The sequence below is a fragment of the Pollicipes pollicipes genome, unplaced genomic scaffold, assembly GCF_011947565.3.
Source record: "Pollicipes pollicipes isolate AB1234 unplaced genomic scaffold, Ppol_2.1 Scaffold_6686;HRSCAF=7923_pilon_pilon_pilon, whole genome shotgun sequence".
NCBI classification, from domain to species: domain Eukaryota; kingdom Metazoa; phylum Arthropoda; class Thecostraca; order Pollicipedomorpha; family Pollicipedidae; genus Pollicipes; species Pollicipes pollicipes.
The window spans coordinates 19,892,425-19,962,991 of record NW_023596921.1 but is presented as its reverse complement, the minus strand read 5'-3'; the positions used below and the strand labels follow the sequence as shown (position 1 = coordinate 19,962,991).

General features: G+C 54.3%; 4 protein-coding genes and 1 long non-coding RNA gene across 5 annotated transcripts; 4 read left to right on the top strand and 1 right to left on the bottom strand.

Annotated features, from left to right (window-relative positions):
- The first annotated feature begins 21,056 nt into the window (after positions 1-21,056).
- On the top strand, positions 21,057-26,169 carry LOC119108029 (transcription intermediary factor 1-beta-like). The gene is made up of 5 exons (XM_037231613.1): positions 21,057-21,300; positions 24,181-24,383; positions 25,164-25,253; positions 25,500-25,645; positions 26,061-26,169. The coding sequence occupies exons 1-5, from the start codon at positions 21,057-21,059 to the stop codon at positions 26,167-26,169; spliced, it is 792 nt and encodes a 263-aa protein (XP_037087508.1).
- Positions 26,170-26,534: 365 nt separating this feature from the next.
- On the top strand, positions 26,535-27,918 carry LOC119107146 (uncharacterized). Its single transcript, XR_005095208.1, has 3 exons — positions 26,535-26,622; positions 27,048-27,148; positions 27,745-27,918. It is a non-coding gene; the product is annotated as an uncharacterized LOC119107146 (long non-coding RNA).
- Positions 27,919-31,179: 3,261 nt separating this feature from the next.
- Positions 31,180-33,382, top strand: LOC119108028 (chromodomain-helicase-DNA-binding protein Mi-2 homolog). The gene is made up of 4 exons (XM_037231612.1): positions 31,180-31,656; positions 32,804-32,978; positions 33,274-33,331; positions 33,375-33,382. Exons 1-4 carry the CDS (start codon positions 31,217-31,219, stop codon positions 33,380-33,382), a joined length of 681 nt encoding a protein of 226 aa, XP_037087507.1. The 5' UTR covers positions 31,180-31,216.
- Positions 33,383-37,643: 4,261 nt separating this feature from the next.
- Positions 37,644-54,889, top strand: LOC119108027 (sodium-dependent nutrient amino acid transporter 1-like). Its single transcript, XM_037231611.1, is given in 13 exon segments — positions 37,644-37,928; positions 46,293-46,397; positions 49,588-49,759; positions 50,142-50,231; positions 51,020-51,254; positions 51,487-51,638; positions 52,227-52,345; positions 52,750-52,853; positions 53,244-53,433; positions 53,936-54,038; positions 54,041-54,111; positions 54,275-54,551; positions 54,777-54,889. Coding segments are annotated over 13 exon segments (1,743 nt in total). The 5' UTR covers positions 37,644-37,916.
- Positions 54,890-58,687: 3,798 nt separating this feature from the next.
- On the bottom strand, positions 58,688-63,434 carry LOC119108026 (4-hydroxybenzoate polyprenyltransferase, mitochondrial-like; the record flags this gene model as incomplete). The annotated part of the gene is made up of 6 exons (XM_037231610.1): positions 58,688-58,733; positions 59,782-59,882; positions 60,918-61,106; positions 61,594-61,935; positions 62,621-62,787; positions 63,371-63,434. Coding segments are annotated over 6 exons (909 nt in total), but the record flags the coding sequence as incomplete, so codon positions are not given.
- Between the last annotated feature and the right edge of the window lie 7,133 nt (positions 63,435-70,567).

The window sequence follows — 70,567 nt, the reverse complement described above, 5'->3', positions numbered from 1 at the left end:
CCTTCTCCTTAGCCATGTCACAGGTTCAAATACATACGCGAATCACATGTCTAATACATTTGGCGTGGTTTTGTGTAAAAATTGCTTATCTGCCGAATTCTGCGTGCGACTGGTTTCATTATGAGCGTCTGGTAATGCAAACATTACTTATGATCTTAAGAAGTAGGCAATCAAAGGTTATCAAGCTCTGAAATGGAAAAATGCAGAATTTTTATTGGACAGCATCATCCACGTTGCAAAATAAATAGAATGTGGGCATTTAGTCCTAAAAGCCTGCCCTGATGTCAACAGATATGTCTTGCGATGTCGCACTTATATGGATACACGTTACTCTTTCGTGCGCAAGAAAACGTAAACTTGCAAAGATGCTTTTATACGCTCGCCATAAAGAGAGGAAACTTTTGGAAACAAGTGCATGAAAAGAGGAATTTGCAGCTAGCAAACCATGTCTCTGGCTGGCGTTAGCTTTATTATGCTCACTTTTCAGTGTTGGTCGTTATTTGTGGTCTGGCCATGCTGGATATCCGACGGCGCGGGTACTGCTCCGAGCTCAGCTGGCCACTGCTTATGAAGCTCTACGTCGTACGCCAGCTGGGGTCTATCAAAACGTACTTGATGCATTGCAAGTTCGAGAAAGATGTTCGCCACTTCCAGGAGGTAAGGCTGCAGGAGAGGGTGTATTGAGCGTTGGGCGTTGGTTTGTGGATGTTTCCCGCTTGCCTCCTGCGGAACAACATTCCGATCGTTCATCTCCAGTCGAATTTCACAACCGGCTGATAGAACAAGGCCCCTCACAACAGGCCCTGCCTTTATGGGTTTTCGTCCTAGGAAACGGTTCGCTCACTAAAGACCAGTTGGTTCTCGCCTACCATTGGAACTTCCTCAAGTCCAACAATTTGCTGACCTATTGGAGAAGAAGGAGAAACCACCGTGGTAAAAGTGGAACGACCGTGGCAAAAATGAATAAAATATGGTGTGGGTGGGGAGCAGGTACTGCACCTTTCACCTCATTTGAGTACAAGCCGTGTTTGTGGGGCGCACCCAATCATCTTGAACCAGTTCAACCTCATAGCAAAGCTCGAGATAGTGGCCGCTGGAGCAAAGCGTGGATGGTGCACACAAACTTGTTGAGTGCGTTGCTTACCATGGTATGATCTTTAAAGGCGTGCCGAACTGCGGCAGACCTGGCAGGTGTCCAGGCCTGCCCCTGCCGCGCTGCTTTGAGAGACGGCATGGTTGCATGCAGACATGTTGAAATCAAATACCGTATTTGTTCACGATTCCATACCACATGGTACGTGTGTCCTCCCAGTCAGCAAAACTTCACATTATCAAAAGTGTGTTGGGACGATTCAACGGGAATGGGAGGAAAATGGGACGATTCAACGTCCGTTTAGATCGGAGTTTTAACAGGGGCCTCCGGCGCCGAAGGTCGGACCGCCTATTCAATGCACGTGGTAGGCCGCCGACGGAGTGATTCCCAGCGGCGGCAAGCAGCGGCTCGCGCGGAGTGCAGTCGAACCGCTCGGTGGCGCCACCTCGTGTATAAAGAGATGGAAGCGCAGTACGAGGCGATCTATATCAGACAGGCCTTTGCATTGATAAGGCGGGGGTCGTAATGGCCAAGTGTTTAGTGCGTCTCCCACGTAGGAATGTCCGGGTTCGAGTCCCGGTTGTGCTATGATGACCACTGAGCGCTAATATGGTGAAGGTAGTCGCTGGCGCTCCATAAGAGGCATGACGACTTGCGTTTTGCCCTCTTAAAAAAGAAAGAAGAGCACTGACGAGGTGCAACGATCGGGAAGACATCCTCCAGGAAAAGCACGAGTTTAAGGGAATATTTGCACAGTTTTTAATGCTATAAAATGACCCCGAAGAGCTCTTAAATCTTTTCCGAGCTGCTTTCTGGTGGGCAGGCTTCTATATTGATCAGGTTATATAATTTGCAACACGACTTTACTGGTGCAAACTTTTCTACCTCAACGTTTAACCTTTCCCCAAACCTACAAACCTACAGCATTATTTCCAAGTCTCGAAACTCTAATTCAAAGTGATCTGCAACCGATATCTTTTGGATATTCAGGGGTAAGGGAGAGCTCACATGCGCTCGGCTGGGATCCATTTGAGCCCCAGATGGTTTTCCAAAACAACTTCCGGGCGGCCTTATGTGCCGTCAGTTTGAAAAGACTGCAGCAAGTGGAATAGCCGGTGTGTTGGTGTTAAAATTTTAGTCCTTGTGAGATCGCTGGTGTATGGTAGGCCAATGTCAGGCCATGCCTGTCAGTGAAGGCAATTCCTAGGGCATCGCTCAACCTGATGCACCAAAGGAGTGTTAGGTGAAGCTGAACATCTCCGAAAAGACGCTTTGACAAGACAGTTACATTAAAAATTAGGATTACCTCTTTTAAACCTTGTAAGGTTACGGAACTATGGCGGGTCAAAGACAGATCGTGGCTGTCTTCAAAGACAACTCCTAGACAATCGTTCAATCTCATGCAGCAGAGATTTGCAATTTGCAGGTTTTTGGTCACCGTGACCTTCTGAGGTCAACAAAGGTGACTGAACTGAAATGAACGCCACTGGGCCATGGCTTGGCAGAGGTATCTTGCTTAAATATGGTTGCATAAGGAGGTCCGAGGGAATGACACTGATCCGGAATGTGTCCTTGTTTGACCTTATTTGACTCGGAGATCATGATCAAGGCATCTCAAGCTTTGACACAAGTGGATGATAATACTGACCTATCTGTCTTGTAAAGTTGGTGTCGGTCTTGAGGGGTTAATTACCCCCCACCGTGTACCGTCGCATTCAACCGACCACCCAGTTACGTATAAAAAAGGAGCGTTGCGAGCGGAAAATCTGTTCTATAATAAAGTTTTCCTCTTGCTACATGTCAAAATTCGTCACTGGCTTTCGCGCTGTATCTTGCACCTTGCCCCCCCCCCCCCCCTCCCGAAGAGCTCTGAGGCTGTGGATTCGTGACCGACCGCTGATTCTCAGCTCAATGCACCGAACTGTTCTCATGATAACCCAAGACGCCCAGAACGTCCACCAAAACAACACCCTGGACGACCTAGCCTTCAGAAGAGAAAGATGGACATGCGGGTTGTGTGAGACATGGATAAACAGCACCGCAGCGATGTAGGCGAAGATGTAGCGGAAGGCGTCGTGACCTGACGCGGAGCGACAGCACGAAATGGACGTTGCGTTCTCCGCTATTTCTGACAGAGCAGTAGTGACCCTCGTTAAGGTTAATATTATAATGCAAAAGAAGGTTCTATCTCATGAGATAGTCATTTGGACAGTTGTAACTTGCCGTGGCAACCGGCAAAGATCAGTTTGATGTGCGTACTTTGACTGCGCTATGAAACATATTTACTGAGCGAAATTAGAACATCGTTTTCCTTTCCATGTAGCTAGCAGGCCAGGTTCGACCTGCGGCTCGCTCCGACGACCGTTTTCTTCAGTGTTTGTCTCGACAGCACTAGCCGGAAAGGATGACCGTGTACGGTCACATCAAGGAGGTTGGTGTCAATCCTGATCTATTTCGTCCATTTGCAGGTGCAATCCCAGTTCCTGATGAATCGGATTCGTCGGTGTGAGAACACGGCCTACGGTCGAGACAATGGCTTTAAATCCATGCATACCCCTGCCGACTTCCTTCGCAACCACCCGATCACAGAATATTCAACAATGGAAAGCTATGTCAACCGAATGACAGACGGAGAAAAGTCAGCACTTCTCGGGGACGAAGATCGCATATTCATGTTCATTATATCATCAGGAACAACGGGCAAAAGTAAAAAAATTCCTCTGTCGGATCAGGGAGCAAAGGACATGCAGTCTCAGCTATACTATGGTCCTTACCGGTGGTGTTACAACGAGACCCTCGTTCCATGGAGTCTGAAGAAAACGATGAGTGTCAACAATGGCCACACTGTCCAGTACACCAAGTCAGGTCACGTATTTGGCGTTGCATCCAATGTATTTTTCTCAAAGGCGATGACTTTGTTTGCACCTCTCTACACAAGCCCTGTCATCAGTATGCAGGTGAAGAATGAATTTGAATCGCAATACATCCACACTCTCTTTGGGCTTCGAGACAAACACATAACTGTGATTGCTACCGTCTTTGTTCATAATTTCCTTGGCATGATGCGCCGAATGGAGGTCTTTCAGAATGATCTCGTAAACGACATTCGTCGTGGTCGTATCAAAGACGACCTGAACATCTCTGAACACGTTCGTGCCGAACTGAATGCACAGCTCACGGCCACGCCAGAAAGAGCCGAGGAAATCAAAAATGAATTCGCGAAAGGTTTCAAGGGCATCATTCCACGGCTGTGGCCAGATGTGAAAAGCATCAGTGGTCTTTGGTCAGGAAGCACAAACGAGATGTACTACAAGGAAGCCAAAGCTCTTACCGGTCCAGATGTCCCTATAGTCAGCTTCATATACAGCGCGTCAGAGGGCTTTATGGGCTCCAACCTCGAGTGTACCCGCCCCGGACCGCCCAGGTACACTCTCATTCCGGACGTTATGTTTTTTGAGTTCCTGCCGATTGTCAACGACCGCATTCCCGATCTGGACGAGATCAACCCCAGGGAGCTCCTCCTCAGTGAGCAATTGGAATTGAACAAAACGTACGAGGTCATCATCACCAACTCCTCCGGCTTCTATCGACTCCGGCTCGGGGATGTGGTCCGAGTGGTGGGCTTCTACCAGCAAGCTCCGCAGATCGAATTCCTCTTCAGGTGGGTAACTCAAACTGACCAAGCAGTCAGCGTCCGCACTGCCGTGGCGCTCACCAGTCTTGTTTTGATGCCAATGGAACTGTCCTGCCGTGAAATGCTGTTGGAACATGTGAAATGAAATGCGTAAAGTTGCGAGCTGGATTGCCGTCGGACGCCTGTCTAACGTGACCTTTCGTCATGTGACCAGGTCAGGCCAGAACCTGAACGTGAACGCAGTGAAAATCTCCGAGGAGGTGCTTTTCCGCGCCCTGCGCGAGGCGGCAGACCGCTGGTCGTCCACTCTCAAGGACTACACGGCGGCCGGCAGCCAGTTCGCGCCCAGTCATCAGGGCCTGCTGGACCCGCACTTCCTCCTCTTCCTGGAGCTGGACGGCCCGGTCCTGACTGAGGAGCAGACGGGGTTGGTAAGTGGACCGGGCGCCGACTCTCCTGCAGTGGCGGTGCGCGTTTCGGCAGCATGTGACGTCAGTAACCGGCCACCCTGGACCAGCTTCCCAATTCCCTTCTGAAGCAACCTTTGCCCTTAGATTAGTCACCGGCACATGTAAAGCATGGCTATAAACACGCGCCCGGGTGCCCGGCTGGATATTCTTCGCTCGGGTGGGGGTCAATTTAACCCCTCCCCCCTGAGATCTTAGGAACTAAGAGAGCTAGAAGCACTAACTTCACAGGATGTGTTGACCTGTACGTGCACTCACTTAGATCAAAGCTTGAAGTTCCTAGAACATGACTTTCGGGTCAAATAAGGTCAAACAATGTCAAATTCCAGGTTGGTCTCCAAAGGGTCCCCAGAACCTAGATAACGCGGCGTGGCTACACCACGCCGTTTGAAAACCATTTCTGAAGTCCTTCGGGGGATCATTTTGACCCCCACCCCCACCCGAGCACGTGTTACATCACGACTCACTTCCTCGGACGACATTTTGTGATAGCGCCGATACAATGTTACTCGATGCGCAGTTTTTGAGCTCTGGTCTCAAGAGCCGAAGTCAGCTGCGCCTCAGACCACACCACCCACGTTGAGTGTTAGCATAGTCCATGTTTGCAGGTGGATGATATCCTTCTGCAGCAGGATGAAGAATACGCCACATTCCGGAAACTGGGGAGTATCGCCAAGATCCGGGTGTACCAAGTGCAGCCGGGTGCCTTCTCGCGCTTCCGTGCGCACCTGCTGGCGACCACGGACGTCACGGCCGACCAGTTCAAGATGCCCAGAGTGCTGAAGAGCAGTGACAGGGTGGACTGGTTCCTCGAGAATGTCCGCAACTGAGCCCTGAGGTGCCGATCACTGCCTAAAATTATGAACTTCTAGTTAACCCAATCCATAGCTTGTGCTGACGGCCGATTCGCCGTTTTTAACAGCCGACTCTCAGTGTCTCAAACTAGACAGTACAAAATACCAAAAAAGATGGGGATTCATCTGGACGTGCGGACGTGTTTCAACTGTTGTGATGCGACTGACATGAGATGGGCAATGGCTTTCAATGCAGTCCAACTTTGCAAGTGGCACTTGCATTGCAGTGTCATGAATACCTGCCTAGGGTTTAATTCCTGGCCTTGTTTACTTCGTTGGCTGTGCCATGATTAAGCATCCTGTCCACAGCGACGAGAGGCATTGACAGCGCAGTAGACTTATAATTTTCCATTTTGGATTTTGCAGTGAATTAGTGGATCGCTACGGTGAGTTGCAGCACTTTTAGGCAGCTTTTGCCGACAATTCCATCGGTTGCCATGGGAGATGACGAGACGCTTTAAGGCAGACACGAGGCCCTGGAAAAGACGCAGGGTAGACGGCAGGCGCAGGCAGGGCTATACATATATATATATATATATATATATATATATATATACATATATATATATATATATATATATGTATATATATATATATGTATATATATACATATATACATATATATACATACATATATACATATATATATATATATATATATATATGTATATATATATATATACATATATACATATATATATACATACATATATACATATATATATATATATATATATATATATATATATATATATATATATATGTATGCATATATTAAACCCCAGCCCCTTGCGTTACATATATTTGTATATAACGCAAGGGGCTGTCGACGGACCCAGGGGCGGTTGAGAACTGAAAAGTGGGCAAAACTGTTTTCACTATTAAAAACATCGTAGAAAAACTGCTATTTCGAATCTTCAATCATTTCATCGTGGGCGAAGGCGGGTATGTATTATGCAGTGTGTTGCAGGTATAGTGAGATCTTTGCCTCGGAAAGAAGCAGTAGCGGTGGAGTATTTATGGAGAGGGTGAGGTGGAGGTGACATGGGGGCCCGAAAGGCCGACTGTAGGCCACACAGGATTACGGCCCGTAGGACTGACCTGAAATATTGGACAGAGGGCCTCTTATACCGTTTGAGGACCCTTGAGACATCGCAACACAAAACAGTTGGCTACACGTCGGTCTGAACCTGGGACCCCATTATCCAAGCAAGGACAAGGCTGGGGCCCATGGTTTGCGTTGATCTGGGCGCTTGAAACGATTATTGGGCCCCATTGTCGGTCACGGGTCCACGGTGCCTAACAGTGGGCCATGGGTCGGCCAAGTGTTCCCGAGTCGGTCACGGGCTTTGTTTGGTGAGACCGAAAAAGGGCCCAGCGCCCCCTTGGGACCGAAGATCAACCGCCCGATTGGAAGGCTGAAGAGGCCATAGGGCCAGAGGGACTCCTCGTAGGTTGCAATAAGAATTTCCCCCCCCCCCCCCTCCCGTTGGGCCGTGATCTTCAAGGCCAGTCATAGGGCCTCTGCATCGGTTGGGAAGCCGTGGGGCAGTGCGGGCCTCCCATACTATCGTTTGGGCACTCAGCCTCAATCAGTGCCAGTTCAGTTCTGAAGCGCATAGTGTGGCCGGATGAGTCCAAATTGAACGGGCTTGGGTACGCCTCTGGGGCATGCGCTGGGTATTTAACAAATAGCAAATACGGCGGTGGAAAAAGCTGCGCGCTGTTCGGTTATCTGAAAACCAGGCATCCCGCGCTGTACGCTTTTCACTGTTGGAGCGTTTGTCATTCTCAGGCCTGGACTTACCACCGGGACGCCCATCTGACTTTCGGCGGATGAAGTCGCATGCCCAGCACCGAACTAACCTTCTGAACTGGCCTCGGTGACCGCTCGCTCATTGCGCCAGCTCCTGTGGAATACTCTGGACCTGCAGCACGCCCAGATCGAGGGCGTCTTCAGCCGGCAGCAACTCATTCATTTAACTTGCAACTTAGCCAGTATCGACTGGTCAAGGGTCGATGGAGGGATTTGATGTCGCCAGTACTGTCGCACTATGCTCCATCTGCCGGAAGACCTATGCATTCGCCCAGCATGTCATAAACGTCCTCTGCCCTCAAACAGCACGCTCCCAAGGTGGATACTTGGCTTCCAAGTTCCAGCTCAATGCTCTGGCAACATCCGTGCGGAACTCCGGATGCTCAAGCCGGCGGTGGATATCATCGACCCGTTGGAGCGTATCTGATCCTGCTTCTGCGTTAGCGAAATGACATTGCACGCTCGACAGTCATCTCACTTAAGCCTGGTGTCAAACAAGGTATATCGTTGTTAACTGATCCACTACATTCATTATGAAAAGCCAAAGGTTTATAGAAGTGGACTGTGATGCGCTCTTAGGCTGAATTTGGTTAATGATCGAACAAGTCTTATCCATTATTTGCTAGGCATAGGCGGAGCAAACCAGCGACGTCCCTTGCGCCATGAAACTAGCAGCCGTCAGGGCCTAGCTCAAGTGAATAGCAAGGCCCCAGTGTGCATTGATTGGACTATTCCCGTTAGATGGAGTCGCACGAATGCGCCTGGCCAGGTCCGGGTCGCGAGCCCCGGCCGAGGAGCTTGGAGCACCTTATAAGCTTCTTGCACAGCTATACCCGACTGCCCCTCTAAAAATATTTCAGTCAGAAAGGTGGGAGATACGCCCGCATTCGTTTCGGTACACCATCATAGGATGCATCGATGCGACCATTTTGTTCCGTCGGGTGATCTGCCAGACCGAGGCCCAATCCAAATGCCAACTGGGGCTCAGAAGTTCCCTGAATTCGCTTGGAGCAGGTACCCCGCAGGGCGGCAGCTGTGATACACGAAATAAACTGGCAACCCAAGGGAACAGTTTTGAGTCCATTTGGTGCTTTCGAAGTCATAGGTAGCCTTTACGCCAAGCACTTCTCTGGCGTAAAACGCGGCGGATCGTCCTCGAATAGCTTCATTCCTGGGTCCCATATTACCGCCTCGGTTCTTGAAATGCGTTCAAAATCAGGCATAAATGTCAAGTTTTTCATTCATTTATAATTACTCTGACCCTTACGAATCATTACAACCCACCAAACTTGTAATACGTGCGATCTCTCATGTCCGTTATCACGCGTGCGGCCGTCTTAGCGTTACACGTGTACCCCCCGTGACGTTAAATAGGGATCCGCTAAAAGTGCGTTGTCTGTACGGTTTCGCCTGATATTTATCGCCTTGATCCGCTCAGTCTCACCGAGCTATTGGTGACAGTAAGGTTTTTTTTTTGTTTTTAAGGATGAAATTCACGAAATGGCATGACGTGATACTGACGGGAAATAATTTGATCTGACATACCGACAAAAAATAGACACTACATCGGGGGTTTTAAGCGCCAAGACGCATTTCGTCACCCACGGTACCCTCCACTAAGATAACCTGGTCTCTCAGTCATCCTTAACATCAGGGTCAGGGTTAAACAAACAGAAGCTTCATGCTAACTTATATCATAACGATCAATCGTGTGTTTTACTCGGCAAAATGTAGTTCATCATGCAGAATACTCTACATCACGGCAGCGTGATAGATAACAAGCGTACCCCTCTTTGCCGACGGAATAACCATGAGCGGCAGCAAGAAACGCTTAGGTGATGGGGTACGAGGACGAGGTTAGGGCATCGGTGGGCTAGGTTACCCCACGCACTGGAGCTTCTCGCTTTACTTCATAAGATTTTTAGTGCACCATGGTTATAACTGCATGAAGTTTGTTGCTCTGTTCTCGCTCAAGTTGTGATTTTAGTTGGTGGTGCGAAGAAGCACGATTTGTATCTCGATGGGGTGTTTACAGTGTTGGTAGGTGCACGGCTGCGCGTGACGGACATACGTTCTCATGGATCACTGAATAACCGGCCTCGATGGAAACTAAGGGAGAAATAACATTACTATGCATTGTAACTAAAGCGTTGCTAGACAACATGCACTTAAGTCAAGTCGAGCATACTCAATTTTGTTGGGAAAGCTGGACCTGGATCGGCGGTTGGTGACTGCTATTTGGATCGGAGCTCTTGGCTCAGATCCAGGCTCGCAGGTCCGGCTTAACCAACTTCAGGAGGGCGCGATGTTAAATGACCAGCCCTTTGGGTCCCTCGGGTCTTCCAATCGAGCCCTCGATCGTCGATCTGGGGAGGTGGCTTAGTGATAGAGTGGTTTGCGCCTTGGACCACCACGTGGGGGTCCAGGGCGCGGCAAAGGGCGTCGCTTTTTTCATTAAAAAATCGGTATGGAGGGCCCTTTGCCCCCCCCCCCCCCTCCCCCCGATGCAAACGTGGTGACGGAACATATCCCTCGTGCTACTACTCTTACCTGTACGTTGATGGAACGACGGAACTTCCTCAGACCAAGTAACATCAAAAACTGGGTAGTTTTTTTGGTGCACCACAGAAGTTAAAATCAAATTGTTGTACATCAAAGCTCGCAAGACTTACCAGTAGGTGACAAAGAAAGAAGTTGGGTGTGTAGCACCAAGCGCTTGTCTTGCCAGATAGTCATCAGTAAAGGGCAGTGTTGTGCAGTGGGTTGGTCATGGCTGGCCAACGAAAGACACAACCTTACCGTGACGATGCTGTTGTGCGGGTACTATAGGACGGCAGTGCGACGCTCACATAGACAGACATGACCTTTTTTGTTAAAATCACCCCTTGACAGCAAAGAGCAAAGAGCTAACAGCGGCTTGCCCGCACGTAGAGTGATGGCCATCATACGGGGATTGGATAAATGCTTATAATCAAACTGAAAGATTGCGCTTCGGTGCATTCGGTAGGATTACTATCAACGGGCTATTAGCTGACGGTACACCACACCGTTCTTATTTTGTGTTCGATTGCTGTCTCGGTCCGCTGGTGGCGTACATTAATTTGCGTTTTGAATGTTGTAACTGTAATATTATGATTTTTTTGCATTCCATAGGACTATTATCCGACCATCTGCTGCCAATACAACGTACTCGTCCTCTGTTGGTTCCTAATTTTGTTCCTGATCCCCCCCCCCCACCCCCCCCCCCCCCCGACAATGTGTCCACTCAATGCTGGTGGGTCGGCCGAAGGGGGATTTCCAAACATTCTTCTTCCAGTATTACGTACTTTTACTTGTCTGCGAAACGTGCAACCTTGGCGCAGCGGTGTTATTGTGGGAGCGCTACCGGATAGCAATGTAAATATTACTTCGGGAGACATGACAATACGTGTTCAATTCACCCCTCGACAGCGCAGAGCTAACGGCGGTCTGGAGCACGTAGGAGGATGCACATAATACGGCGCTCCTGGAAAAATGCTTACGATAGAACTGGGAGATCGTGGTTTACTGCATTTCATAGAACTGTTACCGGACTATCAGCTGCCAGTACAACACACACGTCTTAGTTTATTTCGATGTTTTCGGTTGGTTCCCGACAGCCTATCAGTCAGTGCTGGTGGGCCGACTGGAGTGGTGGTTTGAGGAAATGTTGCGCCTGATTTGCAAAGAAAATGCTCGTGCGGGAAGGTGCAGCCTTGCCGTACCGATGTTGTTGGGGGCAGTATGGTTGGGCGTGGTCGTAGGAATAGGGGGGGGGGGGGCAGGAGGGCCATGCCCCCCCTTTTCAAGGTGACCGGAGGCCAGCAATGTTAACTGAACCCCCCCCCCCCTCCCCACCACTTTCCAGGTTAATGTTGTGTTTAGCTTACTTTTGCATCACATTTAAATATACACGCCAATTTACCTACTTCACCAGCCATCTTCCCAAGATGCGTCATCTTTTTCGTTTGCTTATTGAGCATCGCTTAGTGTCACAGCTGCGGGCCGACGCCACGCGGCCTATGGAGCTGCAGCGCCAGGCTGAACGCCTGGCGTTGTTGCTATGACTTGCGAGTGCGTACGTTCAAAACCATATTACATCGCTTTTATCAATATATATTCTGAAAGAATCTTGGACGTTTTAAGACGAGCATGGATTAGCCATCTTGGTACAAGCTTGGGCCCCATTTCATCTACAACCAACATTTAGGGATTCCTCAATATATCTGAAGAAAGCAGAAAAACGCGGAACTGGAGCCTGCGTGACAATTATTGGACCACTTTTGGCGATCAGGGATGTTGTTGAGTCAATGAGGGTTCCTGTGCTGAACCAGGACCAACTGCGCGGGTCAGAAGGCCTCCCGTGTCAGGGAGGGGAACAGTGTGATATGATATATCCTTCCAATGGCCTCCGGATCGACTAAAAGATCCCGCCCCGTGTCGCTAGAATGACAGCCATGAGACGCTTCGCGATGGGACGGCGTGGCCCTTCAGCTCTTAACCGGAAGCGATAATGCGCCCTTGGTGCTTTACTCAATGGGTACCTTGCCCGAAATGAAATAAGGGGCCTCATTATTGCTGAATAGAGAGGTCTCATTATTCTTGAATAGAGAAAATGAATTAAAGAGAAAACGGACAAGGCCATCCCATGTTTGCCTAACAACGTTCATTTTTTTCAGAATGGATTAGCGAAAAATCATCAAAATGTTTGAACATGCCCGCCCGCAACCTCGAAAGCAAGGACAGCGATGATCGGGATACAGCTTCCGTAAAACCGAACGGCGTCGGCCACTGCTAGTGCCACCAGACGGCGGGCGCCGTATTAGTCTGTCTTCTGGACCAGATTAATAGTTATAGAAACACGAAAAAGAGAGAATCAACCTTTACTATTCCAGTTCCGCCACCATATTCCAGCACCGCCTTGCGGTGCTTTAAAGGTCAATCCGTTCCCATCATCCGTCTAAAAATCGCACTCGTGAAATATGTGCCCAGACTGCCTTCTAAATGTAGGATTTCATGTCCTGAAGCGTTGAAAGGTACTGCTTCAGAAGCGTCCTCATTTTCGTCCCCCCGTTGGCCACGGCTCAGTATTGGCTGTTGACCCAACGCTGCGCGGACTATGGAGACTGCAACGCCTGGCGTGGAGGTTTTTTGCTGATTTGCGAGCACGCATGTTAAAAAACGCGTTATATAAATTGTATCACCAATCAATTTTGACTAAACGTTAAACATATCCAGACAAGTATGGCTTGGCGATGTTAATACACAATGTTGACCACACGATCTACAATCAAAATTTCACCCCTTAATTTCGATCAACCATATAGATCTATAATCTACCCTCGCGATGTCCTCAATGTCTGTAAAACGCGGATAGAACGTTATGGAAAAGCTTCTGAATTCTATCGGCTTAGAAAAAGTCCACTAAGCCATTGCAAATTAAGAACATCGGTGGTTTATTCCATGCGGTCGTCAACCCCTGATTTCTGCGGTTCATTGATTCTAACACGCGCTCGGGTGGGGGTCAAATTGACTCGCCCCCCGAGGGTTTTCCAGAATGGTTTCCGAAAGGCGCGGCGCAGCCGCCCCAGGTTTTGCATAGTTGTAGACAATTGTATAGCGGATCGTTTGGCATAAAACCGTTTAGATATACTTTGTAATCTCGCTGACCTATGGCGGGCCAAACTCAGGCCATGGTTTCAGCAAAGTCAACTTCTAGGGAGTCGTTTAATCCGATGCAACATTAGAGTGTTAGACGAAGCCATACATCTCTAAGATGCTTTTTCAGGCAACACAAATATTGAATGAGCAAATAACGTCGACCCAAGGTCAGGTACAAGGGTCAGACCAAAGTCAAAATCAACCTGTTTTATTACTTTAGGGCTTGCTGTATGGGACAGTTTCTGTTGCTCATTTCGAGATTATTGATACCAGGAACTACGTTATAGTCTCCCATGGACGTCATAGAGGTCAGAACAGGGCGTTGACCTAAAAAGACCTAGGTCAACATTTTATTTTAGAAACATACTGCCTAGCGTAATCTTTCTCGCTTATTCAAGTGCAAAGCTCAGAGCAGTCTTGGATGATTTGGTCACCGTGAACTTCAATAGGTCGAACAAGGTCACTGACCTTAACCGAACATGTAACCCTTTGCTTAGAAACAGTTATCTAGGTTCTGGGGCCGTTAGAGACCAGCCTGGAATCTGACCTTGTTTGACCTTAATTCACCCAAAAGTCATGACCTGAGAACTTCAAAATTTAGCATAAGTGAGTTAACGTACAGGTCAATACACCCTATGGATTTGGTGTACACTTCCCGAGATACTCTCTTACTTCCCGAGATCTCAGGGGGGTTAAATTGACCCCTCACCAATGTAATCACCCCCAGTCAATGTAAACAGAATTGATTTCACGGTAGCTTCTGGTTTCTGATCTAGTTACAATGTAAAAATTACTATGAAACGAAGAAAACCGTATACCTTGTAACGAGTAAGCGGGATCCGGGGATCTTTTTGTGGGGGTCACCATAACGGGGGTTTTGTCAACCTCGTGTTCCTCTTAGCAAGGCTCTGGCTTCCCCCTGCCTACACATGCAATCAGATCGAGTCATCTGCGTTGAATGACGGACGATTAAATGTCCGTTGGGTCAATTCATACCTAAAGAAGGCAGCCTCCCGGCAGCATTTTTCGGGGGTGGTGTGGTGTGGTGTAAGGGAAGATGATTCGGAAAAAGATACTGTTGCAGGTGTCCAACACGTGTTTTACATCCCAATTAGTAGCAATGTTGATTCAGTGCTGTGCAACAAAGCAGTCATACCATCAGTTCGCGGTCAGTCATTCGGAGACAGCCGGGCCAGGACAGTGGCCACTGACGCGCGGACGGGAGCAGGGCTCAGGCACGGAATATATGACAGAAGAACTTCATTCTGTGGCCTGGTTTTCAAAGGAGAATCTTCAAGTTCTATGGCTTTTGTCATAAGGATTTTGTCAGTTTCAAGCTTCCGAATCTGTTTCCGCCTAAAATGCCGCAACAAGGTCTTATCTCTTAAAAGGCAGTCAGCGAAATGAAGGCGCATGCAAAATCTGCTATGTTGTGAACCATCGATTCACTTTTCAAAATTATCACCAGCCTATGCGTAGGCCATATTTTGGCATCTAACCTGTGGAGGACAGATGCCTCCTCAATAGCCCAAAATGCCTACCTACCCGCTCGTGGAATTTCGACTCCCCAGGAAAGACAACGTTGAAATGGACGAATGATCTTAGAAAGCTGGATAGTCTTATCTCCCGAATAGCATAAATGAGTTGGATAGGCAAGAGTGTGCACCAGAGAGAATCGGCTCTAGATGCATATCCTAGAATAGCAGTCATTACATTTGAATAAAGAGCGATAACCTCCATCTTTACCCCTCCCTCTCCCCGGTCATCAGGCTTGTTTTCCAGAAAAGTTTCTGAAGTGCTCCCTGAGCTTAGCCCCCCCTCCCCCCACTTTTTGAAACATTCCTATGCCTATGCTTGCGGGCGCGCATGTTCAAAACCGTATTACATAGCTTCTTATCAGTAACTGTTTCTGTATTATGGGCAGATAAACAGTTACAGAAACACGAAAAATATAGATTCTACCTATGCTCTTACATTTCCACCACCAGATTCCTTGCGACACTTCTCCGTGCTTTAAGGGCCAATCCGTTCTTATCATCAGTTTAAAAATCTGTGCACGTGGATTATGCGGCCAGACTGACTCCTAAATATAACGAATGATGTCCTGAAGCGCTCAAAGTACTTCTTTCAGAAGCGTCCTCATTTCCGTCCACCAGTGGGCCACGGTGAAAAGCTAGCCACTGGGATATCTAAATATAATATATATATATATATATATATATATATATATATATATATATATATATGTGTGTGTGTGTGTGTGTGGTGTGTGTGTGTGTGTGTGTGTGTGTGTGTGTGTGTGTGTGTGTGTGTGTGTGGTGTGTTACACTTTGTACATTCCATAACTGGAACATAGACCAGACGCTACCGCGAGAACAATTCTGCTTTCAGTTTATAGCAAATAAGATGGGAACAATATGTGTTAAATGACTGCATGAAATAAATAATCGGCTTTCTTCATGTTATAATTTCATTGGAGTCTTTTTAAACCGACAAACTCAGAAACGTGGTCAGAATTTTTATCTGGGTTGCACAGAGATAGCAAGGATTGTACGAATGGAGATTGAAGATCAAAATGGGTCAATAACTTGTATTAACATGGATTCGCCATCTTTATCTGACTGTGTTCAACATCCAGCCAGAATCGATTAGTGATACATGTTATGTAACGTAGTTTTGAGCGTGCGCGCTCGCATCTCCTTCACAACGAAAATTCGACGTCAGGCGTTGCAGTCTCCATTGGGCCGCGAAGCGTCAGTCCTGCGGCTGACTTTAGGATGTAACCAATAGGTGGACAAAAATGGTGACGCACCTGAGAGAAGTATCTTAGAACGCTTTAGGACACCAAATCTTACATTCAGAGATAGTCCGGGTGTCTATTTCACCCGTGCAGTTTTTAGATTGACGGCAATAACGTACTGGTCTTTACAGCACCGCTAAGTGGTGCTGGAATCCAGTGGTGGAACTGGAAGAGTAAAGGTAAGTCTCTATTTTCCGTGTTCCCGTAACTGTTAATCTGCCCAGAGAACATCCTCAAAACATAGCAAAAGATTTACCCGGTGTATTTTTGATACTGCACAACTTCATTTTAAAAGACATTCCGAAGCATTATTTGACGATGATCATTGTTGCGCGCTCAACGCCCGCCCCCTGGCGTTATTTGCAGCAGCCAACGCCGTTCAGTTTTACGATAACTGCAACTCAAACCATCGTTGCAACTCAAGCCAAGCCATCATCTGATAACTGCAACTCAAGCCAAGCCATCTGTTTAAGGGGCCTCCTTAAGAACAACACTCTTCTGCCCATAGGGATGAGTCTTGAGTACAACAATACGGGGCGCATGGTTCTTCCCGGTTAGGGGCAGAACTGTCCCACCGCGGTGTTTTTTTTTTTCCAGACGTCGATCTGGCGACACAGGGCGGCATCCCCTTGCTGATCCGGAGGCGCTTAGAGGAATATGCCATATCACATTAGTCCGCTTCCTGACGCGAGAGGCCTTCTGACTGTTAACAATGGATCGACGCATAAACCGTCATTAACGTGACATTATCCATGCTCGCCGCAGGTGGTCAGATAATTGGCGCACGGACTTCAGTTGGGCTTAACATCTGCCATTGGGGCTCCCTTTCTCGCCTCTGCTGAGCAAATCTTCCCTGGCCGATTCGAGGTCCCGTCTTGACACGGAGTGCCCTGTTGGGCATTGTAGGTCCCTGAACGATACAGGAGTCCGATCAATGTAAATCGCGGGCCGGGCCTTGTCTCTGCTTAGGAAATGGGCCCCCAGAGCTCACACCAACACGGAGCCAACTGTTCGTTGGGCGTGGCCTCTGACTGAAATGGAGAACGTTGTTTCAGGTGTCCTCATCGGCGCAAGAGATCACCTCACTGACCTTTGAGAGCACGGCCCTATGAGCGGGGGTCCTTAATGTAACCTACTGTCAGCCCTTCGTACCCTTCAGCCATGCCGTCGGGCCCTTCGTCTTTGGTCACAAGAGACCCTTTCACCTAAACATCCTGCCGGCTCGGGGCCACTTGTCACCACAGGTCCCCTGTTCGGCACTGTTGCCCCCGACCGACAAAGGAGCCCCTCAGTTGTGTCAGGATCCCTAAACATTGCAAATCGCGAACCCCGGCCTCGTTTCTGCTTAGGGAAATAGGTCTCAAGGGCCTAGAAAAACATGGAGCCGGCTGTTCAGTGTTTGTAGGCTCTGACCGATTTAGACAACCGCATTGTCTCAGGGGTTCCTCAAATAGTGCAAGAGGACCTCTGACTGATATTTCAGGCCAAGACCCTGTTGGCAACGATTCCTCATGCGACCTACAGGCAGTCTTTCGGGTCCCTATGCCTTCCAACCGGGCTTTTGATCGTCGGTTCTCGTGGGCCGCTCGTGCATCTCTTCGATCCTTATAGAGCAAGACCCCAGTACTTTCCTTGGTCGGCTCGGGGCCCTTGCGAGCACAGGGCCCTCTGTTAGGCGCTGTGGGCCCCTGACAGACATAAGGTCAGCGGCCAGTATAAATCACCGGTCCCGGCTTTAGAGCTGATTGGGAAGTGGGTATTCAGGCCCATACCGACACGGAGCCGACTGTGCGTTACAGTGGTACATGATCGATATATAGGCCTATACCGACTCAGGGGCTTCCAATCGACGCAAAGGGCATTGTGACCGTTATCTGCGTGTCCGCTGTTCGCAGATGGGGCCCCTGAATAATGCTGACCAGCCCCTTATGCCCTTAAACCTCTCGGATCGCACCCCTGATCGTCGGACCCAGTGGACCCTCTCGGCTCTTCGGGCCTCCTCGAACAATGACTGGCCAACTCGGGGCCCCTTGACAACATAGACCCCCTGCTAGGCGCTGTTGGGCCCTGATCAACGTCAATCGTTGGCTCCAGGCCTTGTTCCCGCTTGGGAAATGAGCCCTTAGGTCTATGCCGCCGCAGATCTGACTGTGCGTTACTCGTGGTGTCTGACCGAACTATAGGCCCTTATCGGCTCAGCAGGGGCCTTGATCAGTGCGCAGGGCCACCTGGCTGGCATTGGAGTGCCCGGTCCTGCGGGCTGAGGCTCCTGGATGGGACTTCCAGCTGGCTTTTCGGGCCCTTCGGGCCTTCACAATCGGACTCTTAGTTGTAGGTTTCAAGAGCCCCGAAGACCCCCCCCCCCCCGGAGCCTAAAGTGGGAGACATGTGCCCCGTCACCCCTGCCTACACCACTGTTTGTACAGCATACATGTAATTCAAATGAAAAAATGTCACTGTACATGCGATAGATAGGATTTGTATCGGGCTATCTGCTGCTCATAGCACGCTCGTTTGATTTCGAGTTCCCATTTTTCGGTCGACCCCCAATGTGTCTCATTCAATTCTCGTGGATCGATGGAAATGGTGAGTTGAACAAATACGGCGTCCAATTTGAAATACTTTTAGAAGCGCAACCTTGCCATAAGGACGATTATAGTACATAGGTGATGGCACTTCTGCTATCTGCTTACAACGCAAATGTCACATAAACGGACACCACATTTTGCGTTGAAATCGCCCCTTGACAGCGCAGGCTTGAAAGCGCAGAGTTAACGGCGGCTTGCCTGCACATAGAGCAACCGTACACCCCTCCGCTCAGCCGGAGAAACCTGCAAACTGTTGGAACTGGGATCCCCAAATGGCGGACGTTTTCCATTTGCATCGACCAAAAAACAAATTAAAATTTTTCAGTTAAGGAACAACCGATTCTTTCTCCTTTCTGACGGGCTGACAAACAATTGTGTCGGCATCGTCAGTCGATGCATGACGTCACATAGCATTTTACCTTGTACCACGGTTGCTGATGACAAACATGCTGACGACAGATCGAACTTGTTCTATGGCCTTGGATCGAACAGGGCCGTCGTCGTGGAATTAGCTGGCAGACGCGCCAGGAAAGGTTGAAGCCGGTTGTGGCGGCGGATAAGGGTTGGTGGTTGGCCGGTACGAATACAAATGTTATTTATTGTTATATGAGAGACGTAGTGGATGTTTGAGGCGGTAGAATTATGTTCAAATGTCTTGTGCGTCCGTTCACATCGGTGTTATGTAGCGTGCGTGCTATATTTAGTTGCAGCAGACCTTTTTGCATAGTGCGAGGCCTACGCTGGTATGTCAATGTCATTGGGCCTTTACGACGCATTCAGCTGCTGAGGCCATATGGCGCAGCCTGCGTCTCACCCAGGCAGGAAGGGCGGGCACTGCGGGGAATCGAACCCCGTACCTCTAGTTTCCAGACGCGTGGCGGTTAACTCAGATGCATTAACCACCACACTACCGACATTCGTATGCCGGAAATACCTGATGGTCATTGGTTTTCAAGCAATGCGTATGGTTATGTATGTTTGAGAATGGGCAAAACCTGAGACTCCAAACTTAGTTGCGCAGCATCTGTATGTTGTCTTGCATCTGAGGGAGCAGGCAGCAAGTCTATATAGCTGTCTCAATGAGAGATCTGCCAGGCAGGTGTTCACTGCTCATTCATGCAAACTAGGGCTGATTTGGTCTCTTTTGGAAACTGATGATTTGTTTGGAACACTTTTTGGTGAAATTGCCTCTCAAAAATAATATTACCCTGAAACATGGACTCTCTAAATGCTGAACTTGGTGGAGACTGGGGACCACATAGCATTATAAGCACATGGATTTGTGTTGCACATGCACTGAGTGTGTGCTATGGGCTGTTGCTGCTATGCAGTCATGGCTGCAATCCTTGGTTAAAATGCAGGTTTTTGGCAGTTTGTGTGTCAACTTAAGCATCTGGTGATATTTGTGTAAACTGCTGGATAGTGGGGAGGTACTGAGAAACTGGCAGAATAAGGGAGTGTATAGAAGGGAACAAATCATAGCAATTTATGAGCTACAAGCTGGAAAATGCTGAATGTTCAAACTCCAAGTATGTTTTTTGTGAATGGGTGCTGATTATCATCTAACAGTTTGTGGCAACACTTTCTATTTGTTTTGCAACTTGTTGCAACTGAGTCAGGCATGTAACCAAAATTTTCTGCAGGAGATGGGAGCAGCCCAAATTTTATAAAATTGCCTGTTACTTAAGGGCAAATGCCTTGAATCAGAAGGGAGGGTTCATAGTCATTGTCTTGCCTATGTCCCCAGGCCTGGCCCAATTGTGTGCTGGTTGATCTTGAAATCCTGCAAGGTTGGCCACCAAGTGGAGCATGTCATTGGGCCTCCATTGCTGGCATGGGTTTTGCCTTTTATCAAACATCAATGTTTTTCTGTTGTGATGGAGTGAAAAAGTTGGAGCTTAGAATCATCTGGCTTCTCTGCAGGGTCATTTGTGGTCAAAGAACATGCAACTGGCTCATTTTAGGCCCTGAACTTTGCACACTCCACACTGAAGAGTGACAAATTTGGGGCCTCTGCTGAAATTTCATCAACAAGTTGAAGGTTTTTGGCTGAGGCTTCAGCTACAGTGCACTAATCATGTGGTGATTCTGCAGGTACAGTACAGCCACCCAGCCTCCAGTGGCAATGTCTGAGGGGAGTGGCCAGGCAGGTGGGGCAGTGGCAACAGCAGCCGCACACCCTGGCCCCACCTCCGGCACGACCGTCGACCCGGACCCGGAGGTGGTGGTGGAGGAGGAGGCGACGCTGGCTGCCAGCCGTGCCCGTGGCTTCCTCAGCTGCGCCCGCTGTGGCCAGCACCTGGAGTACAGCGGCCTGGCGCCGCGCCTGCTGCCCGCCTGCCTGCACACTGTCTGTCAGCTGTGTGCTGGTGAGAGTGGCTGAGGTCAGTACTGCCGGTCGCTGGCGCGCGCTACAGACTCAGGCTGTGACGCAAACGGCTGATCTTTCCACCTCAGCATGTGGGCTCCCTGTGCTGTCGTGATGGGCCTTTCTGCCATTTTCCAGTAGGCAGGACATCACAGCGTGACCGGCGTGCATCTGTGTACATTGTTGCAACTTGTGACTGCATTCTGTAGGATGTGGCTTTGTACACCCTCTGTAAGGCAGTGGCTGATGTGCCCTAGGGGGTGAGGCTCAGTACACCCTCTGGCAGACAGCAACTCTGATGTGCCCTAGGGGATAAGGTCCATTTGTCCCTCTGCCAGACAGTGGCTGATGTGCCCTGGGGAATGAGGCCCAGTATACCTTCTGCCAGACAGTGGCTGATGTGCCCTGGGGAATGAGGCCCAGTATACCTTCTGCCAGACAGTGGCTGATGTGCCCTGGGGAATGAGGCCCAGTATACCTTCTGCCAGACAGTGGCTGATGTGCCCTGGGGGATGAGGCCCAGTATACCTTCTGCCAGACAGTGGCTGATGTGCCCTGGGGGATGAGGCCCAGTATACCTTCTGCCAGACAGTGGCTGATGTGCCCTGGGGAATGAGGCCCAGTATACCTTCTGCCAGACAGTGGCTGATGTGCTCTGGAGAATGAGGCCCAGTATACCTTCTGCCAGACAGTGGCTGATGTGCCCTGGGGGATGAGGCCCAGTATACCTTCTGCCAGACAGTGGCTGATGTGCCCTGGGGGATGAGGCCCAGTATACCTTCTGCCAGACAGTGGCTGATGTGCCCTGGGGGATGAGGCCCAGTATACCTTCTGCCAGACAGTGGCTGATGTGCCCTGGGGGATGAGGCCCAGTATACCTTCTGCCAGACAGTGGCTGATGTGCCCTGGGGGATGAGGCCCAGTATACCTTCTGCCAGACAGTGGCTGATGTGCCCTGGGGGATGAGGCCCAGTATACCTTCTGCCAGACAGTGGCTGATGTGCCCTGGGGAATGAGGCCCAGTATAACCTTCTGCCAGACAGTGGCTGATGTGCTCTGGGGGATGAGGCCCAGTATACCTTCTGCCAGACAGTGGCTGATGTGCCCTGGGGAATGAGGCCCAGTATACCTTCTGCCAGACAGTGGCTGATGTGCCTCTGGGGATGAGGCCCAGTATACCTTCTGCCAGACAGTGGCTGATGTGCCCTGGGGGATGAGGCCCAGTATACCTTCTGCCAGACAGTGGCTGATGTGCCCTGGGGGATGAGGCCCAGTATACCTTCTGCCAGAAGGGAATGAGGCCCAGTATACCTTCTGCCAGACCGTGGCTGATGTGCCCTGGGGGATGAGGCCCAGTATACCTTCTGCCAGACAGTGGCTGATGTGCCCTGGGGGATGAGGCCCAGTATACCTTCTGCCAGACAGTGGCTGATGTGCCCTGGGGATGAGGCCCCAGTATACCTTCTGCCAGACAGTGGCTGATGTGCCCTGGGGATGAGGCCCAGTATACCTTCTGCCAGACAGTGGCTGATGTGCCCTGGGGGAATGAGGCCCAGTATACCTTCTGCCAGGACAGTGGCTGATGTGCCCTGGGGAATGAGGCCCAGTATACCTTCTGCCAGACGTGGCTGATGTGCCCTGGGAATGAGGCCCAGTATTACCTTCTGCCAGACAGTGGCTGATGTGCCCTGGGGAATGAGGCCCAGTATAACCTTCTGCCAGACAGTGGCTGATGTGCCCTGGGGAATGAGGCCCAGTATACCTTCTGCCAGACAGGGCTGATGTGCTCTGGGGACTGAGGCCCAGTATACCTTCTGCCAGACAGTGGCTGATGTGCCCTGGGGAATGAGGCCCAGTATACCTTCTGCCAGACAGTGGCTGATGTGCCCTGGGCGATGAGGGCCCAGTATAACCTTCTGCCAGACAGTGGCTGATGTGCCTCTGGGGAATGAGGCCCAGTATACCTTCTGCCAGGACAGTGGCTTGATGTGCCCTGGGGGATGAGGCCCAGTATACCTTCTGCCAGACAGTGGCTGATGTGCTCCTGGGGAATGAGGGCCAGTATACCTTCTGCCAGACAGTGGCTGATGTGCCCTGGGGGATGAGGCCCAGTATACCTTCTGCCAGACAGTGGCTGATGTGCCCTGGGGATGAGGCCCAGTATACCTTCTGCCAGACAGTGGCTGATGTGCCCTGGGCGAATGAGGCCCAGTATACCTTCTGCCAGACAGTGGCTGATGTGCCCTGGGGATGAGGCCCAGTATACCTTCTGCCAGACAGTGGCTGATGTGCCCTGGGGGATGAGGCCCAGTATACCTTCTGCCAGACAGTGGCTGATGTGCCCTGGGGAATGAGGCCCAGTATACCTTCTGCCAGACAGTGGCTGATGTGCCCTGGGGGATGAGGCCCAGTATACCTTCTGCCAGACAGTGGCTGATGTGCCCTGGGGATGAGGCCCAGTATACCTTCTGCCAGACAGTGGCTGATGTGCCCTGGGGGATGAGGCCCAGTATACCTTCTGCCAGACAGTGGCTGATGTGCCCTGGGGGATGAGGCCCAGTATACCTTCTGCCAGACAGTGGCTGATGTGCCCTGGGGGATGAGGCCCAGTATACCTTCTGCCAGACAGTGGCTGATGTGCTCTGGGGAATGAGGCCCAGTATACCTTCTGCCAGACAGTGACTGATGTGCCCTAGCAGGTGAGATCCAGTACACCCCATGCCAAACAGTAACTCTGATGTGCCCTGTGGTCGAGGTCCAATGTACCCAATGTATGAGCGTCACATGATCAGACCAGTCAGCATGCTCTAAAGCCCAAATCACCATCACCATCATCATCCTTCAATGTACCTCCCATCTGATGGTGTCTGATGTGCTTCAGGGGGAGAGGTGCAGTGCGCCCTCTGCCAGACCACGTCGCCCTCGGTGGCGGACCACCCGCTGCTGGAGGAGCTGCTGCGCGACACGCACGCGCGGCAGCAGGCGGCCGGCTGCGGGCAGTGTTCAGAGCGGGGCGTCAGCGCCAGCGTCGTCGCCGGCTCGTGCCTTGACTGCCAGACCGACCTCTGCCAGAACTGTATTGATGTGAGTCCACGCGCCGGGCGGCACCGCAGGTGGCGGCAGCTGGCAGCGCTGGTCTGGAGATGCCGTAGCGACGGTGATGCAGTTGCTGCAGCCCGGTGTTGGGGCTCGTGGCAGACAGGTGTACGTCGTTGGCAGATGTGGCATGGTAGTGCTGTTCAGTGACAGCTGTCCTGTATTTTCCCCTCTAAAAGGTTCCACGTTTTTCATGCCTGTCCCACCTGACAGGGTCCCTGTTCTTGTTTCATGTTCTGGAGTCATGCCTTGCAGGCCTGTCCCAGCTGACACAGCCACTGTTCTTGTCTCACGTTCTGGAGTCACTCCTTGCAGGCCTATCCCAGCTGATAGAGTGTCACTGTCTCACGTTTCACGCTCTGGGGCCACCCCTTGTAAGCTTGTTTCAGCTGACACAGCGCCACTGTCCTTGTCTGGCGTTCTGGGGCCGGGGACGGCAGAGCCAGCCGTCCACGGCGCGCCGTGCCACTCAGACCACCGTGCCACTCAGACCACCGCGCCACTCAGGCCGGCATGCCACTCAGACCGGCGTGTCTGTAGCTGTGCGTTGGCAGTCTGTCGGCCCACTGGCATCTAGGATTTTGCCGTACTTCCCAGCTGGCTGTCGTGGCTGTTTTCATTCCGTGGCCGACCAACAGTGCCAAATGTGTCTTCAAGTCGGCCGAAAACCGGGACGTCCGTGAGTGGAGGTTTTGTGGCTATCCGATGGAAGTAACCGACATTGCCAACTCGGGACGCTCTTTTGACGGCCCACTGCTACGTTGGCAGGCGCACAAGATCACGAAGGCCACGTGGGACCACAAGGTGAAGCTGCTGCCGGACGCCAAGCAGGAGGACCGATGCCCTGAGCATGACAAGGTGCGTCCGGCTCACTGCACTGGCGGCCCTGGGTCAACACTTATGTATTTCAAACATAGCATCGTCCATGCATCTGCGTGGGTTCCATTCTCGCCCCGCTCTTCGGGCGTGCCTGACTCCAACCGCCTGCACTTCATCTGTCGACTGAAGTGCGGTCGGCAGTGCCGGACGACTGTCCAGCTGTCGTGCTCGTCCTCGGGGCGCCGCGCCGACCGCCGCCGACTCTCAGCCGCGTGCCGTTCGCAGGCGTTCGACTACTACTGCGACGGGTGCGAGGTGCTGGCGTGCGGCGAGTGCATCCTGTCGGCCCACCGGTCGCACGCCTCCTCCACGCTGGCGGACAAGGCGGCCCAGGTGCGCGCCGCCCTGCGCTCCTGCCTGGACGGCATGAGGTCAGCACGACCACGGCTGGAGGCGGCGGCGCGGCCGGTGTTGGTGTGCGTGGGCCACGTCCGCTTGTGATGGGAGAGGGCCGATATCGTGCGCCGAAGCAAGGTTTGAGTCGCCCTGTGTGTGTTGTCGGTCTTACTGCGTCGTTGCCAACGCGTCTAGCGCTTCTGGTGGTAATTATGGATCGTCATTTTCTTTTAAGATAAGGGGCACGTCCAGGTATATTGCTGCTCCGTCACGTGCCATTCGGTCCTCCGCGGCGTCGTACGGACCTCCTGTGCCAATGTCGGACCCAGCGTCCGTTCCGCATCCATGACAGATGGATAAGTATTATTTTGCCCCACTGGCAACAGGTCGGAGATCGCTTAGTTTGCGCCAAACATTGTCGAAGTCGCTGAAAGAATCTGCCTCTTCCAGCGGGGTCAAGATGAATGTCTCTGTGGAAATCGCCAAACTGAAGTCTCGGATGCTGGAATGCGCCGATGAGAAGCAGAAGAGCACAGCCAGCGTTTCGTGCGGAGTATGAACGGTGCGTAGCAATCCTTACATCGTCTTCCCCATCCCTGTGCTGTGAGCTTGCCGTCGCGCCGGGCGGCTGGTGGTGCCGCTCTGGACGCCGGCCGCGGAGGAGCTGTCGGCCGCGCTCCGCCCGCGCCGACCCCGAGTGCACTCAGGTGACCCCGTGCGCCGCCGCAGCATCTGGATAGCCAGATCCGCCGCACCGTCCCGCGGGCTGGTGCGTCGCGCCGCACAGTGGCCGCCACTGACGCCGGCCGGCCGGCAGGTACCAGACGCTGGTGCGCGCCTTCTTCTTGCGTCAGGTGGAGACGGGCCGCCAGAGACACGACGATTACGGCCGTGAGCTGGAGGGGCAGCTGGCGGCCGCTTCGCTGGTGCAGGCGCGCGCCGCCCATTGTGCCAACCTGGTGGGCCGCCTGCTGGACAGCCGCCGACCGACCACCAGTGTCCACTACAGCAGGTGCGGCTACCGGCGTCGGTCGGAAGCCGACCTGGGCTGAGCCACCGCGCGGCGGGCGGCCCGGGCATGATGGGCTTGGGGCTCGTGGCTTGGCGTTAGGAGCGCGCTGGGTGGGTGCGAGGGAAGGGGAGTTGTGACGTCCTGTAGTATTTTGTTTTTGGCGTGCATCGCGTTGCTTGAGGCTGCGCTTACTGTAGAACCTTACTTGATCTGCATGTGGAGGTTCATATTTGTGCCCCCCACCACCACCACTGCTGCTTGGCAGAGGCTTTCCAACTTTTCGCGATCTGCTGCGTTCTGAGTCTTGTCGAATCTGAATATCAAGGCTGGTTAGATATAGCCAGGTTAGACGTGTTTTGTTTCCCGCTGTCTGTGCTGACCTGTGCTCCCAGCGCCGTGTCGGCTGACCTGCGGCGGTGTTCCAGGCACGTGACGGCGCTGGCCAAGCGGCTGGCGTCGGTAGACTTGAAGCAGCCGGACCTCTTGCCACCCGAGCTCACCATGCGTCGCGTCTTCGGCATAGACCGTGAGCGAGCGAAGCGGGGGCTCTTGGGCTGGTGCCCAGGCGGGCCGGCCATGGCCAGCCGCAGCAGGTTCCCCGTGCTTTGAAATGCAGTTGTGATCAGTGCCGTTTGCGTCAGCGGGCGTGATAGTCCGTCGGGGCCGGTTAGACGTGTGGTGCTGATCACATTGCCGACAGCCGACGTGAATGCCATGTGGTAGTCGTAAGGATGGGGTTAAGGCTCATTCCGTCGGGCAGAGGGATGCGGCGTGAGTGGTGCAGGTGCGCCCAGGATCAGCGCGGTTGTGGGCGAGACTTGTTTCACGTCACACTTCAGCGCTGGGCGCACGGGACAGGCTCAGGCTGTCGCAGTGTCAGGCCAGCTTCTCCAGGCCCTCCTCGCGGCGGGCCCACGTCGTCAGACGTCTCGTTGCTGGATTGTGGCATGCCGTGCACGGATTCGTTATTGCATTTCAGTAATGTCGCCTGGGCGGGGCCCCGCGGCCGGCTCTCGCTGCCGAGCGATGGTGCGGTGCTGGCGACCGGTGCCCGCAGCTGCCGTCCGCTCCTCCGCGCGCACAGCCGCTCACAGTCGCTGGTGTCTCCCGGCTGACCGGCAGGCGTCGGCGACCTCATGACGGTGCTGCTGTACGACCGCGGCACGTGTCTGCAGCCGGAGACGAAGCGTGCCATATGCCGCGCCTTCCTGGCGGCCTCGCGCCAGGTGATTGGCTGTCACCAGCGCGCCAACACTGAGTTCGCTATGACCTACATGAAGCTGATGTTCCGCAGCGTGGCGCGACTGCCGCACGTCTCGGCCGAGCTGCGCAGCCTGGTGGACGAGCTGCACCGCCGAGTGGTCAGCACGTTCGTCAGCACTGAAGCCGAGCCAGCGGCCGGAGTGGCGGCCGCGGCTCGGCTTCAGCGTACGAGTGCGGCCGCTGGCTGGCGGTCGGACGGCGCCTGAGGCCGGCGTGCCGGCCGCCAGCTGGCCACAGTCGGGCGGCCAGATGTCCGAGCCGGCTCAGGCTTGGAGGCAGCAGCAGCGGCAGCACCAACCGCGACAGCAACAACAGCCATCGGTGCAGCTGCCGGAGCAACAGCGGCAGCGACAACAGCAGCAACAGCAGCAGCGACAACAGTGGTCAGTGCAGCCGCCGGGGCAGCCGCCAGGGCGACAGCAACGGCAGCAGCAACATCAGTCGGAGCAGCCGCCACAGCAGCAACAGCAGCTAGAGCAGCAGAAGCGTCGTCGTAAACAGCAGCCCACCCAGTGGCCGCCGCCGGAGCTGAGCCCGACAGACCTAGCAGCGGAGGACAGTGACGACTTATTAGTTGTGTGGAGCTCAGATCCCAGATCACAGCGGACATCTGGGGAGCGGGGCGCACCGAGCGGGCGAGCGGCCCCTGCCGTCCGTTAGCCTGTCGGGGTCCAGGCGCGATGATCGCGCAGCGGAAGAGACGGCGCAGGTGAGGGACGCGGGAGATGGGGCGCCGGAGGTGCGTGCGCGTTAGTCGAGCTGTTTTGTCAACTTTAAAAAGGAGTTGGAAGTTTTACGCTTCGGAGCCGCGAAAGAGACGCGTCGTACTGACTTGCGGTCTTGTGCGGTGAGTTTTGCATGTGCCTTACGTAGTGGCAAAAAGCGCACAGCGCTCAGCCACAAACCCCGCTTGTCTGCAACGTGCTTAAAACATGACTTTATTGCAGATAAGTCTTCCGGCACCCAGCGCGGGGAGCGTACCACCAGTGTGCACCGCCTCGCTCGCTACCACCGCGCCGGCCCCGTCCGGGCGGCAGCAGGTCCAGCCGGCTGCCGCCGCCGGCCCAGAGCCAGCTCGGTCAGTCCAGCCGCCTGTCGCCGCCGGCGTGCTGGTTCCGAACGCGTCTTCGTCGTTGTCAGCTTCCATCCCGCCATCAGCTGCGCTGTCGGGTCTGCCGCGCGCCGCCCGAGCCTCCAGTGTGCCGTCGGCTCTGGCGCCGGCCGCTGTCGACGACGGGCAGCAGGACGTGGCGAGTTCGCACGTGCCGGTGCTTACGCCCGGCACCGAGGCGGCGGTACAGGCGCTGCTGGTGGAGCCCGATCGCCTCCAACTGGGCGCGGGTGGCGAGGCCGACGACAGCGACGTGTTCGTCGACAGCAAGGTGCATGTGCTGGAGAACGCGGTGGACGCACAGGCCGTCGCGAACGCGCCGGCTTGCAAGCGCAGGAGGAGCGAAGGGACGAACGTGGCCAGCGTGCGCGCGCGCCCGCGCCCGCTAGGTCGTCCTCACGACCCAGCGGACGGGCCGGGAGCGAGGCCGGGGAAGAGGTCGGGGGCGTGGACGAGGCGGCGCCTCCGCCGCGCACCACACTCCCACTCTGCCCCAAGAGCACAGGGCCCTGGTGTCGCCGCCGCCCGCGCTGCCGGCCCTGGATGCGGGCGCGCGCCAGATGGTGATCGTGCACATGCCGGTGCTGGTGTCGGGCGACGTGGCGGCGGAGCAGGCGCCGGCGAGCGCGTCCGGTCACAGCCAGCCGGGCTCGAACGACGAGGTGTGGCGCAGGCGTGGCGCTGGACTGGGGCACAGACGACGACAATGCTGTGTTCGTCGACAGCAAGGTGGACGTGCTGGAGAACGTGGTGACGACAGAGCCAGCCGCGGTCACCGCCGAGCCCGCCTGGAAGGCTGCGCTCCGGCAGAAGATCCAGAAATCGATGGCCCTGCTGCACGCGCGAGAGGGAGGCGGGGCCGCGGGCGAGCCGACTCGCAAGCGTCGGAGGAGCGAGGAGTCGGGTGTGGGAAGAGCGCGGGCGCGCCTGATGGACACCCTCTCGCGCCAACGGACGGGCGGGGAGCGGGGCTGGGGGCGCGGACGAGGTCGGGGACGCGGACTCGGGCGGGGTCGGGGAAGAGGTCGGGGACGCGGGCGAGGTGGCGCCGCCGCCATACGGCACGGTCCTGATCAATCTCAGCAGCCGAGGGACGCGACAGCCGTCTGGGGGCGCTGCCCGGAGGCGGGCCGAGGACGGCGGGAGGAGGCCGCCGCCCCGGGGCACGGTCCGAACCGAACCGCGGAACGCTCGGAGCTTGGTCGCCGCCCCCGACCGCCGCGCTGAAGCGGACCGGGTACGGCGGGAAGTTGGCGCGGTCGCGGACCTGCCCTCGGAGCCGCAGTCCGGCCGGCCGCCGGAGGAGCGGCGGTCGCACCCAGAAGCGGCCGCTGAGCCCGGCGCCGCCGCCGCCGCCGCCGCAGCCGCAGCCGCAGCCGCAGCCGCAGCCGCAGCCGCAGCCGCAGCCGCAGCCGCAGCCGCAGCCGCACGCAGCCGCAGCCGCAGCCGCCGGTCTGCCGGCCGCCCTCGCTGCTGCGGGACGGACCGCGGCAACAAGGTCAGCCGCGCAGGCGTCAGCGTCGACACGCCGCTGCGTGACCTGCTGAACAGTATGCTGCTGGCCGGCTCGGAGCGCGACGGTGAGCGACTGCGGGGCTCGAGGCTCGGCTCCGGCTCCGTGGTGCGTTGTGGGAGCTGGGCTGTGATGAAGTGGTTACGTTGTTTTGCGTGATGGGTTTGTTCGATGGGTAGGGAAGCTGGCTGTGTGCGCCGCACATCTTGTTCAGGCGGTGTGGAACGGAGGCACAGATGGTGCGTGGTGGACGCGCACGTCTGGGAATAATTGCGCGTCTAGCCTGTGACTGCACCGCCTCTTGCAATGCCGGCTTGGTTCATTTTAGTTTCGATGGAATTATGGATGAATGGCAATTTTACGTTATGGTGCCGGTATTTCCTTGTGCAATTGTCCAGCGTTACGCGCCGTGCCCGTAGCCACGGCTACTGGCGCCACGGATCAGCTCATCCCGGACGACTGCGCGCCGCGTGGCCACCGTCACCCGCTGCGCACTGGCACAGAGGTGGAGCTGGTCGCGGAGGAGGCGCCTGAGCCGGACGCGTCGGCAGCGGCCGACCTGCTTCCCGCCGCCCCGCCACTGGTCGCGCTGCCTGCTGAGGCCAGTCCCCTGGCGCCACCGGCGCTGTCCACCAGACCAGGGCGATGCTGCGGCCGGCGGCCGGCCGGCGGAAGGGCGCGACGCCACGCCCGCCCGGCCCTCGCTGATGGATGATCTGGCCGTCTCGGACGATTCCTCGGACTCGGACTCGGCTCCCAGCTCGCAGAACTCGTCCTCGTCGTCCTCGTCGTCCTCCTCCGGTGCCTCGTCCTCTTCCTCCGCTTCCGGTGCCCCATCACCTCCGTCGTCGTCGAGCGTCTCGCCAGCGGTGGGCAGTGCGTCTGGCACCGCGCCGCCTGCCTCGCCTCACGTGGTGCGCCCGATGGACGCGTCTGGCGAGCCGCTGCCCTGGAACCGCACCAACGACCCGCTGGGTATCGGGTTTGCGGCCGAGCTGCTGTACCGGCCGCCGGAGCGCGGGCCGGGCTCCCCCAACGTCAGCTACTGCGTCCTCTGCTGGGACGGCGGCGACCTGGTGCTCTGTGACTACTGCGAGCGGGCCTTCCACCGCGACTGCTACGTCGGCGAGGTCGAGGACGACGCGGAGTGAGTTGGCGCGGGTGGGATCGCGACAGCTGGTCAGCGATGGAGCGTATGGTCGGTGGGATGGTGGGTCCCGTGGTGTGGCGAACGGAGGATCGCCGCGTGGCCGATGGTGGGGGGTCTCGTGGTGTGGCGAACGGAGGATCGCCGCGTGGCCGATGGGTAGGTGGGTCCGTGGTGCGAACAGAGGATGTCACGTGGTCGGTGGGATGGTGGGTCCCGTGGTGTGTGGCGAACAGAGGGTTGTCACGTGATCGGTGGGATGGTGGGTCCCGTGGTTTGGACGAACAGAGGATTGTCACGTGGGCGGTGGGATGGTGGGTCCGTGGTGTGGCGAACGGAGGGTTGTCACGTGGTCGGTGGGATGGTGGGTCTCGTGGTGTGGCGAACGGAGGGATTGTCACGTGTCGGTGGGATGGTGGGTCGTGGTGTGGCGAACGGAGGATTGTCACGTGGTCTGTGGGATGGTGGGTCCGTGGTGTGGCGAACGGAGGATGTTGTCACGTGGTCTGTGGATGGTGGGTCCCGTGGTGTGGCGAGCGGAGGATTGTCACGTGATCGGTGGGATGGTGGGTCCCGTGGTTGGACGAACGGAGGATTGTCACGTGGTCTGTGGGGATGGTGGGTCCCGTGGGTGTGGCGAGCGGAGGAATGTCACGTGATCGGTGGGATGGTGGGTCCCGTGGTGTGGCGAACGGGGTTTGTCACGTGGTCTGTGGGATGGTGGGTCCCGTAGTGTGGCGAACGGAGGACTCCCACGTGGCGCTCTGCGGAGCATGAGGAGTTATTGAGGTGGCTGCAGCTGCAGCGGCAGGGCCCGCAGGAGCGCAGGGCCCTCCGCCTGGTGAGGCCATTATGTGGGAGCCGCAGCACAGGGCGGTTGTGTTCTTTGCCTTCGATGGTCATCTTTTGGACACCGTGTATTCTCGCCAAAGCATGAGCTAATGAGGACATGGGTATGAGCACGAGCATGAGCTCACTGGCCAGGCAACAGGCAGCCTGGTCGCGGCGCCCTGACCCACACTGCGCAGCAAACCCTCGGTGCTGTGCACAGTGGGTTAAAGCACGGCCTTGTCATGTTGCGCAGCGTACAGGACGTGACGGGTCGGGCCGGTAGCGTGCGCAACACCTTGCTCTGCCGCGTCCCCAGAGGCCAGTGGCGGTGCCTGCTGTGTTCGGAGCCACCACGGCTGGCCGGGCCGGACCGCCCCCGCCCTGAGCGGCTCCTGGCCTCCGCCGACCTCCTCATGGCACGCCGCCTGCTGCTCGAGCTGTATGCCGCCTATTATCCTTGCCTCTACTTCAGAAGCCGCAGTAACTTGGAGGTGAGTGCGGCCCGCGGGCGTCCGTCCATTTTGGAAAGTTATTCTTGGCTGAACGAAGCCATTTGCACGGACATGGGAATGTTAGGATTATTGGGCTTGTCCCCTCCTTTATGTACCTACCTACACGAAGCTTGGATTTTATGGAAATACTGTACAATTCCTATATTGTGTACACAAGTGGGACTGCGATGTTAGAGCTTTTTTGAACGGTCTGACCCGCTCCGCCCATGTACGTTACGTTTGGTTTTAGTGCACGCTCTGGTGTCGTGGGTATATTCCGTACGGTGTTACGCAGCTACTGCCAGAGTGGAGGAAACTCAAGGACCCTATCTGCCTGGACGACATCAAGGAGCGCCTGAAGCCATGGAAATACCCTCACTCATGGACCTCCTCAAGGCGCTTGAAGCGTCGGAGTGGACATGATACGGTCCCTGAAGGTGCGTACTCCAGCATGGGATTGGTTTCTGTAGACGTGTCACCGGATAGTTTGCCGGACGGCTGCGGCGGGCCGCGGCCTCCGCTGGCTCACTGCCGACGCGCCAGGTCCACGTGACGGCTCGGCTGGACGGAAGCTACCATACGGAGGGAAAACCCGTGCGGTGCGTCCCGGGACGCGACGTGTGCCGGCGCCACCGCCCACCTCCCGGGCCATGCCGCCCGTCCCCAGCTCATGACTACTCCCCGGGACCAGCGGCGTGTTCGGTCACCACCGCCCACCTCCAGGGCCCGCCGCCCGACTCCGCATCATGTACTACTCCCCGGACAGCGGCGTGTTCCGGTCACCACCGCACTCAGGGCCCGCCGCCCGTCCCCAGCTCACCACTACTCCCCGGACAGCGGTGTTCCGGTCACCACCGCCCACCTCCAGGGCACGCCGCCCGTCCCCAGCTCACCACTACGCCCGGGCAGCGGCGTGTTCCGGTCACCACCGCCCACCTCCAGGCCCGCCGCCCGTCCCAGCTCATGACTACTCCCCGGACGGCGGCGTGTTCCGGCCGCCACGCCCACTCCAGGGCCCGCCGCCCGTCCCCAGCTCAACTACTCCCCGGACGGCGGCGTGTTCCGGTCACACCGCCCCCTCCAGGGCCCGCCGCCCGTCCCAGCTCCACTACTCCCGGACAGCGGCGTGTCCGGCCGCCAGGGCCCACCTCCAGGGCCGCCGCCCGCCCCAGCTCATGACTACTCCCCGGACGGCGGCGTGTTCCGGCCGCCACCGCCCACCTCCAGGGCCCGCGCCCGACTCCAGCTCCACTACTCCCCTGACAGCGGCGTGTTCCGGTCACCACCGCCCACCTCCAGGGCTCGTCCGCCCGTCCCCAGCTCATGACTTCTCCCGCGGAAAGCCACGCCGGAAACAGGCGACTCTGCTGCAAACCTAGCCAAGACAATTTTAGTGATGTTTAACCCAGTGGCATTTGGCTGCCTAATGTCGTCAAATGCCTTCAAGAGCAAATTACAGATAACCCGTTTCTTTGTGCCAGAACTGGGCTGCGAGTGCGCTGAAGCTGGAACATCAATGTGCCGTTTTTGACACATACGCAAGGCGCGGAATACCCTTGTTTTTGATATTCATAGTTCCACACCTGGACTTAGGACAAAAACTGTTGGTTTTTGCTAACGTGAAAGCATGCTAAGGGGGAAGAAAAGTCACTTATGTGTAAGTACCACTGCTGGTAGGATGGCCACTGATTTTGAAAGCCGGGAGCTTAGTGTTTCGTAGTCGCTTCAAGAGCTTGCCAATACGTTGAATAGGGATTGCCAAAAAGTGTACAGTAGCCGTGGTAACGAGTAAGTAATTGTGCGTGTACATGCAAGCAAAATGACAAGCTGGCATGGAGCTGGAAATCCTCATAACCTCCAGCTCCGTGGAAAGACGGGCACACGTACCGTTTTTCGTCCCTTGCATCTAACTAAGCATTAGTGGATATGTCATGTGCAACAGACAGATGACAATGACGATTGCTCGTCCGTGCTTCATATGATGCATTTCTGCTTCATCCATCGCCGGCGGCGAGTGCTGGTAAAGCGTGCTTCTCTGGCCACGCCGCTCCTGCTGTTCGGCGGCGGGTTGGCGGAGGCGCTAAGCCAACGGTGCTGTGTTGCAGAAGGGGAGCGTCGGGAGGAAGTACCTGAAGGAGCTGGAAGAGGTGTTCGACAGCTTCGTTCGCGACCACATGCACGAGTTCTGGTTACAGTTAGACGAATCCATCGTCCCGGTAACCCAGCGTCTTCGGCGTCGGTTGGCGGCACAATGTGTTGTGCGATTCCGTTGCAGTCCCGAACGTCGGGGCATTGTCGGTGGTGATTCAAAGTATTCTCCCACGTCCGCTGTTACTTTTGTCCTGTTGTGGTTCTGGGGAGATGCCGAACTGCGTCATTTTATTTTTTTAAGCGTTATAGTCAAGAGATTAAGAGAGAAACCAAAGCTGACTAATGTTTATGGTGTAATAATGCCTTTCAGTTGTGTGTGTTTGTGGCATTGTCCGCGAAGCGCACGAGGATACAATGGCGGCTGTGGTTTTTCGGTCGCATATCATGGAATTTATATCAAGGGAGCCAAGTTAAGGTAAACGGTGATGCCAAGCCACTGTTAGGACATGCCATGGGTCGCTAATTACATATTTGCATGACACATCCTTGATGAAACTTAACATTTTCGTAATATATGCGAATGATTGCTTTATAACATCGTTTAACCAATGCCTTTTGTTGCACTGAAAGTAGTTTTCTGGATAAAAAATTGTAACCGCGTTAAGCTTCGTCGCAGTTGATTCAAATTAGTCAAATGCTGTGTGAAATGGAACCAGATTGCAGTGTGCAAGACCTCCCAACAGTGTTCCTGGCTTTGCGCGTGAATGGTCGATTAGTGAACCTCTGCCGGTAAGCTGATCGATATGAGCGCCAAGGAACATCTACGTTGCGAAGCTCAGTGAGGGTCACGTGGTATAATCTAGATTGGCGTGCACCGTGACGTCATTGAGGGAGTCGCTGCTGTAGGCTATCGACTCACACGACTCCGGTCCAGTAAAGCGCCGAGCTTCTCCGTCTGCGACTGGCCAAGCCGTGAGGTAATGTAAATATCCGCCTGGTGTCTCAGGAAAAATCAAAGTGATTGCAAGAATAATGTGATGCAAACTCCATTTCCTGTGGAGTTTCGTGAAGCCACCAGCATCGGCATAAACTCCGACACGGGAGACGGGTGTGTGTCTGACAGCTTCTCCGAGAGTTGGCGCCCTCGGGGTGTCACGGAGAGCATCACCGAAGACCGTCGGCGTCTTCCGGGACGTGATCGGTGGCGGGTCCCCCAGCACATACACTGGTAACCATCTGCACCGCGCACAGCGACCCCGGCCGTCGAGACGCCCCGAACCCGACGACCTCAATCATCTGTGCCACATCGGCCACAGCCGCCGACTTGTAGAGTAGCTATTCGCATTCTCTCGAGTCGGTGGCTGGAGCGGACTAGGCTGAGCTCGTCAGGGATCTGGAGCGGGGCGGTGGGTCTCATGGGGCGGCACGCCGCACCGGCGGGGCGTTAGCATACAATGGCAGAGCGCGGCGGTGTCCCGAGGCGCCACGCGTCGGGCCAGCGGTGGCGGCCGGAGGGCAGCGCGGCCGGCTGTCTGAGCGCGGCGCGCGCAGCAGGTGGCGGCCGGTTCGTCCTGATGATGATGGCTTGTGCTTCCCTGCCGTCTGACTCGGCTTGCACCGGCATGAGAAACAGAAGTGTCTGAGGAGAATAGGAAGCACTTCGTTGTCTTAGCGCGCCCGGTTGGGCAGCTGACGTCTAGCCGCTTCACAAGTGGCCATTCGGCCTTTGGACTTACCGGCTTTATATGCCATAACCGCTTCACTGGCCGCCTCGCCATGTGCGACCTTTAGGCCTCAGCCACATTCATGAGTATCCGTGTAGGTCAGGCCTGTTGCACTTCATCACATGTACTCCGGTCGCCGGCTGTGTGCTCCCTGGCGTTTGGCCGTGTCACCTGCTGTCATGCTGGCAGTGCGGTAGGCGGGCATCCGGTCACGAGTCGGAGATCGACGCCGTATTTACCATTGTACGCGTTTCGCTATTACGAGAGACGCCAGTGGCCATGTCAGTCTTGCGTCAAATGACTCGCCGCAGATCAGCGGCGAGAAGACGCGTCGGGAGTCTGCTAAATATGTGTGCCTTGCTCGTCGGTGGGTATGCACTTCCTCGCACACTTCACGCCGAACACTGGCTGGCATGTGGACCAGCCGAACCCGCGCTGCCCAGCTGGGTGGTCACGCATTCGGATGGGGGGTCGCACGCTGTCATCACTGTATCGCAATAAGCCGGTCACAACCACGAAGGTGACATCCCGCTCGTCGGAGCACGACCCTGAGGGGTGCGACCGCACAGGCTGGGCAGGCTATGTCTGTGCATGCGACGGTGTCGCGGACCGCGAGCCGGCTGCTGCCCGCGCATACTGGCGACGACGGTATGCCGGCCGCTGTCCGCGCATGCCGGCAGCGCGAAGAGACTGCGGGGATCCGGGGCGGGCGGGGGGCGGGGAGCGAGCGGAATGGCGCCGCAGTTCAGGTGCGCCAGTCCGCCGGGCCGGACCTTCAGAGGCGGGGCTGCCGACGGAACGGCGGGGCACGCACCACTCAGCGCCGCGGCGGCTGCGGACCTCGCCAGACCAGACCAGACGGGACCAGGCCGCCAGCAGGTCCGCCGCTTCACTCCAGCTCACCGCGCGACATCGCAGTGCGACTCGCGCTGGGTCACCGCGCCCAGCGAGACGCGCCCCGCGGACGGCCGCCTCCGTCGGCGGCTGCCACGCCTCCCCGGCTGAGCAGCTCCACGCAGGTCAAGGTGCCGCCGTCACTTCGCCTGACCGCACGGAGGTCAACCGAGCCGTTCCGGTCACAGCGGAAGTCATCTGACGACCGGCAGCGGCGCGAGCTGCCGCCATGACTGCCCAGGTGAGTACGATGTCCGTCTGGTTGCGTGCGGCGGCGGCTTCTTCGCAGCGGGAGATCCCTGCTGCTGTTTAGGACGGCGAGGTGAAAACAGACGAGCGCTATTCTCATGCAGGTGTCACCAAAACATGGGCGAATGCTGGTGGCCATTTGGGAACCCGTACAGTAAGTTCTTAGCAATGTTTTGAAATGTCTTTCCTCCATGAGCAAAGCAGGCAGACATTCGCATCACAACTTTTCCACGTCAAATTCACTAGCACTGGTACAAATTGACCGGCACTAGGCTGTCAATTTATTTTTGCGTTTTGATGTGCGAGTTTTTGGTGACTGACAGAAGTATTGACAAAATAGCAGTTCTTTTGGTGGGTATTAACAAAATTAATGATATGTCGGTGTCGTTTTAAGGGCACAAGCGCTCAGTCTAGATCGTACACCCGGACCGGGTCCAAAAAAAACGATATTGGCTGATTCCCAGGCGATTACTGGCGCCTTGATGAGTCAGACAGTGTGAGCCCTATTGCGAGGTAACTGAACGTTCACTAGTCGGTCGGTTTCTTGTCCGTGTTTCTTCTAGTTGCCGAATTTTCACACTAGTTCTGTCAATAGTTTTCGCTGGAGTGCACATGAACGGTAGTTCCCATCGTGCCACAATACAATTATGCTCTCGCGCGTCCGTGCACTCTTGTATTTGCTCATTTTCCCCAATGTTTTTTTTTCTACAATGAGCCCTCAACGACGGCACGAAATCACAGCGAGATGCCTTAAACGAAAAAGAGGTTATAAAAACAACAAGCACAGCCCTGATGGCATGCTATATGTCTGACAAAGCTCGGGTCAGGAGTGAGGACAATCCATATTTGCCAGTAATGTAAAACAGTGGATCACAATATAATTTTAATAAACGTAGATGTCCTGGTGCATTATAATAGCAGTGATGAACGCACAGACAAGCCTGCCAATGATCTTGAATTTTATCTGGCCTAATCGGGACCATGATAAATCAGTACATGCATTCCTAAGCAGACGAGGGCATTTCCAGTCGAATCACGGTTTTGAATTGGGGGGGGGGGGGGGGGGCTCTACCCTGATTCATTTGTACAGGCAGGCACTACACAACCGTGGCGACCCTCCTACCAACGAAGGCGGATTGTGTGTAGTGCTACGGCTGGCAGGCGCCACACAACCGTGGCGACCCTCCTACCAACGAAGGCGGACTGTGTGTAGTACTACGACTGGCAGGCACTACACAACCGTGGCGACCATCCTACCAACGAAGGCGGATTGTGTGTAGTGCTACGGCTGGCAGGCACCACAACCGTGGCGACCCTCCTACTAACGAAGGCGGATTATGTGTAGTACTACGGCTGGCAGGCACTACACAACCGTGGCGACCCTCCTTCTAACGAAGGCGGATTATGTGTAGTACTACGGCTGGCAGGCACCACACAACCGTGGCGACCCTCCTTCTAACGAAGGCGGATTGTGTGTAGTGCTGCGGCTGGCAGGCACCACACAACCGTGGCGACCCTCCTACTAACGAAGGCGGATTGTGTGTGGTACTACGGCTGCCACAGCGTCGTGAACTGGACAGCCGAAACTCGCCGCATTTGCGTTGGTGCGTTTCGCGCTGACCGGTCGAACTGCGGTCCGGTTGGGCGTGAGCTCTTCAGGCAACTATCCTGCTTCCTGCTGCTTTCAGCAGAGGACACCTTGCACCCAGGCGTCCTGCTGTGTCAACGTGTCAATTGACGCAGCACGACAGCGGTAGCCAGTGCGAGCCGGTATGATGGACCGCATGGCAATTACGCCGACATCGACCCACACCAGCATCACTTATTCCCGGGAACACTCATGCAAAATATTAATTACTGAATTCCTCCAGCACTCGCAGCTAGACCCAAGAACGGCCGGACCGGGTTGGTTTATGAACAATCCGAGTCCCTCTAAAATGATACGCAGCAAAAAAACTCAGGTATAGCCCTGCACAGGTCAAATCAGGCTGGCTGAGCGCATGGGGACGGGTGGCCCGTGTGCGCTGGCCCAGCCAGCGTGTCCAGTGTCCACCCCCGCCCGATCGATGGGCTCGCACGTGGCCGGGTGTACACTGTCCGCCCGCACCTGGCTGCCGGTGTATGGATTGGTGCAGGTGGACGCCAGAGGGGTCCCTCCCCGGCAGTCGCGTCGCGCGGGGGAGCGGTGATCCCTGTCGGCCGGGCGTTCTGGCTCGGGTCCGGCGAACGGGCGACGGCGTCCGCGCAGCGGCGGTCCTCGCCTCGTCAACTGCGGTCGGTGGCGAGCGCGGCCACGGCGAGAGCTGTCTGTCTGTTCAAGGCGGGGTGTGCAGTGAGCAGCCGTTCATTGATCAGTGACAGCCTCGACGAACTTAGCGGAGCGTGCCTTGGGGCACGACCGACCGCCGCACACAGCACTGCGGGGGGAGAAGAGAGGCGGGCCCCGAAGACGAGGAGGGGGTGCTGGGATGCCGCGCTGTGGCAGCTCCGACGCGTGCAAGGTCTACGACCGGAAGTGCATGACATCCGAAGAGCCCGCGGTCCTGACTCGGTTCAGGACGACGCACTGGGTATGTATGTCTCCCCACTCGGCGCATGTCAACACAGCAAGCGCTTCCACCAATAGCCTCTGGCATTGCAATCACGCAGCAGGGGGTGGGTGCACTCCTGATTCGGTACGCAGCGATGCGTCAAGTGTCTTTGTTGGCCGCATCTGCGCCTATTTACTCGGCTCTCAGCAACGCATTGGAGGGTCACATGGGGTTTTAGCGTGTCTTGCCGCTCAAAGAAACGACGCCAGCGGTGGCGACTTCTGTTCAAGGTCATTCAAACAACAAGACCAAAACCAGCTGCCGCTCCGGCTCCGGTTCCACGGGTCAGGCTAAGTTTCGCGCAGATTCGAGAGGGGGAATATTGCTGGAAGAAATTTCACCGCCATGAAAGCGGTGGCCAGCTCTAGTAAGCATGGTGCAGCATGAACCAGCAGCCCCGCGGAAATTACTGGGCGTCTTAAAACTGTCAATGCCCGAAATTTATGAGTTTTAATCTTGAGAATCGCTGCTTATATCAATGACGGGAGCTTTAGCGATAAGTTTTGCAGTGGTCCCACTGCGGTGCAGCCTGTTTGATCCACAGATACGAAAAGTGTGTCCTTGCTACATGTCAAAACACGACGACTTTGGCCTGCATATTGCTGTCGGGCCGATATCAACCATCACAATAACATCGCTGTCCGACGAACGTGAACTTACCTCGCAGATCGTCACAAAGGATGAAATAGCGGGAGTACGACTTACGTCAGAATACATCACGCCCGAAATGTTTCAGAGGTCCACTGAGACCTTCACATCACATTAACACGCGCTCGGGTGGCGGTCACTTTGACCCCCAAAGTTTTCCCCAGCGTGGTTCAGAACGGCGCGGAGCAGCCGCGCCAAATTTTCCATACCTGTAGACAATTGAATAGCGGATCGCTTGGCAGCAGATATTTGGACTGTACCTTGTATGGTCGCTGATCAACAGCAGGTCGAAGTCAGGTCCATGGGTTCAGCGAAGTCAATTTCTGGGAATTGTTTAATCTGATGCAACAACAGGAGTGCTAGACGAAGCCACACATCTCTGAGATGGTTTCTTTAGTAACACAACAATTGATTGATCAAATTCCATTGACCTAGCGTCAGGTATGAAGGTCAGACCAAGGTCAAAACAGCTCACTTTAGTTACCTTAGAGCTTGCTGTAATGGGTAGTTCTGGTGCTCATTTCGAATTATTGATAACAGAAACCGCATTATACATCTATCATGAACTTTTCAAAGATCAGAATAGGTCACTGATCTAAAATGATCCAGATCAGCATTTCGTTTTTAGGAACATATTGCAAGCGTAATCTTTGACGCCTATTCAAGCGCAAGACTCAGACAGATCTATATGATTTCAGTCACCGTGACCTTATAGAGATCAGATAAGGTCATTTATCTTTATCTCACATCAGTGACCTTTTTTCTAAAGCAGGTATCTAGGTTCTGGGGGCCCTTTGGACACCAACCTCGAGTTCGACCTTGTTTGATCTAATTTAACCCAAAGATCGTGACTTAGGAACCTCAAATTTTGGCACAAGTGACTTCACGTACACCAACGCGCCCCGTGCGCTTGGTGTCTCTAGCTCTCTTAGTTTCTGAGACCTCGGGGGCAAATCGCCCCCCCCCCCCCCCGAGCAAAGGGTATCTAACCGGCCATCCGGGAGCGTGTTAGCAGTAAATCCAAATCATTCGGTATGAAAAAGGCTCGGGGACGTAGCGAATACATTATTACAGTGTTATAGATAACTTTTAATTGATGCGACGATGAAACAATGTGTATAGGTGCGATTAAACCGCGTTTCTTTCGGATTGAGATGCACAAGACCGAAAATTTAGGCGTTTAAGTTATTCCTACCACTAAAATTGGTTCACGTGGGACAAGACCAAATGTGACCATGGAATCACTGCTGCAGTTTAAAGAGGCTTATGATGTTATCCGTGACCATTTTCATGCTGGGGAGCCCTGTTCTCATGTTCCAGAGGCGTGTTCGTTACCAAATGGCGGCTTTCTGACGGCATATGGGTGACGTCAGTGGCGTGTCGACAGGAGACCGTGCTGGCCATGCCGCTCTAGAGGCTGCGTGGGCCTCAGCTGGAGGCTACTGGGTCTTTTTTCCTGCCGTGAAACTTAAGGATTTCAACACAGAGAGGTTAAAACTGTCAGGAAGCTGGCATACCAAGCTGGGCCGTGAGAATGTTCAGGCAGCTCTGTTTGTCTGTCTGTCTTTTTGTCCGTCTATCTGTCAATCGAATAGACAGACAGATTAGACAGGCATTGAAAGGCCGGACACACAGACCTGGATATTAATGGTCAGAGGCATGACATCACGAGATAAACACCCGCTTTTACGGGGATAGGAAGGGAGGGGGGTAATATGACCAGACGTTCATCACCTTTCGTGCGTATGTGATGGATCCGCCCGTTTGGGGTGTTTTCAGTGATCGGTGTAAAACATCGGCAATCAGACCGGCGAGAGACGTAAAAACAGGCACACGGTGTGTGCAAATGAACTGATCTCAGCATTTTCCGGCCCATCAGTGCACTAGTGATGATCGGGAAATGACCAGCGCCGCCTTTTTTGAGAGTGACTCCAAACGACCTCCAAACGACCTCCAAATCGTTTCTGTTGGGACGTGAACGCCCCACTCAGTAACGCAGCTCGCACAGTATGCTCCGCAGACATCAGCAGGCTGCACCCGTAAGCCGCACCATAAACAGTATGACCGCCATAAAGCCGATTCAGCGGGAGTACCATCACCTGTTGATACGCTGCCGCCTGTTGCCGATAATGAGAGCGCATGCAGGCGCTGTGGCCATGCTGAGATGGTGACTTATCGCAGGGCACCCAGCCGGTAAATCGGTATTAAAACAGTATTTGGCCCTTGAAATATTTTGTTCGTAGCATTTAGCCCTTGGAGCAGCTTTTACAACTTGATGTACTTACCATCTTCGCATTCAGGGGTTTTGGAGACAGTGTTATGCATGGCTGCTTAGTGCATACCGATGCGCGCACACCTGCGCGCATGTTTAGCTAAGCACGCCAGCATCGTTCTTTATGGGAGTGCCAGTTCATTTGCGCAAACCGCCCAACTCCTCTCAACACAGCGGCCCCGAGGGTACAAGGTCAGGTGCGAGGAAGACTGTGTGAGGGTCTATGGGCGTGAAAACGCGTGTGATAGACTGTACCCTGACAGACGCCTGCAGACGGACTTTTTAACCCGTGGCGCTGCCACGGATACAGGGAGTCAACAAGGAATAAGTGTCGCAATAAAGGAGGCGCACGGGCTTTCGAAATGACAGGTAAACCAGGCGTCGCGGTTGATACAGTTAGTTTACAGCGATGTCAGAGCCAGTGGGCGTGCGAGCTTTTAAACTGACAGCCCCTTGTCATAACAGGTATTTCAATTAATACAGTTGGCTTACAGAGGGTACCAAAGCCACCTGAATGTTCAAGTAATCAACCAAATTATCAAATATCAACACTAGATGGCCAGCACTGCACGATACGCAGTTTAAAGATATTGGGCTTACGCTTATATGGCCTGAACTGAGGAGCATTTGGTGCTGGTTACCTGCACTCGTGTTCCTGGGAGATGACCAAGTTACGTTTTTGTCATTTTATGTTACGTTTCATGTCTTGCTCTGGGCCTAAAATGACACGTGCTACACTGGTCGACTCATGAATTGCACCCAACAACGCGTGACCAGCAGCACATAAGGACACGTCACGTTAGGCCGATACAATGGCGCGTGGTTCTTTCAGTCGAATCGGTTGCCGAATATATTTACGTACATCTAAATATCCGCTGTGCGGATGTGTGCTGTACACAACATATGACGGAAGTTATCCGACTTAACCGTACTCTGGACTCGACAGGACATGGCCAGCTGCATACCATAATGCGAATGGCTGTGATTTGAATGGCCTCTTGCTGTTTCAGCACATCCCTGCCGTATGCGGACTGGTGTGCACAAATGTCCGCCGGTACAAACTCGCGACTTCAATATCAGTGCGTAGTCGGTAGCAGGCCGGCAGAAGGGCGCGATAGTGTGCACCAGAGACTAGAGTAAATTCTACACTGATGGCGCTTGGGGCGACTACAACAAGAGCAAAGTAAGCGGCACAGACATGTTTGAAGCATATTGTTCACCGCGGGCTGGGATTTACGTTGTGTCAATTTCATGGAGCCGGATTGCACGATTTAGACGCCAGCGTGTTGCATTCGAGATGATATTTGAAAACACGCAGGAATGGTCGCATTCCGGTGGATCGCTGGCACCGTTATGATACTGAGGAAGCTCGGCTGTTTTTTTTTCGTAGACGGCACGTTCATGCGTGCACTTATACGGTGTAGTCGGTCTCCGTCGTTTTCCCTCCGGGTCACCGAGAACTGATATCGATCCCCAAACCGCTCCGAAACTGTGGAATGTTGTGTTTGCACGCGAATGGACGTGGGTGAGTACAGCCATCGATTCGCACTTTTACCTTTAAGATTGCCCATTATTTCCGCGTCGAGATGTATGTATCGCGTTTGGTCTCATTTAAACAGTGAAAGTGGCCAAAACTACCTTCAAAATACGGCAACAAACGGGTTTTGCTCCAGATTGGGCCCACTTCCTTCTTGCGGCGGCACCCGAAACCAGAGTTAAGGGGGGGGGGGGGGGCAAAGCTGGAGCTGCCAACTGGAAAGGAAAGTACAAACTGGTCTACGTCGCAGTTGTATGGAACATACGCGATATGAGGCTTAAACATTAAACAATCGAACTGCCTCATTCGAGGGTGTAAATCCAGCCGCACACAAGGACGCATATCAGCGTCAGCACAGTTTGAGTGCTAATGCCTCTATCTGTTGACGAATGAATGGCATAACACACTCTATGAAATCACTGAAGTTAACAACCACCATAAATTATGTTTAACCGGCAAAGGAATGTGGGATAAAACTCGCCTGGGGACAATTGCAATGCAATCTGTATTTTTTGCAACGATTGTGGTGCGTAACACACACCATAATATCTGCGTAGCATTTGGTCCCATCGAAGGCGCGCAAAAATCTGTGATGTCAGAGGGGCAGAAGTCGCCCTGCTAATCGTAGCAGATTTGCACCACGCGTCAATTTTAATGAGTTCTTTTCTCGATGCTGACATCCAATACTCACGCTCTAAGTAAAGATCTGGGCTCAGCGATATACAACAAGCTACAAAGCGCAGTATAAATCGCTCTGACAAAATGTACAGAGCAGAGAGCGCTGCTGTGTTTTTTTTTTTGTACTCAAGGTCCGTTCGACTATGGAACAGCTTCTTATCAAATTTCCGCGTCACAGACTTCACAGCAGAGGCTGGAGGCCAACAGCTAACATACCCTCATATCCCACGGAGCGCTTCCCCTCGGAGGGGAAACGACGCCAGTGGGTGGGATGAACCTGACACCCCCGCTATCACGGCACAAGGGAAGCGCTTCCACCTCGGAGGGGTAACGACGCCAGTGGGTGGGATGAATCTGACGCCCCCGGCATCCCAGCACAAGGGAAGCGCTTCCACCTCGGAGGGGAAACGAGGCTAATGGGTGGGATGAACCTGTCGCCACTGGCATCCCAGCACAAGGGAACGCGGCGACCGAATGAGCCAGCTGGACGAGTTGCATGAGGACGTGATGACATGAGGACGTGACCTGTTGTAAGGAGATGCACCGAGGTGACCCTCGATGAAACTCGATCTCAAACTGCGGCGCTCTTAGCGCGCACTGATTAACACGAACGCCGCGTTTCCTTCCCAGCTGTCGCAGGACGTGGGAGAAGCGAACGGGAAGCCAGTCCCGATAGGGTCTGTGTCGGAGCAAGTTGATGGAGGACAGAAAAAGGCCCTGGAAGACCAGGAAAAGGTTGGTAGCTCGTGCGGAGCACTTCCGATATTTTAACATTAACGTTGGAAACTAAGGGGCCAATGTCTGCATGCAACTGTTGACGTATGGTCACAATAAATAACTCATGATTTCTGAAGGCAGTGGCACACATCAAAACACAAGACTGGAAGAACTTACCATGCGTAAGCTTGAACTGGTCCAGTGTCGATTCTCTCCAAATGAACGAAAAAAAATACTGCTTTTATGCTCGTTGGGTCAAAGCAAGGTTTAAAAAAGTCAGCTGGCTTCCACTTTGAAGTAAACGGTTCCGCTGAGCATACCTCAAGTGGCAGCAAAACTCTCGGCGTCATAGTTGACCCCACTCTGTCATGGGGTTCCCATGTCTAAAGTGTCGTGAAAAACATGGAATGGCATCCTCGTTTCTCTGAACAAATTCCGTCATTACTTTACATCAGATCTTCTTAGAATCATCATTCAGGCGTACGTGTTCCCTCACGTCACGTACTGCCTTGCGTATGTGGTAGGGCGGCTAAGAATTAACTACACAAAATTCAAAATGTTTTCATCTTAATTGCTGCAAAAATGATTACCGGCTCCAAAAGGCACCACCATATCGCCCCGGCCCTAAATTCCCTTGAATGGCCGAGGGTGGAGGTCATGGTGACGCACCGCGGCGTGATTAAAGTGTTAAGGGGCGCTGAAGGAGGTAGGCGCGCCTCACGAGGTCTGCGCACTTTTTGTGCCACGCGCCGCTACTTCAACCCCTGAAACGCGCGCGTCGGACAGAAGTAGTTGGCACTTGCACAGACACGGGCCGGCCGCCATACCGAGGGCATTTTGCACCGAGGCGCGGCTGCCTGGAACCCGCCTGCCATCTTACGCCCATAATGCCTCAACACCGAATACGTTTAAGACCGCCATACATGGTGTAGTTTTTGACCACTGACCACTGAACGCTGCCCAATGCGCACCGACCGATTTGTCTCAGCTCTTTGACCATTGCTCGTATAACTTCATTGTACCATTTATCACTGCCCGTGTCATTTTATTGGTGCACCTGTTGTGGGTGTGCCTATTTACGCTGCACCTGTATGCGACTTGAAAATTGCTTCGACCTGAGATTGTAATAGCTACCACGTGGATGGGTTCCAATATCCTGTCACTGATACTGGTACCGATACGATCCTAACCCGGCGTTGACCGGACTCCTCAGCGGCACACCATTGGCCGGAGGAGGCAGATTTGTCCCCCCCCCCCTGCCCTGCCCTTCACGCCCGGGCCGAATTCAAAATTTTAAATCGCAACCGATAGCGCCGTGGCGTGCGACCTCGAACCACACAACAAACTTGATTTTAAGCGTGTTTTAAGGTCACAGGTCAAGGTCAACTTCTTAAAATGTAATTCTGGAATATCTGACCGTTCTCACAACGCGTTTCATGTGGAAGCGCTTCTGATGGCGTGAAGTCATTGCGGCCCGGTCAGACATGTTATAAAGAAAGGTACGTAATGTTGCGCGTGCAGCACCAGGCCTAAAGCCAAAGGCACGCGCTTTGCAATTGAGAACTGAAACCTTGGTGTATATATCTGTTTTGGCCTACTTATTTCCGTCGCATATAAAACGTCTAGACGCGATGACGAAGACCTTAGCCACACTTATGGGTGTCAGACGCGTGAGCAATAGCGGCTACTTGTTCATAAACTGTCCAAGGCCGAGGTCAAATGGATGACCTCGGTGTTGAAAAAGCTGTTGCATCGATTTCGTGTTGTGTCCCGATTGTTCAGGCCGGTCGACAGCGCAGCCTGATGGCCTTGAACCTCTCACAGTCACGCGGTCGTTACTTTACGTGTGAAACTGATCAACGGCTTCCGCCGCCCCGTCGCCGCGCCCCTGCGGCAGACCTGAGCCCCGCCGCCCTCCGCCGTGGGCCGGGCACCTGGGCAGGGCGGCGTGCGCAGTGATACATTTCAAGCCTTAACTCAGCTATTTCTTCAGATGATTGCTTGAAACTTGGTGCAGACTTCCCTCTTAGTCGCAACTATGATACGCGTTTCAGTGATCAAAATTTTGAGTCTGAGACAAAAGAATGCTGACTGTACTTTTTGTCAATATTTTGGTTATTTGACGTGCCAATATCTCAAGGTGCAATACTCAAACAACACAACAAGGTATATGCATGGTGGATCGGTTCGCTCACATTTACCGTTCACAGATGTAAAATATGCTTTTTCACTTGGCTTCTGTGTCAGTTTGTCTCCAATCATGCGCTTTTGTGGAAAACAACTTGGTAAACATGACGTCATCCTGACGTCGCTTACGCTTGATTGCTTATGTTCTCATAGTTGTTATTTTGGCACAAGGCGAAGAGCTCGTTAGTTGACAGCCACTGAAAATTTCGCTGCGATATCTCAAGGCGTTTTGAATAATCGCGGATATTAGACGGGGGCATATTTGATTTCTCCCTGCGGTCAGTGCCGAATTAATGCAGAGTTACACGTATTATTTCTGTAACGAAGCGTATGACCTCCAAGGGCCGATACAAGCCATAGGGGTGTAGCTGATGTTCTGTGGAGAACATCAACTTCATGTTCTCGAAACGTATCCATCTTTTCCAACCATATTTTTTCTTGTGCTATGCACTCATGACTCATGCACTTTTATCATGCCATGCACTTGTGCTAAACACTCATGCTATGTTTTGGCTGCGCCGCAGCGAGCCATTAAAAAGGGTGACCTTCGAGCGCAGTTACTTCGCTTAGTTTTTCTCATGCTCGTGGACCATGCGATAATTCCGAGTGTTGGAGATGCAAAGGTCATTTGATCTCCCCTTAGCGCGTCTGTTTGTGTAAATGGCATCAAGCAAGCAGTTTCAAGCGCTCCTGAAGATCTCCTCACACTGGGACTGTCTCATGTACTGACGACTCCACCCATCCACCTATTGGATTGGAAGCTAGCCTGTGACACCTAGGCTTATCTCAATGGAGCGCGTGGTGCCGATGCATGAGGATGCAAAATCTCCATCCCCTTTATGTAAGAACACGGCGGGCACTACACACCACCCCAGAGAACCGCGCTGCCTGAGGTGGCAGGCACCCCACACCAACCCGGAATACCCGCCCTGACCGAGGCCGCGCAGCTGCTGCACTCAGCGCCGCTTCCCTCAGTGGCCGCGCGACAGAGGGCGCTGACCAGCGACCGACCGCGCGGCAGGCGAGCCAGGAGGACCAGGAGCGGGACCAATGGAGCAGCCCGATCGAGTTCCTGCTGTCCTGCGTCGCGATGTCGGTCGGCCTCGGCAACGTCTGGCGCTTCCCCTTCACCGCTTACGAGAACGGTGGCGGCGCCTTCCTCATTCCGTACGTCGTTGTGCTGCTCCTCATCGGTGAGTGAAAGGTGAAGTACGTCACGTCGTCCGCGAGACCCAGTTCACACTGCTGAGCCGGAGGCCACCGCCGCCGGCCACCTTTGTCCTTAGCCGGGCAAAGGCCCCGTGGACGGATGTCGTGCTTCTGATCTCTCTGAAGCCTCCTTCGCCACATGGGCATGGCTCGCAATAGTCTGAACAGGGTTCCGGGACTCTGACCTCACAAAATCAAACTATCCCATCTGGAACGCTCATTGAAGCGCCGCACACAAGAGTACGAAGCCGATGCAAAATGGCAACGAAAGCTTACGTGCCGTTGCAACATGAGTCTGCGTTGCCATTGATTGCAAATAGTGCAAGGCTATTTTAGCACGTGGCTTAAGGTCTTTCCGTGCTGCAGGCAAGCCGCTGTACTACATGGAGCTGGCCATGGGGCAATTCTCGTCGTTCGGCTGTGTGCGAGTTTGGAATGTCGTGCCCGCCGCCAGAGGTAAGGCTCAACAGCGTGCACCGCTCGCTCGGCCACGAAATAGGTCTACACCCTTAGTTGTTTTGGGTGTCTCGCCGTCACATCTGCCTACCAAAACAAACAAAACAAAAACCGTTACTCACTTCCTAGCACTTGTTCGCTTATAAACTGTGCGCTAATGGGTCATGAATTCCCGTCCGTACGCTAGAAGCCTTTATCCCAAGTACGTCCGTCAGTTGTCGGTAGTTTCTAGTCCGCTCGCCAGATACCACTGGTGTGCCCGGCGGGCCCAGTTCGGTCACCAGCTATCTATTCTCAGTCCTGGCCGATCAGGTGTCATGCACAGCTTGTGCAACAGGCATCTGATGTCCACCCCGCTCCACCAGGTGTGGGGTATGGTGACGCAGATCTAGCGCTAGGTGTGGTGCGCTGCGCCGCGTCTGTCCTCCACTATGCGATGCACCGTGGACACCTCTGTCTGCCGAGTGTGGGGTACAGTACCACGTCTGCTCGCCAGGTGTGGTGCACTGTTTCGCGCCTCTCCCCTACGTGTGGTGTACCGTGGACTCCTCTGACAGGTACGGGGCACAGTACCCCCTCTGCCCGCCAGGCGTGGTTTACCGTGTCTGCCCGCCAGGTGTGGTTTACCGTGTCTGCCCGCCAGGTGTGGTGTACAGCACCCCGTCTGCCCGCCAGGTGCGGTGTACTGTGTCTGCCCGCCAGGTGCGGTGTACTGTGTCTGCCCGCCAGGTGTGGTGTACCGTGTCTGCCCGCCAGGTGTGGTGTACAGCACCCCGTCTGCCCGCCAGGTGTCGGGTACGGTCAGATGATCGGCACGGCGTCGGTCGTCTCCTACTACGTCGCCCTGATGGCGCTGACCGTGTTCTACTTCGTGGCGTCGTTCTCCTCCGTGCTTCCGTGGACCGTGTGCGACCCGAGCTGGGCGGACATGACTCGCTGCGTCGACCCCACCACCAACATCTCGCTGCTCAACCACACGCACGGCGACGACAACCTGATCGGCTCCACCGAGATGTACTTCCAGTGAGTGACACCGGGCCCGCCAAAGTCGGATGGCGTAGGCAGTGCTTGGCATTACTGAAAACCATCGACGCAGCGATGTCCTGAGCTTGTGATAACGTCCTAATAGCGGCGACCAGAGCGTACAAACTGCTGGAGTTGGCTAGAAGATAACATACGACGCGATGTCAGAGGCCAATGGCCACAAGTCCCAGGACACGGCGGACGGCGATAACTCAAGATATCCCTTCGCCAGGAGGAACGTGCTGAACGAGCTGCCCGACATCGACGGCGGGATTGGCCTGCCCGAGTGGCGGCTGACACTCTGCCTGTTCGCCTCCTGGGTCATCCTCTTCCTCACGCTTGTCAAGGGCGTCCAGAGCTCCGGCAAGGTCGCCTACTTCACAGGTGGGAGCGGGCTTCTTCGGGATGACGTTGTTGCGTGGAAAGGCGCGTTTGTCTTCCACTTCGCGACATCGGACGATAGGGAGGTCGTGATATTTTGTGTAGCTGTCTACACAGCGCTTCTCAAGCACTGCCAAGCACGGTTAGCGATGTTGCAGTAAAAGCAATGACGCATGCAATGCTCGGTCACACAGGATACGCAGATCACGCAGACCACGCAGACCCCGCCATCCTGTGACCAAGGAAACTTCACTCGCCACAGACCCCTCCATCCTGTGACCAGGTGAGCTCCACTTACCATAGACCCCTCCATCCTGTGACCAGGAGAGCTCCACTCACCACAGACACCTCCATCCTGTGACCAGGGGAATTCTACCCACTGCAGACCCCTCCATCCTGTGACCAGGGGAGCTCCACTCACCACAGACTCCCCTCCATGCTGTGACCAAGGGAGCTCCACTACCACAGACCCCTCCATCCTGTGATCAGTGGAGCTCGACTCACGTGACTGGGCGGAAGGTGGGCCTTCTCGTCCGCCGCACAAGGTCAGCCTGGCTCGGTGGTAACCCGTGTCATGTGTGTGGATGGCAGCGCTGTTCCCGTACGTGGTGCTGATCACTCTGTTGGTGCGGGGCCTGACGCTGCCCGGCGCCATGGACGGCGTGCTCTTCTACCTGAAGCCGCAGTGGCACGAGCTGCTGAATCTCAAGGTCGGTGACACAGAGTCGGCCCCTTCTTCATCACATCCATGTAGACTTGGCACGATTGTCAAGCCGGCAGCATGATTGCTGAGATCATCGCATTTGTGCTCCATACCGCTGGAAAGATTAATGCACAGGAATCCCTATACAAGCCCGTTCTGAACACGCGACAACAGTGAAAAGACAGCTCATGCTGTTTCGGTACCTGATCTTCGGCTGGCTACATGCAGTACAGAAAATCAGGCTGCGGGTGACCCATAATTCCAAAAAAACTAAGGACAAATGGTTCTCTCCCTAGGGTCTCTATTTCCAGCGCTACTGACGCGCTACGTACATCAGATCACTTAGCTGGAAGCAGTTCAGATCCACAACCATTGTTTGGCTACGGGACACGTGCCTGTCCCCCTTTTCAGGTGTGGTACGCTGCGGTGACGCAGTGCTTCTTCTCGCTCTCCACCGGCTTCGGGTGCCTGGTGATGTTCTCCAGTTATAACGGCTTCCGTCACCCGGTGGCTAGGTGAGCTTTCAAAACGCGCAGACGAACGGTGGCAGGTGTGGGTGCTCTAAAGGCCGACTTCGTGACGGTGGGCTTCCATTTGTGGCGGTGGGGTTTCACGAAATTCATGGGTTACTGCACGATAAATGCGGCTGTTGAAGACTCAGCGATGACGCCAACTGATCTGTCTTTTAAGGCAAATCTACGTTCATTTGTGTTTGTATTTGCTATGGGAGTCCGTCACTGGACAGGGATTACAGCGGTTGCGTCCACTGGAGGGGATAACAGTGGTCCCATTCTGACGAAGGCACTGGCCGGCAAAGTGGGACCAGTTGCATGTTTGATTCCGAACACAGCTAATGGTCTCTTACTTCGACGGCAGCACCATGCTAAAGCTCCCTTCATCCTCAGGGATGCGACGATCATCAGCATCACTGACATGATGACCTCCTTCCTGGCTGGCTTCACCATCTTCTCCATCCTGGGAAACCTGGCGCACGAGCTGGACACCACCGTCGATGACGTCATCAAGGGTGGCGGCACGTCGCTGGCCTTCATCTCGTACCCGCAGGCGCTGGCCAACTTCCCCGGCGTGCCGCAGGTCAGCGCTGGTGACGCTCGGCTTCATTGCTGCCAGACGCGGGCGCCCAGGTCGTACCCCGGGCGCCGGACCACGCTCGGGCCACGTTGACGAAACGTTGAGGTGGTGACAGTGGAGCGCTGTGCCTTGCGAGCGTGTCTCCAGAGCTGCCGTTGGCAACTAAGTGCTCTCACAGATTTAGGCGTCGTTTTGCGGCCGGGAATCGGTGCACCTGGCTGAGTACAGTTGAGACTTAATCCAGCTCGTTGAAAATAAAGTCCGTACTTGTTTGGCCATGCACTTGTTGCATTCCGTGAGACCATCATCTATAAATGCCGTTCAAGCTGTTGCAGTGGGACAGAGGTCCATGTACTTCTCACATTTGTCGTCCAGCTGTGCGCTGTGATGTACAGCCGCAGCTTAGACAGCACATCATAGACTAGCCACGCTTCCTTCATCCCTCCCGGTGGTCACTCGCTCTGCTGTTCTCACGTTGCTCACATTGCCTCCCCTTCCCGCACAGCTGTTCGCGGTGCTGTTCTTCCTCATGCTGTTCACACTGGGCGTGGGCTCGGCCACGGCGCTAACGGGCTGCGTCATCACCATCGTCTGCGACCAGTTCCCAGCTGGGCGCGCTGGAAGGTCTCGGCCGCCATCTGCGCGGCCGGCTTTCTCATCGGACTCGTCTACGTCACGCCGGTGAGCGTCCCGAGCTCGCTGTGAGCTGCAGTCGGACGCGGTGAGCGTCCCGAGCTCGCTGTGAGCTGCGGTCGGACGCGGTGAACGCACGAGCTCGCGTGGGTTACAATGGAACACAATGGAACCTTAAGCTTCAGAAAACGAACCGCACCGTTACTTTCAGGGCGGGCAGTTCATCCTGAACCTGGTGGACAACTTCGGCGGAGGCTTCATCATCTTCGTGCTGGCCACGGTAGAGGTAGTCGCCATCAACTGGGTGTACGGCGTCCGCAAGTTCTGCGACGACCTCGAGTTCATGATCAAGACCCGGCCGAACATCTACTGGAAGTTCTGCTGGAGCATCTTCATCCCGATCGCTCTGCTGGGTATCTTCGCCTACTCCATTATCAAGATGGAGCCGTTGCGTTATGGGAAGGTCGAATATCCGCCCATCGCCATCAGTGAGTGGATAGATATCGCCAGAGATTAAACGCTGTTTCTCCCACGTGATTCATGTCGCTTTCATGGCGTGCCAAATAAATAACAGGCATTGTGCATGGGGGGGGGGGGGGGGGCGATCAGGTAGACGTGTCATGCTATCTTGCGTTATGTCTCGTTAGTAAGGTACTTTGTGGTGCATGTTTTATGGCGTTGGTCCGAGCGCCTGACACCACCGCTCTCCGCAGCTTGCGGCTGGATCCTGACGGGAGCCGCCATGCTGCCCATACCGCTGTGTTTTCTGGCGTTGGTCCGAGCGCCTGACACCACCAGCTCTCCGCAGCTTGCGGCTGGATCCTGACGGGAGCCGCCATGCTGCCCATACTGCTGTGTTTTCTGGCGTTAGTCCGAGCGCCTGACACTACCACTCTCCACAGCTTGCGGCTGGATCCTGACGGGAGCCGCCATGCTGCCCATACCGCTGTGTTTCCTGCATGCGCTATACCAGAGCCCTGAGAAGGGACTGATCAACGTGAGTACTTACCGGTGATGTGACCTCACCTCAGTGATGTGACCTCACCCCAATGATGTGACCCGGGGCAATACGACCACGTCTTAATCGGCGCTCTTACTCGTAACTGAATGCTCGGAAACGCGCATGGGTGGCCGCTTGTTTTTATCAAGCACCACTTTACGTACGTAAGAAATTTAAGAAGTTTCAGTAACCATCACACGCATTCATGCCAAATGGCTCGAAAAATGCACGATTGTGTCCAATTACAACTGGTGACGATTGCCATCTTAAATTCGTACCTCAACTCCCAAACCCACATCTAGCATGACCATCGTCCATGTTGACCGGCGTGTCCTAAAGCTCAGCGTCCCAGCTTAAATGACGCAATATGGTCGTTAGCAGTGTTATTGCACGCACTCCACACACCATGGCGAGCGGCGGCTCGCGAGCGCCCACTTGAGGCCGCCCCTGCCGGCAGAAAATCCGGCACTCGTTCAGCCCGAACCGGCAGTGGGGCCCAATGCGCTCGGGCGACCGGCAGCAGTGGCTGCTGGCCACCGGCCGCGAGGCGCAGCTCGAGGGCACGCAGGCCAACCTCAACGCCGCCTTCGTGGCCAGCAGCACCGCGCTCGACGGCGCCGGCACCGGCGACGGGCCCGAGGCCGAGCAGGAGCAGCGCACCGAAGCTCTAGGGTCGGCATCCCGCTCAAACCGCCGCGTGTCTGGGTCAGGGGGGTCAGGGGATCTGCTGCCGGCGCCAGGCGGCGGACACGAGCCGCCGATGTCGAAACGGAGGGTGGCTGGCATTTTGGTAGAGTCAGATGACCTTCGCGAGGGTGGTAGTTACGGAAGATAGCGAAGGGTGTGCTATTCATATTGTGGTCAGTTCTTGTCACGTGATCCGAGGTGGTAGTGAATGGGCGAAGTCATTCATAAGTCATTCGCCGCGCATTGGCGCTGCGGAGGCGTTGTTTGGGAAGGCTACATCACTGGCATAGCTGCCTCTGTTTGCGATGCCGACAGTGAGCGGTGCGATGCGTATCTTTTAGCATTACGTTTGACCAACGTAAGGAGCCTACAACACTAGTAGCAGACAAAGCGGAACAACAGACGAAGCCATTGCAGCGTGTAGCATGTACTGGCGCCCGGCACCTTTCACACCGTTTGACTTCCAACGACCAGAATCATGGTGATGCTATTATATAAAACTAATCACACTAGATGACTTTCCCCAACATTTATAATTTACTGCATCCCAACCATCAGAAGTTATTGTGTTTTACGCAGCAGGCGCCGTACGGGTATGTAGTCGGTTTCTTCAACCATCAGCTACGCCGCCGTACGCATCGATCAAAAGGTAACAGAAGGATACGCTTTTGAGATGCAACCAGGATCAAGCCACCCCCAACGCGTCGAATAAGAGCTATGACATGGAGCAGCTGTAATAATGCCATCTTAAAAATGGCGTGTAAGTGCCTCGTTGCTTATGCAGTGCATACGTTGCGGTGCCATTTTCCACACAACAGTTCACAGGCAACAACGGGTCCTTGAAATCTACGAATTCAATTTTGCAATGCATGATCTGGATTTAAGCCTGATTGTAACCGACTCTGTGCACTCATCACACCAGAGATCAAATGGACCTTAACACTGGATCCCGTGGGACCTTTACGGCACTATTTAATATGGCCGCCAAAAATAGTGAAGTGTAGCGCCGAGTCGCATGAACAGCGCTCCGTCCTGCGCAGTATAATGTAGTAATCCTACATTCGCTTAATGTTAGATGTTGTTTGAAAGGGTGTTTTGAGGTACCGCAACGGTTTTTTTTTACCTCCGTGTCTAGTACAGCCATTGTAAATGCCGATCAAATCCTGTATATAGTGCACATTCCGTCCAACCAATGTTAATACAGTATATAAACTGAGGCAGGGGTGTAGTTTCCTATTCATTTCGGGGCGGGTGGTCCAGCTCCCTCCCCAACTTTGGCCCAGCCCTCCAACTTTTAGAAGAAAGTGGGCCAAATCCGAGAGAAACCCGTTTGTTGGTGTATTTCGAGGGTGGGTTGTGTCATTTTTACTGCTCTGCCGCCCCCCCCCCTCCCCCCCCCCACCCTCACCACCGAAACTTTTTCTACGAAACTACACCCTTGATCTGAGGTGCGAGTCCTCAAGGATTGTGTACATTGTCTGATGAAAGGCATTTTCAAAGCACATGTAAATGGCAGGTCTCGTCCTGGCACACTTAGATAAGTGGCGTAAGCAGAAATCCAATGCTTGATCATGTAAGTTACGTCATACCATGCACCTAGTTGGTTGCTTAGAACACAGCGTGAGGTGCGTATTCCTCATCCCCTAACCCACCCAAAGATACCTGCTGCCATGCTTGCTGACACTTAATATCATCCTTGCTGACACTTAATGTCATGCTGCAGTAGCTTGTACTTCAAATATACTGCGTGCACCCAGTCGCACGTTCTTCCTCACGTTCAACACGCACAGCATCTTCCTCAGGTGCTGTGGAGCGAATGAAGCGTTGCGTCATCCGTGCACAGCATGCCTGTCACTACCCGCTCGGTCTAAACGCACCGCGCACGCCTGAATTTCTTGAATGAACGCCTTGATTAAATGTGTCTTACTAGTCCGGAACAAATGACTTACTGCACCACCCAGCTGGGTGCATCCCCAGCGATAACACAGCAGTCAACCAGGTACGTGCGGCTTAGACTCACCCTGAAAAACACGGATGGTTGTATCGTACAATCCGTGCAGCAGGTTCATTCGGTACCTGTTGTTTGTTTAGCAGCGCGGTGATCAAACCCCTTGCTGGAAACGTGCGAAGTGACGAAACAAAGTGAAGGTGGTGCGGCGCTGTGGGCGGAGCTGTTTCAGACGAGCAGGTCTGTCCGAACACGCCCGTTCGCCGCGATCCGATCCGTCTTCTACGACCGACGGCTGACCGATCCCGACAGCAGGTGCGCTTTGTCAGAACATCAGAAAAGCGGCTTGTCGTTGTCAGGCATCCGGACATAGTATAGCGTTCGTTTAACACTGCGTGACTGTCGGCAGGCGTTGAATACATGACCACCCTGTATGTCCGAGTTATATGCCAGCTTATATTGCGGTCAGGAGACCTCCTGGTCATGCCACAGAAGCTCTGTCACAATGCAGGCACATGCATACGTCGCGGACATTAAGACGAGTCTAGCTCGTATAATAAACGCGAATCCCTCGTCACACACCAGCAATATGCGTCCGCATTATGCACTATATTTGGTAAGCAGTCACGTGGTCAAACACTGAAATGGCGCGTTGGTCACTCCGGACATCACTGACACGCAGCATTTGCGTAATATGGCCAGTCTATTACACCTGACGATTGGCAGCCAATGCCAACCGGACATAACCTTCTACGCTCCTGCTCGCCAGGGCCACTGACCGCCACGACAGCGAAACAGCGCATATTGCAGATGACAACTCAGTTGTGCCAGGTGGAGCGCCAGTCTCCTTTGACTTGCGACGGCGGCAGGCACTTTGGCGCGGCTTTGGTGCGGACGAGCCGCCGGCCGCAACGGCCCGGCCGGTCCGGTGGGAAGGCCGGGGCCGGGTCAGCGCTCCCCAGCGTGACTAGACTCCAGTGAGCCACCCATCATGTCGGGCAGGTCACGGCCACGTCAGTGACGTCACAGACGAACCTCGCGCCAGGAGCGAGCGCATCAGTCGCGGGCGCGGCGCTGATAGCAGAGTCCAGGAGCGGATCCAGGATTTGGAACAAATCGAAGTATGATGCCTCTATTCCTAGCGTCCAACAAACCCCCTATTGCCAACGTTATTACGCATCTGCTGTGGAAAAGTACAGCTCCAAATAACTGCAAGTCCAGCAGTTCCAACCGTAACACCTCACCTTCCCTACAAGATAAAAGCTCCTTGCCAACACCTCGACTGGGATACGGCCAAAACCAACACCCGATAACCAAGCGAGTACAGGCCACACCCCTCACCACCAGGGACGGCGGGGACCGCCGGGACAACAGGGATGGCAGGGACGGTAAGGACAGTAAGGACGGCAGGGATGGCAGGGACGGCAGAGATGGCAGGACGGCGGGGATGTGATGTAGCAGTATCAAAGTTACTGCGTTGAACATACTTTTGAAAAAAACTCTTGACTTTGCGGTTCACAGGAACCGTTCATCGTACAAATCAGTTTTGCTAAGCTAAGCAATTACCCGTTCCGGTAAGCCCAATCTCAAAGGAACAAGTCAGACCGACATTCGCAATATACAGCGCGCTCAATCCACGCACGCACGCACGCACGCACGCTCGCACGCACGCACGCACGCACGCACGCACGCACGCACGCACGCACCCACCCACACCTACGTCCACACTCACACACAAAACCAAAATCTATAGCTCCAGCGCTTGCTGGTGCGGCACCTGTGATAAAGGATTGCCCACGCGGCTCCGCCCACGTTCCCCTGCAGTGGGGGACATCTCTAATGGCACGCACTTCTCACGCACACAGGTACACGACATCCAGCACGAAAGACGGCGATGCGCTCCCTCGGACTAGCTGAATGCACAAATGGACCATCACAGGCGAGGGGGAGCGCGAGCAATCCGGCCCGCTACGAGGCGTCCGGGTCTGGCGGGGGCGGCTCGGCCGGTGCCGGTGCGTCCGGGCCCGGCGGGGGCGGCTCGGCCGGCGCCGGCGCGTCCCCGTCTCGCGGCGCCCCCGCCCACCTCCCGGCCGCGATGCTGAGGAAGATCAGCAGGCCGACGTAGCGGTTGGAGCGGAACTTGTCGCCGCAGTCGGAGGCGTCGTAGATGTTCAGCGTCCGCACCTGGCCGCGCAGGGGCGTGTGTGAAGAGCGGGAGGCGGATGGGGCGAGATCGCACTGAGCCTGCTCCGCACTGTACTCAACAGGTCAGGACCGGGATCAATAGGCAAGCACACACGCTGGGACTAATGAAACGGCCGACGGGACGACGAGGTTCCTCCGGGGCAAACGGGACTCAGCTGGATAACGCGAGACCTGCACAGAACACGCTGCGGCTGTCAACACGTTCGCCTGTGTTTCCGACGCGATCCATGCAATAGAGCGGGCCCCAAATGGCACGAGACATTGAATTTGGGGCTTTCCTTCCTTCCAACAACCTACAACTCGGGGCTTCGCTTCCTTCCCCCAACTCACAATTCGGGCCTTCGCTTCCTTCCCCCAATTTACAATCGGTTAAACCGCATTTTACACTGGACGAACGGGTCATCGGTCCGGCCCTACAAACGTCGAAATGCGACATCCAGGCAATCTACCGATTGAGTAAAAATATGAAATTTATTAAAATTGATTATGAAACACCTCAGACCCACCACGAATATGACTCAGACTGGCCCAACGGACAGAGTTCACGTATTTGCAAGATATGGACGGGCAGATATCAGGGCATTACACTGGCAGGGTCAATGGACTACTGACCACACATCCTTTACACGTATGCGTATGTATGGGCAGCGGTGACATTCATCTTGTAGGAAGAGCAAAGACAGAAAAGAGAACAACAAAATCCGATGCGAGAGTTGGCGTGATTTTCGTAAAGAGTAGAAACTGATACATAGGCGTAGGCACAGGAGGGGGGGGGGGGGGGGGGGGGAGTGGACGCACGGCACCCTTACTTTTCACGAATATTAAACATTCACCCTTTGGAGACACATGGAAGAAATCGGCTTTATAATTGGATTTGACAGGCTGCCTTTCTCAGACATTCCTTCATCTATGCGCATGCGACGCTGCCCCAACATTCCCAACCGCACCATGGCTTGGCGTATGTCATGTGGGTTGACATCAGTCCAAAGAAGCCCGGCCGGTTCCAGTACCGACCTGGTTTGTCACGTGCAGCCCGACGGCCGTCAAGCCGAGGTAGTAGGGCCAGGTCTGGCCGGCCGCCACGCCCGCCGCCGCCAGGCAGGTCATCATGGCGCCGCCGAAGCCCGCCAGCCAGGTGGGCGTGCTGTCACCGAACCGCAGCGCCGTCGACTTCATGCCCAGCACCAGGTCGTCCGACTTGTCCTGCGGGGGCACAGGGAGGCTCAGCGCGAGCGGCTGGACACGACAGACGCGTTGGCTCCATCGGCGGACAGTGAGCAGGACACAGATGCGTGATCGTTTTGCACGTGTCTGTAGGCCGTCCGTTCAGGAATGCCGCGATTTAATCCCTATTTTCCTTTTGTGGCACATGAGCTTAGCTGGACTGATCTTGAACTGGGATCAGCATGGGCAGGTTTTCACACCTTAGCCCTTTTCTCTACCACCAAAGCCACACGCCAGTTCTTCAGCACGGCATCGCCCTCGGCCGGTGACGCGATCTCCGCAGACCACGGCAGGTTCGCCTGTTTGTACGGCGGCTCACAAGGCGACAGAGCAATCGGTGACCCGGCACGAACGATGTCCGAATTGACCTCGCTACCTGACGGCCGCCTCGGCAGCGAGGGCAGCGCGTAGCGCCAGCACTTCCCGATCGTTCCGCTCCTGGTCCCGCACCATCCGACGCGCCCACCTGATGCGCATAGATGGTGTCGTAGACGATGGTCCAGCAGACGCCGGCGGCGTAGAGCGGCAGCGCGGCCGGCCAGTTCACGACGCCATGTGCCGACGCCCAGGCCATGAGCACGCCCCAGTTGAAGGTGAGGCCGAGCACCAGCTGCGGCCAGTGCGTGACGCGCTTCATCAGCGGGTACAGCAGCACCAGCGACAGCGAGGACACGCCCAGCAGCACCGATGGCCAGTTGAGCTGCAGCAGCAGCAGCGCGCCAACCGACAGCTGAGCCGAGAGGAACACCAGCGCGTCCAGCACCGACACGCGCCCGCTGGTGATCGGGCGGCTGCGCGTCCGCTCCACCTGCACCGGCCGGCACGACCAGGTTAGCCACGGCACGCGCGCCCCGTGGCCGGGCGTCCAAGGGCACTGGAGGCTTCAAAAGGACGTGAACTGGCCTACGCGAGCACATCGGCATTGTATTAAGGAGAAATGAGTGACCAGCAGACGACATGACAACCAGGCACAGGTCACTTGAAGACATAGACATTGATAGACAAATTTCATATATATATATATATATATATATATATATATATATATATATATATATACATATATATATATATATGTGTATATATATATATATATATATATATATATATATATATTATATACATCAAGAAGTAGTGTTCAATCTGAGACATAAATGTCACATTTTTACAGGGATTGCACTGAAGTACTGCTGCCTACCATAAGTCATCAATCACCCAGGCTATATATGACATAATGGCTTTCATCACTTGTCACAGTTCACTTAAAAGGCACAGGGAGGCATGACATCCAGCAACCATTTCCCCATTCTGGTCGCTGCTGTTGTAAGGCTCACAGGAACCTTGCAGCCCGCAATCTGTGGGTATCCATGAGTCGTACGCATGGTACGGCATTACTAACGACAACCCACAGAACTCGTCAGCGGGCACCTCGCATGACCCCACGCAGTCAGCCTGTGAGTACATGCTGGGATGGGTCCATCCATACCCCACACCTTGTGGTCGATGTCCCTGTCCCACATATCGTTGATGGTGCAGCCAGCACCGCGCATCACGAAGGCCCCGGCCGCGTAGATGGCCAGCAGGGTGGGGTCGGGCAGGCAGCCGGGAGGTGCCGCCTGCGCCAGGCCCCAGCCGCACGGCCAGAACAGCAGCCACGAGCCTGCCGAACGCATTGCACCGGTATGTTAGCCGCGCACAAGTAACTTAATCCAGACAGCGGAAACGATAATAACAACAGAACTAGCCAACATCGTATGAGAATAGCATCGCGTGCAAACAGATACGGAAGGGGCCATGTACCGAACAGCTATTCCCCATGGCGTTCAGCAACTTCACCTATGAAGCAAACAATATAAGCCTTTGCTCGGGATGGCCACCCACCTAACAAATTCACGGGGAAGTTCACCGAACCATACTTCATATTAACAATCATCTGCGCTTTGAGCACGGCGACTGCCTAACGCGGGGCGAGCATCCATCGGCCCCACTCGGCCACCAGCGGAGCGGCTCCGCCGCCGCCGCCGCCGCCGGAGCAGCCAGCCACCACCGGAGCGGCTCCACCGCCGCCGTCGCCGCCGGAGCAGCCAGCCACCACCGGAGCGGCTCCACCGCCGTCGCCGCCGCCGGAGCAGCCAGCCACCACCGGAGCGGCTCCACCGCCGCCGCCGCTGCCGGAGCAGCCAGCCACCACCGGAGCGGCTCCGCCGCCGTCGCCGCCGCCAGAGCAGGCGGCCTCCTCTTACCGATGGGTCGGTCGACGCGCATCAGCTGCATGTAGGGCCGGAGCGGGGCCGGCGCGGCGGCCACCAGCCGCTGGGCGGCCGAGGCGTGCTGCGGCGCCGCCGGCTGCAGTTCGTCCCGCGAGTCGGCCGGCGCGCTGAGGCGGCGCGCCGCGCGACGCAGACCACACAGTTGGCAGCCAGCCAGCGGCGCCGGCCGCGGCCGCAGCAGGCGGCGCGCGCAGCTCAGCAGCATCTGGTGCGCGCACTGGGCCTGCAAGGGCAAACACACCTGCTATGATGTGACAGCAGAAGAAGGAGAATGGCATAGGTGACTAGTTGGCAGTGCATCATGATGTCCAACCAAAGTGGATTGTCATTGTATATAATGATATATACCAATTCCAGTTCCAAGAGAACATTCCTGCCTGCTAATGTCCTTGCCAGCTCCTGGGATAGGCTAACTGCAGGGGTTTACTTATGTGCACATAGATGAAATGACCACAAAACAATATAAAACTGTTGGTGTAAAGACAAAGCAGAATTTAGTGAGGAGGGTGTAGGGATTTTTAGCTACCAGAAGAGCATATCATATTCAGACAATTTGGAATCAAAAATGGTCCACTCATGATCTACTCATGGTCTATGCATGCATGCAGTGCACAGTCAGGCTTTGTACTGCACAGTGAGTCCTGAACATGCCCTTTTGTTCCACAGAGTTATCACTAGCACTGAGCAGGGAACCTTTCTTCACCTGTGATATTTCTGGACAAATTTGGTAAGTTTATTGCAAAGACAAAATATTTGGAAAAGTGAAAGGACAGTGTTTAAATAACCACATTATCTGAGTGTGTCCAGCTACCACTGGAATAAAATGATTCTTCAGGCTAAATGGGCAACAGAACAATGCATTTTTTATGACCCATGCAGGCATTAAACAGCCACATATACTTGCTCTACACCCACCCATCAACACTTTTCTTCTTGGGCAAACTTGGTAACTTTGGTGACAATAGACCTATAAAAACCTGCCTTAAATCTGTGAAGGTCTCATCACCTCCTGCTAGTTTGCAAAAAAAAAATCATCCACCATACCTGATACCTAAGTGACATATATGGGCTCACCCTCCTGCATGCATGCATTGATAATAGCTCCAGCCATGTTAAGCTGAAATTTTGGATTATGTCATCAGGAAAGACATGTTTGCAAGTAAAATGAAACACCTTTTGTTGAAATTATGAAAGCAGTATTAAACCTTTTGAGACACAGGCTTTTCATATGCTGAAAACAGTTATCCCAGGCACAAAACTCAAGGTGCTACCTTTACAGTACACATGTGGCATAACTGTTGCAGGATCTTACCACCACACCAAACATGTTAAGTGTAGTTCACATACTTCCACATTCTGGACCCCTTATCCATGAGATTAGCATGACAGCCAGCATCTCATGTTTCATTGGGGGTAGATTCGCATCACAGGAAAATATCCACAGGATGCAAACTCAAACAGACATCTCTAAGGAAAAATCAGTGGGGCAAGGGATTAAGTTTCATGAAATGTGTCATGGAACAGCGAAAAAGCCCCAGCCTTACCCCCAAATGTGCCAAGAAGCATGCTTCCCTCAACCTTGGCTCATTTCATTTTAAAGGTGGGGTGAGCCTCAAGCCCAAGTTTGGCAGGAGGGGTTTAGGCCCGCAACTGAAAAGGAAACTATGCCCTTGAATCTTCGCTTACGACTGACCCAAACACATTTATACTAGGCTGCATGCCGCAAAAAGCATGGCAAACCACGCACACCCATTCGGGCATCGGTGTATTTAGTGGTGTTAAATAACCGAGACATAACGCACTGTGTACATTGGGCAGCTTACCTTTCTGAACAAGAAGCTCAGTTCACAGTTAAAGATCTTTGCCCACAGTCACGATCCCTTCCTCAACGGCTATGTCAAATGCCAAGTTCCTTATCTAACACAACTCACTCAACGTGATTTGCATACTCGTTTTGCTGCAGACCATGTTCGTCACAAGAAAGCCGATCATGTCTACACAAAAACCTGGCAAGCAGCTGATACAATAAACTGGTACACTTTCCTACTATACTTGTTTTGGTGTCCTCCGAGCGTAGAAATATTCGTTGGTCTCTTATGGCGAAAATTTTTTGAAAAAAAAATTGGGAAACGGGCTTTAATGAGCCAATATAACGTTGAAAAACATTTTTTCGAAAGTGAACGTTTCTCAAAATAATTGTATATTCTCTTCCGTTAGCAGGAATATACTAGCTAATAGCCCAACTAACTCTCTCCGTCTCGGCTTGCTGAGCGCGGTGAGTGCTGTGTGGAGTTGTGGTGCTGTGTAAGATATTTTGCCGTTGCAGAGAACCAGATTGATTTGTCGAACAACAGGTCGTCACTGAATTGATATGGCCGGTGACTCAACGCTGGTTCCAGCAACCGCAGTGCTTCTGTGTCGCTAAAATTAGCCGAGAAAGGTCACCCTTTGTTCGCTACAGTGGCAACGCTCCCGTCGGCGGAGCTCTATCATGTCGACGGAGCGCCTGACGTCCAGTCGGAGAGGGGACAGTGGGAGCGTCGGCACGTCGTCCATCAACGCTCGGGATATCAGCGGAAGCACTAGTCAACTTGTGCAGAGCGTCAACTCCACACCAACAGACTATGATTTTGGAGACTGGTTAACAGGTTTGGAGATGAACGGGCGCATTTCACCAGCAAGAAGGTTCTTCTGCCTCCTAGTGACGTTTGATGTGCTATTGTGCACACTCTTCTGGCTAGTTTGTGTAGTTATGAGTGGGGAGAATGTGTTCACGGAACTTAAGGAACAAATTGTCCACTACTCAGTTGAAACATCTCTTTTTGATGTTGTTTCTGCAAGTTTAACTCGATTTATGCTTCTTATACTGATGTATGCTGTAATTAGGATTGATCACTGGTGGATGATTGCTCTGACCACAGCTGCAACAAGTGTAGGCTGTCTTCTGAAGATCTTGTATTTCAAGTGGGATGCATCATCATCAAACACATTCCAGGTTACCCTGATAACCTCCTTCTTCATAGTTGGCTGGCTGGAAGTGTGGTTGTATGACCACAGAGTGATACCTCAAGAAGCAAGGGCCAGGCTTCTTATCCAAAGAAGATATGGTAGTGCAACACAGCAAACTCCATTGGTAGATCCAGCTCAGCAGCGAGTTAGAGACTACCTTTCAACATGCACTGGAAGTGTGGCAAATTTCTACTCTCCAATGGGTACACCTGAGGGTTCTGATGATGAAGATGAAGAGGGAGGTACTGCTGGCAAACCCCGTGCTGCCCTCACTGAGGAGCTACGGGCACTTAGGCAACAAGCAGAGGAGAACTGTCGCCAGGCTTTAGACCTGCTGAACTCCTCTGACTGGAAGCAGGAAGAGAATATTGTCAATGATGACTACATCTTTTCCAGAAGGCATGCTGGTCACACACAGTTCATGTTCACATGCACAGTCGCCTGCCCGACCGACATATTTGCCAATGAGGTGATCCACAACTGCAACCACTGCCCTGAGTGGAACAAGTCCATCACGGTGTGCCGACAGCTGCAGCGCGTGGACGCGCAGTGCGAGGTGCGCTACCAGCAGACGGGCCCTTTCCTCGGCGGTGTCATCTCCCCCCGCGACTTCGTCAACCTGCGCCTGGCCGGCCGCAAGGGCCTCATGTTCTTCAGCGCCGTCGTGTCGATCGACCACCGCGACGACCCGCGCGACTCGCGGCTCGTGCGCGCCGTCAACCGGCCCACCATCGTGACGGTGCGGCCGTGCGTGCACCGGCCGCGCCACTGCGTCGTCGAGTGGCTCATGAACTTCGACTGCCGCGTCGGCATGGTGCCCAAGCGCATGACCGACCGCGGCACGCGCCAGGCGGCCGTGAACCTGCACTCGTTCCTCTGCGAGCTGGGCACGCGGCTGTCGGCGGCAGAAGTGTGATGACGCCCACCGGCGTGTCCTGCGCGGGCGCGTGCTCGGGCGCGTATTCGTGCACTAGCGACAGGCGCCTACTCACGTTACCATGTGATGTGTATGACGGGTGAGGCTGAGGCAGCGTCGACTTCCCGCCGTCTTGCGGTGCTGGTCGATGTGTCGCCGTCGCTGTCGTGGTCCGGCTTATTGGCGAGGACGCCGGAGGACGGTGTCCACTCTGCGCAGTCCCAGGCTGCGGTAAGAAAGGTGTGGTGGATGGGAGTTTTGAACCGCTGTCCGTATGAGGGGAACCCGGTTTCCAGTGTTTTGATGCTGTGATGGAGATGCTTTCAGGTAGCTTTTAATAATGTTAGCCTGGCCGTAGGACCGCGGGTGTGACGCATATACAGCAACATCCCGCTGGTACCCAAGCATTGATCTTATGTGCTTTGACGTATTTTTCCTGTACACATATTTGTATGTCCATCTTTGTTATATCAGGTGTCCACATGAACTGGAATAAAGCATTTAAACAAATGTATCCTTGGTCGATCCATTTGTTTGTGGTGATTTGTGAACGCTCGTGGGATGGCTGATACCCGCCCGCATGAAGATGTAATGATGTGTGGCTGGTGGAGCGCTTTGGGTGCGCGGATCTCCATGTAGATGTAGTGAGGTGTGGCTGGTGGAATGCTTTGGGTGTGCGGATCTCCAAGGCTCCCTTTCAACACGGGCCCGAACGTGCCATCTGAGGGAACCTCAGCTTGGCTCGACTGAGCTAAAGATCTTGTCAATAAAGGGGAGCCGACTGACCTCATTTGTAACCAAGGCCGGCGACCGCGCACGTACCCTGCTTGGCACGGGCAGAGCGCGCGCGACGAGGCCAGACGGTCAGGCGTGTCCCGGTCCGGTGTTTATCCGAAGCTGCAGACGGGATCTGACCCAGACGTCCCCAGTCCCATAATCGGCGCGAATAATGACGCGGTGTGACCTGACACGAGATGAAGTCGCTGGGTGGTTGGGATTTGCACGTGCCGAGCGTGTATGGGACTCAAGACGGGGTAACCTCTTGGAAAAGCAGCAGAAAGAGCGTGAACTTGAACACGGATAACCGTGATCAAGCTTGTCCTGGTGTTTGGGAAAGAATGGACGCTTCTGGTCAATAAGATAGCGGTGGGGACCGCAGCACTGAAAACTCAACTTATTCTTTGACATTCAGGTGTCGCGTCGAAATGTGCGCGACTCTTAACAGCGACGCAGTGAAGGGAGCGTGTGTTCCCCGTTATGCACTTCCTGTTCACACGCCAGAGGCCGCCACTCAGTGGTACAGAGATCGGGCAGAGTAGATATGAGGCCAGTGACCTTCCAACTTGGGTAAAGCAACATTCGACCACCCGACTCTGAGGAAAAAAGCAGCGCAAGCCTGCTGCTTTTTCTGGTTAAAACACGCTCAAGCCGGGTTACCTTCTCACTTTTATGAGTTTCAGCGCACCCGACGGTCGCTGTTAAACCACAATCCCTAGATCCAACCTGGCATCATACTTGACTCACCCTCACGCTTGATCGTGCCCAAGGCACTACCCGACCTCGTTAGTTCATTGAGGCGTGACCTTTGTAGCCGGCCTGAATCAACACGCTTTGCTGTTGACTTCTTAAAATGTTACTCTTTTACTAGATTTCCAACCCACTTAAACATTAGTTTCGCTATGAACCACATTTGTCCTGGTGGCTCATCAATGATTCAAGGCGTTGCTTGCCGCGCACATCCACAGGCGTAATTTCCTATGCATACGGAACTGGGAGGGATGCATTCCATCCCGTGTTCCAAAACGCACTAACTGTGGCGGACGTCATGTACCCACTCAAACACTTCTTAACTTCATGCCCAAAAAATCTGTTTTGCTGTCAAGCAACAGCGTTTCTTCGTATCTATGCCACGGCGCTCAGCATCCGGTGTTACGGGGGGGTTGCGTGAGCACTGTGAGCACTTACGGTATTGATTGGACACTGGTATCATTGGCTAGTCTGTATCATTTGCCTGGCGCACCACGCTGAGACCAGCTGCTGACCCCGAGACACGGCGAGAGGTCCGTACAATCTCAGCTGATCTCGACCGATGAGGCTCAGATGAGGTCCATGACGCATGCTCCAACATCACATCCACCCGTCCGCCGGCGAATTGTTTTGCTTAGAAGCACTAAAAATGTCCTGTTGGCTTCATAGGTCACCCTCATTCGGGTCAGCTACTAGGAAGGCGACTGCGTGATGCGCCAACTTCTTTCGTAAACAGGACACCATACCGCTGGATTCTACTGCTTACTGAAGGTGAGCTGTGATCAAACTATGTAGACTAAATCACTAGGTATTTGTCTGTATCCGGGCCGTGCTTGTCCCCTGCAGTCGACCTTGTAGATGGCAGAAGTTCCGATGGCATGGTCGAATCGAATCCTTGAACACTGTAGTGGGTCTAGGCCGAAGATATACGAGCCTTGGCGGCTTGAATCAGTGATGGCTCCGCTAACCTGCATGCAAGGAAACCGATATTGTTATCAGAATAGCTCTCAGACGTATGGTAAATAGGACAAAGAAAGCATTCTGCTCGTAATACGAAATACCCCTATGTCAAATGCTGCCTTCTATGTTCCTCCTATCTCGGTGTATCGAAGGAATGTGCTCCGCCGCAACGTACTCCATCGGAACAAATTCCGGATGGAGACATATCCTTGAGTCGGAATCTGAGTCAACTCAAAATAGTTGCGTCATTCGGAGCCCGGGTGGGAGTTAACTCCACGTGCGGAGTCGGAGCTGGGACAGGTTTTACATCAGCGGAATTAAATGCAATTCCCACTGCAACCCCAATGAACATCTTAACCGCTGCCATTACATAAGTAGCATGCTCTACAAAGGCAGCACAGCGGTGGTCTCTCTGTGCGCAAAATGGCCATGGCAGTCGACGCGCCCGAAAACACCAATAAACAACAAAAACGGTGGTCTCTTCCACTCATCATCCAATTTATCACATCCGCACCAAAGATAGCGGATTGATCAGCGCGCTTCAGGCTGATTTCAGCTGCGCAGCCCCTGAGGCTGCGTTGTTGCGTTGCACGTGTCACGATGCCCGGCGGCATCGGCTGCCGCGGGGGCCGGTATCTCCCGGGGACGGAGTCCACACGGCGGCCGTCGCCCGGCGGCCGGGCCGGTGTTTACCGCCGGCGGCCCGGCCCGCTGACGGGCGGACCCGACCCGTCGCCGCCGCGACCCGAACCGGAGCG

Excerpts from the sequence above, each read along its gene's own strand:
- LOC119108029 (XM_037231613.1), top strand. The coding sequence starts at position 21,057 with ATGTCTGAGGGGAGTGGCCAGGCAGGTGGGGCAGTGGCAACAGCAGCC. Across the intron at positions 21,301-24,180 it reads TGTCTGTCAGCTGTGTGCTG|GGGGAGAGGTGCAGTGCGCC; the intron begins GTGAGAGTGGCT and ends GATGTGCTTCAG. Across the intron at positions 25,254-25,499 it reads GATGCCCTGAGCATGACAAG|GCGTTCGACTACTACTGCGA; the intron begins GTGCGTCCGGCT and ends TGCCGTTCGCAG.
- LOC119108028 (XM_037231612.1), top strand. The coding sequence starts at position 31,217 with ATGGATGATCTGGCCGTCTCGGACGATTCCTCGGACTCGGACTCGGCT. Across the intron at positions 31,657-32,803 it reads GAGGTCGAGGACGACGCGGA|AGGCCAGTGGCGGTGCCTGC; the intron begins GTGAGTTGGCGC and ends CCGCGTCCCCAG. Across the intron at positions 32,979-33,273 it reads GAAGCCGCAGTAACTTGGAG|CTACTGCCAGAGTGGAGGAA; the intron begins GTGAGTGCGGCC and ends GGTGTTACGCAG.